Below are 72089 nucleotides of genomic sequence, written 5' to 3'. Positions count from 1 at the left end.
TTCATTACTTGAGTAGGTGAGAAGCTTCAGCACTAAATTGTGTAGATGGAGCAGACTTTGGTAATGTGCTTCATATTACACACTGGTGAGTCTCACTTAGTTTCAATATAATATGTTAAATGGCTTAAAAGCTGATGGACTGACAGATCCGAAGAAATAAGTAACATTACAAAAATAACCAAACAGTTGGATTGTTCACAGAGGTGGAGCCTTAGTTATGGCCCAACAGTTCCATCATGGTCTAGGAGTCATCATAGTGTTGCCACTGATTTTATTTGTGGCTGTGACAAAGATGCTGGAGTGAGTAGGTACGGATGAGGAGGAAAAGACAATAATGCAGAACAATCGCACAGACTGGGTTACTTTGTAAATGGAACCACTTAAGTAAGTTATGTCTTAATGTGTCCAAATGCAAGATTACGTATCTAGGATTAATGAATGCAAATCATGTACCTAGAAGATAATACTGAATCCTGGAAAGCAGAGACTTTAGAAAAGATTAAAGAGACACAATCACAAGACACCTCAAAAAGAGCCTGGTATACACATGCGACAAAAAGGGCTAGTGCTGTTTGGGGATGCTAACAGTGGAGTAGATAATAGAAATAAGGTGAGTTTATATTTGCTGGGTTCCCTTTTTTAAATAGACCAAAAACTGGAGAGGCCACAAAGAATCATGAAAGGATCCGGAGGCTTAAAAAGTCTTTAGCTGTTTAATAACAATAGGAACAAAAAAATAGAGATACATGAATTATATAGTGCTTTCCTGGTAATGGGAAGTCACTTTAGTCTAGAGAAAGACATAACTGAAATTGATAGCTGGAAGTTTAAAGAAGATGGATTCAATTTAAAAACTCAGACTTGACTTTCTAAATGGTAAAAGGTGATCAACCACAAGCAAAACATAAGGGACAGGATGGGTTCTCATCCCCTTGATGCCTTCAGCTCAAGATTGGATGGCTTTCTGGCATTTTTGCCTGAGTCCAAGTCCTTTGGTTCACAAAGGAGTGAGTGAAATTCAATGGCTTGCACCATAGAGAGATTCATATTAGGCCATCTGTGGCAATTCTCCCTTGCCCTTTCAGAAGTGGAAGGAAGTACAGATATCCAGAAGAATATAATTTCTTGAAGTCACATTTTTTATTATTCTGATGTTTTCTGTTGAAGAATAGTTTCAAATCATTCCTTTTGCTCTATCAAGACATGCCCAGGCCTAGTTGCTGTGTAGTAGACAGTAAAATCTTCTTGTCCTTTTTTGTAGTCTCCATAAGGCTGTTGAGAATTTCTAAAGAATTGTCCAGACATTAATTAGCGTTTGTAAGTTAATGTAATGTAATTATCTAATACAAACCTGTGGAGACACTTAATTCTGTAGAGTCCTCTAGTGTCCGTGCTCGGGTGCTTGCTCTCAGCCAGCAGTGCCTCTTTCTCCCCTCTCTCCAGTCTCAGATATTACAGGTTCGATATTTTTAAATATTGCCAAGCCTTTTACTGGTAGACTGAGACCCTATTCCTGTTTTTCTTTGCTGACTGCTTTAGGAAAGGGTCTTTCTATGGCCACCACAAGAGAATATTGCCACCAGGTTGCCATCACCAGCCCTCCGTTATCTCCTGGCAACCACTTGGTCCTTCACCAAAAATGTCTCAGGCTAGGTGGTCTCAAGGGTTTCCATGCAGGACCTGGAAGCATCCAGTGAAGAATGGGCTGCGACTCTCAGAAGGAAATGCATCAGAGATTATTTGATCCCAGCCACTGTGCCCAAAATGGGTCTGAAAAGGAGATTCTTTAGCTCCTTTCACTTGGGGCAAAAATCCTGGCAAGAGAACAGTTACTGGAACCTCCCAAAGCAGCACTGGTTATTGCTGTCTGCCATGACAGAGGCATGCAGCCATGCACAAAATCTCGATGGATGAAGCAAAGTCCCTTGAAACTGCCTACAGAAAAGCTCAAGTCATCTGGAATTGACAGTATGTTTTATCCACAGGATGAAGCGCTGAATCATATTATGGCCAAGGAACCAACGTCATCAAATTCAGCGAAATCACAGCATAAGACAGATGCAGTCAGACAAAAAGGACACAAGGTGCTCCAGGTGTGAAGCAATGTTATGAGGAGTCAGGGCTTGGCATTCCTGCTGGACAGGGGAATGACAGGTGTATATGATTAATCTTTCTTGGAGGTAGGAGATCACAAGCCTATAAAACTGCCCAGGTCTCACTATGCATATGTGATCCATAGGCACCAAAGGGCAAGTGCTTTATAACCTTGCATTCCTCTCCCAAGGCACAGTTCAAATGGTTTTACTTTGTTTGGCACCAAATTGGTCACAGGCTGCTCACAAGTAGAGGCTTCCCTGATCTCCAGGTGGCTCTGTTAGTTATCTGCCTCATTAAAGACAGGATAAAATCAGCACAGAACTCCAGGACAGTCAGCTGCCATATCCCCTAGCTTCAGCAACTAGCAGTCCTCCTGGGTTTGCTGCACGATCTGCTCCCACCAGGCAGTATCCTCACCACGGAGCTCAAGCACCAGCTGAGTGCTGTGGCTTGGTGTGCTGCCCATCACCCTCCCCTGGGAGGCTGTGAAAGGGCTTTGACCCATCCATCTGCACTTTTCCAATCACCGCTGGTCTTCAGGATGCTCCCTGAGAGACCCGAAGAGAGAACTGGCTTGCTGTGGGTAGGAAGCTTCACATAGCTTCTGGGAAACAAGGGTTGGAAGGCACAACCTGGGCTGGAAAGGTGCCCAGGCTGCCACAGTGTTTTCAGCCTGATGTTTGTCAGAACAAATGGCTGGGCCACTGAGACAGGCACGTTACAGCCCATACCAACACATGCAGCGCAAGGCCACCAACTCGCTTCAACCCGTGGAGCTTAGGGACAAAAGTGCCATACATACTTGGGGATACTGAGCCACCCTGTGGTATAGCTCTATAATCACCTCTAAGACCAGAAATATCCTCCTGCTTTATTCAGCAGCATGGTTGAATTTGCCTATGTCTATCAGTCTCCAAATCTAGGACAAATCTAGACAACCAAAGTTGTGATGCTCACTGAACTGCCCGTGCATACAGGCAGCCAAAATGCTTGGGAGCCAAAGGCTTGAGTGCAAAGGAAGATGAATGAAGCTTTTGATGAGAAAACTAGTTGCAATGAATGAAGTAATGAAACAAAGATTGACCTGAACAATCGTGTATTAGTACACAATTCTTTTGAAGAAATTGCCATTAAAAATGCTTATCAAATAAACCAAAAGGCTTTCAAAGAAGGTTTTCATGGCATTATAAAACATAATTTTCCCAAGTCCCAATGTGGATATTGCTGGGATCTGTGTAATGCTGAAAAATAAGGTATCATCAGAGGAAAATCTATGAAAGAAGCATGGCAACGTGTTTATTTGGAGGAAGTTCATCATGATAAGGCTGGGATATTGAATAGCAAAGGCGTGGGAAATACACAGGCTGAACAGTGAAACGTGATCTGAGAATATCTTATTTGTCAGTGTTGCTTGGGGTCTGAAAAATGCATTCAGATTTAGACAGACCTTCTAATGGTTCCTACTTATAAAAAAAGAGTAATTAAAAAATGTGTTCAGATATACCAGGCTGACAACTGACTGTCATGGTTTTTATTCAAATATTATCATGCATCTTAGAGAACTGTGTCCAATGTAAAGAATCCCCTGGCTGTTTGGACCCAGAAGAGGAATGCAAAGGGCTCGTGTTTGGTGTGCCTGTGCTGTGCTACACAAGGTAGTTGTAGAGAAAGATCAGAAGAGGGTCCAGATATTTACAGTCAGTCTTATGGTGGTGTTATACAAAGTCAATAGGTTTGAACTGACCTAATAGGTTTAAATCGGTGAAAATGTTGTAAGGCCAATATGAAATCTCTACAGCTGTGTATCTCTCTCGGATAACCTCTCTATTTAGAATCATAGAATGGTTTGGGTTGGAAGGGACCTTTAAGGGTCATCTATTCCAAGCCCCCTGCAATGAGCAGGGACGTCTTCAACTAGATCAGGTTGCTCAGAGCCCCGTCCAACCTGACCTTGAATATTTGCAGGGATGGGGCATCTACCACCTCTCTGGGCAACCAGTTCCAGTGTTTCACCATCCTCATTGTAAAAAATTTCTTCCTTATATCTAGTCTAAATCTACCCTCTTTTAGTTTAAAACCATTGCCCCCTGTCCTATCACAACAGGCCCTGCGAAAAAGTCTGTCCCCATCTTATAAGCCCCCTTTAAGTACTGAAAGGCCACAATAAGGTCTCCCCACAGCCTTGCCTTCTCTGGGCTGAACAACCCCAACTCTCTCAGCCTGTCTTCATAGGGGAGATGTTCCATCCCTCTGATCATTTTTGTGGCCCTCCTCTGGACCCACTCCAACAGGTCCGTGTCTTTCCTGTGCTGAGGGCTCCAGAGCTGGATGCAGTACTCCAGGTGGGGTCTCACCAGAGTGGAGTAGAGGGGGAGAATCACCTCCCTCGACCCGCTGGCCATGTTTCATTTGATGCAGGATACAGCTGTCTTTCTGGGCTGCAAGCGCACATTGCCGGCTTATGTCCAGCTTTTCATCCACCAGTATCCCCAAGTCCTTCTTGGCAGGGCTGCTCTCAATCCCTTCATCCCCCAGCCTGTATTGATACCAGGGGTTGCCCCAACCCAGGTGCAGAACCTTGTACTTGGCCTTGTTCAACCTCATGAGGTTCACATGGGTGCACTTCTTGAACTTGTCCAGGTCCCTCTGGATGGCATCCCGTCCCTCAGGTGTGTCAACCGCACCACTCAGCTTGGTGTCATCTGCAAACTTGCTGAGGGTGCACTTGATCCCACTGTCTATGTCATTGATGAAGATATTAAACAGTACTGGTCCCAATACAGACCCCTGAGGGACACCGCTTGTCACCTATCTCCATCCAGACATTGAGCCGTTGACCACTACTCTCTGGATGCGACCATGCAACCAAGTCCTCATACCACAGAACAGTCCACCCATCAAATCCATCTCTCTCCAATTTAGAGAGAAGGATGTTGTGGGGGACCATGTCAAAGGCCTTACAGAAGTCCAGATAGATGACATCCATAGCTCTTCCCTTGTCCACTGATGTAGTCACTCCATCATAGAAGGCCACTAGGTTGGTCAGGCAGGACTTGCCCTTGGTGAAGCCATGCTGACTGTCTTGAATCCCCTCCCTGTCCTCCATGTGCCTTAGCATGGCTTCTAGGAGGATCTGTTCCATGATCTTCCCAGGCACAGAGGTGAGGCTGACAGGTCGGTAGTTCCCAGAGTCCTCCTTTCTACCCTTTTTAAAAATGGGTGCAATGTTTCCCTTTTTCCAGTGACTGGGGACTTCACGTGACTGCTGTGACTTTTCAAATACCATGGAGAGTGGCGTGGCAACTACATCAGCCAATTCCCTCGGGACTCTGGGATGCATCTCATCAGGTCTCATAGACTTATGTATGTTCGGGTTCCTCAGGTGGTCTCGAACCTGATCTTCTCTTACAGTGGGAGGGACTTTGCTCCCCCAGTCCTCATCTTGCGGTCTGTCCGCTCAAGAGGTGTGGGAAGAGAGGTTGCCAGTGAAGACTGAGGCAAAAAAGTTGTTGAGTATCTCAGCTTTCTCCTCGTCCGTTTTTACCAGTTTGCCAGTCTAGCTCATCATCGGGGGTACACTTTCTTTGACCTTCCTTTTCTGGCTGACATACCTATAGAAGCCCTTCTTATTATTCTTTGCATCCCTTGCCAAGTTCAGCTCTGGCTGCGCCTTGGCCTTCCTGACCCCATCCCTACACAACTGGGCAGCATCCCTATACTCTCCCCAGGACACCTGTCCCTGCTTCAACTGCCTGTGCATTTCCTTCTTGCCCTTTAGTTTGACCAGCACGTCTCGACTCATGCATGCCGGTCTCTTGCCTTCCTTGCCTGATTTCTTCCACCTGGGGATCAAGAGCCCTTGCACTCTACGGAAAGCATCCTTAAAGATCTGCCAGCTCTGTTTTGCTCCCTTGTCCCTGAGGGCAGTTTCCCAGGGGATCACGTTGACTAACTCCTTGAAGAGCTGAAGTATGCTTTCCTAAAATTCAGGGTCCTGACTTTACTCTTTGCCTGACCCATATCCCTCAGGACTGCGAACTCCACCCGTGCATGATCACTGCAGCCCAGGCTGCCTCCAATCCTGACGTCACAGGTTAGCTCATTTGCGTTGGTGACCAACATGTCCAGTATTGCACCTGCTCTGGTAGGGATGTCTATTACCTGGCTTAAGTTATCCTCAATGCATTCCAGGAGTCTCCTGGTTTGCCTAGAGCTCGCCATGCTACTTTTCCAGCAGATGTCGGAGTGGTTGAAGTCCCCCAGCATGACGAGAGCCTGCAAGCGCGATGCCTCCTGTAGCTGGAGTAAGAAGGCTTCATCAATAGGCTCCCCTTGATCAGGCGGCCTGTAGTAGACACCAACCACAAGGTTGCCTTTGTTTCCTCAGTCTCTGATTCTTACCCATAAGGTTTCAACCTGCTTGTGGCTATTCTTCAGAGACAGCTCTTCACACTCTATCCATTTCTCGATGTAGAGGGCAACGCCTCCACCCCTGCTTCCGCGCCTGTCCCATCTGAACAGCCTGTAGCCATCAACAGCTGCATTCCAGTCATGGGATTCGTCCCACCAATTTTCCATAATGGCAACTAGGTTGTAGCTTTCTAGCAGCACAGTGGCTTCCAGCTCCTCCTTTTTGTTGCCCATGCTGCGTGCATTGGTGTAGAGGCACTTCAGCTGGGCTGTCAACTGTGTCACCTTCTTCTTAGAGGAACACCCCTTAATTCCTTTGAGGTATTTCACTGATGTTTCCCCCTTGGCTCTTATTACCTCAGGAGCCCCTGGCTCATCTCCATAAGACTTCAAGTGTGCTGCAGTGTAGCCAGCACGTCCCAGAGCAACAGGCTGAGGGCCCTCGCTAGCACCCCGTCCCTCTAACCTTGGCGTGTCATCCCACAGCTTGTCACGGGCAAGCCTGATATTCTCCTCCTCCCCCCTCAAGTCATTTAAAGCTCTGTCAATGAGCCCCGCTAGCTTGTGAGCAAAGACCCTCTTCCCCCTTTGAGATTTTATATTAGCAATGTGCAGCGTAGCGTCACTTATTTTGAAGCTGACATTTTGCATTTTTAGTTGCTCATAAAACTTTGCCAGCTTTCACAAGTCTGAAATTTTCCATAAGGGGTGTTGGCCTCAAACTGAATTTGGGAAGATTCCAGACACAGTTTTTTCAGCTGCCTGAGATCAAAATGCAGATTATTTGCCTTTGTTAGGAGAAAAAAAAGAAAAAGACAAAAAGGTTTTTTTTAATTGAGAAGTTAAAGAAAGAAAAAAATTTTGAAAAAAAATCTTACATTTAAACAGCAGGGTGGTCCTTGTATTGAGCAGGGGTCCCTGGCATCCTCTAGAGAACTGACAAGTTATTTGGCTGCATTAAAATCTTTTTAATATCTTGGTTTACAGATATTCAGTAGACTCCTTAATACTTAGTTGTTAAAGGTAGGGTTTCACAGGCAATTTTATTTCTAGCACTTCCTTATTAAGTGCTGTGCAAGCTTAAGGGAATTTTTAATTGGGTAGGGGGTTTAATTATTTATTCTACAATTTCAAATAACATCCTCTTAGTTTAAACTCTCATTGATTTAGGGGGGGAAAGGTTAAAAAAAAAAATCCAATATTTACCCTATAATTCTGTAAGCTCACATTTCATATGCTTTATTTGTCCATGAATCAAAGATACCGCCTCCAGAGTTGTTGGTGAGTACATGTAATGAAGGTAAAAGGACTAGTAAATATTCAACCCGATACGTTGCTAGAAGTCAGCACTGACAGATCTTGAAAAAGAAAGGCTAGAGGAGATTCAAAGAGTTAAAAGGTATTTCTGTTTTCTCTTCTTGGCTAATAAAGTTGTAGATGGCCCTGAGGGCTATCTGCTTCAGTGACTACATAAGCATTGTGTTTTGAAATAGGACTGTGCCAGCCCCTCCCTGCTTCTCTAATAAATAGTTTAACAAGACAGCAGGGCATTACAAAACAAACCATTACACTGAGGGACAAATCCTCTTTTCAGTGAGACTTTAATAGGAACAAAATTTGCTGCTAGAGTAGCAGTAAAGACAACACTGATTTTTAGGGTTGTATTTGTTGGTTCAAAGCTGTGTTATTTGCTCTCTTTCCAGGAAAACACTTCCATAGCTACATTAACTGCGCTCTGGGTGAGCCACAAGGCTACTTTGAAACCCTCAGGTGAAAGATCCTACATAAAACTGAAAATTGAGTGCCTCCGGCACAGATATGAGCAATCTCTTTTCTAATCTTTACATAAAAATACATGTCATACAGGATTGGACCAATGGGACTCAAATTAAGAAGGGAGCAAAAGTAAGAAGCAAAGCACAAATTAAATTTAAACTTCTAAAAGTAAAGGGTTCTCTGAAGAAGCCCATCGTCTCTCCCTGTCCTCACCTGACTTGAGGTGTGGAGTCTGTGCTCTACTTAAATTGATAGGAGTTTGTGATCTGCTTATACGTGGAGCAGCTTTTCAACAGTCCGTAAGCTGCCAGGTTGCGCTGTAAGTACCGAGAGTCCACTTTTCTGTGACATGATGTGTCAAAACAGACACCTTCCCATAAAGCTCAAAATCCTTTCAAAGACAAATGTGAAGCTTTAAGTGCAAAAATAAATTCCCAGCATGAACATACAAATTGGTAGAATAGCAACAGCGTGAAGTAGCAAGTAACGTAAAGGAAGAATTAGGCCTTCAGGAAAATGGAAGTCATTTAAGATCACAGTTTCCAAAACACTTAAAGCACAAGCTTACCTTTAAGTGCATAATGGTCCTACTGGTGTTAACAGGACAATTTGTCTGCCTAAAGCACACAGGTACATGGTTTGCAGGGCTGTACTGGCATTCACTGGCTCAGCACGTTTAACGTATTATCAGACAACCAGGCAAGAGGCAAGAAGCCAAAACCACATGGAGAATATGTGAATGCTTGCGATTGCTGTGGAAGGACTAATTACACTCTCATACCTTTTTTTGGTGAAAAGTATGCTCCATGATAAATTTAGAAAGGATTAAGTTGTATTACAATTACAAGGAATCAAGTTATATTAAAATTACAAGGAATAAATGGGAGACAATTTAAAGAAAGAAAAATACTTGTAGCTAAACTTTGTTATCAACAGCATTTTGGCTGTAGCCAGGAAAAAGTACAAAAGAAAAAGTGTTCTACTTCTGTATGCCCAGTGCTAGTCACCGAGGTAAAAAAAGTTTCTTTAATGAAAACTTGCAAAAGCTGTGACTTAATTCTGTATATGTAGCAGTTAGGTCTATGTTGCAAATGAAATATTTTGAGATTCATAATAGATTACGTAGTCGAATAGATGATTAAGCAAAAACAGAAAGAAAAATGAATTGGAGAACCTTAAGGCATGTTTGCAGGAGAAAATGGTCTTCATCATAAACTAAATAAACTGAAATAACTAAACATAGAGTTGTGTAATGTTTGGCAGGGGAAGAGGCTTTCTAAATAACATAATGAATCCTGTCTAGTATGTTAGATTTCTTTACAGATGTCCACAGAGAGGCAATAAAGGAGAGCTGGTGCCCCAATTAATTTGAATCCTTAGGATTGTGGAACATGAGACTTAATTTGTGAATCTTAATTTTTTTTTGCAAATGTACTGAAATATTAAAAAAAGTATACTGGGCTTTAGAAAGCAACTGCTTATACTGAAAAGTTGGTGTTTTATAAATGTATACCCTGCAATTCCTTAATGAAGCCCTCCTCAATGCAAGTATCATATGTATTAACGTTATTTCAACTAAAATATTTCAACAGTTTTCATCCATGCTCGAGCATGTTGTTCTAGTTCCTTGTATTTTATAAGAGACATTGAAGAATATGTATTTATTTAAATATTTGAGGTAATTCCTTCGACAAGATGCCTGTTCCTTGGCACCAAAATTCTCTTGCCTATTCCTTCTTTGTTGCACACTGCCCATGTTAGGAGACTTGTTTGTTTTTTTTGTTTGGGTTTTAATCCTTTCAAGGTAGGAGGAAAGGAGGAGAACTTATTTACGTACTTATATCACTTACACACAGTTTTTGACTGTCACAGCTGATATGTTATTCACCACATACCAAAACCTCTGTAAAAATGTTTCTTCTACCTGGATTTAGTCTGGAAAGGTATGAAACAAGCACTTTTACTATGCCAGTAGGATGGACTGGAGACGTATAGGAAATGAGATGTGCACACACAGATGTAGCTTTACAGAAACAAGAGCAGCAACACGAAGCCAGAGCACATTCGCAATTTTAGCATCATGGTAAGTGAACATCAGCGATTAAGCCAGCTGTGACAAAATAATTATGGCAGTGGAAGAACTCATGAGTGACAAGTAGCGTACGTGGAGTCTGGGGATTGCAGTAAAAAGGCAACTGAACGTATCACGCGTGCACAAGCGCCATCGCACGGTCAGGAGGTGGCAGGGTCTGGGAACCAGCGGTCTGTGCAATGTTGCGGTGGTTGTTGTTGTTGTGGTAAGGGAGGGCAGCTGTCTGAAGCTTTGTAAATGTTTAGCCCCAGCCTTGCAGCAAGAAGTGATCCAGAAGGGCAGGGGCGCGCATAGCCGGGGCATTGCGCTGGCAGAAGCCCTGATGGGAAGACCAGCATGCGAACAGGATGGGGGCAGAAGTTTAAATCTTTCATGTAGGCAATACTGAGGCCATCGCCAAGATAACTCAGCGTGGAAAAACAGCAGAAACTCCTTTTCCAGCAGTGAGCCAGAAGGAACTTTTGAAAGTGCTACAAAACTAATGCAACAAACCCATCATTTTAGAATGCTTTTGGATTTTGTACATACTAGAACAAAATCAGCAAAGATGTCAATTGAAAATTCATGCTTCACCCCTTCAGAACAAAATCTGAGATTTGGCTGGAAATGGCATTTCCCAAATGCATACTGAAGTCTCAGAAGTAATTACTGACACAGCGCCTTAACTTTGTACCGTTGCACAAGATATCTACTTATTGGTATTAAAGAAGCATGATGTATTACATCATGCTGCCTTCTTAAATATTGAAGTAATGCAGCCTGGCACAGCAATGTCTTCAGTCAGCATTGTATCCTTTAACAATGCTCTAGGTCAACTTGAGCCAATACAAAATACTGTATGATAGGTCAAACCTCCTTCCCTGTTACGCTGTTCAAAACCACTGAGTGCCTCAACCAGGAAAACAGGGTGAGACAGAAACTGATGTAATGACTGTTAAACTAGCAGAACCGCTAACCACCCTCATTTTTTCCCCCACCACATTTTATCTTGGCTAGTTTAAAGGAGTTCCCCGTAAGACACTGCGAGAGCACTCTTCTTTGAGAAATTAACTACGAAACTATCCTCTCACCCGAAGAGCTATCTGCTCCACCATTAGGTATATTTAACTCCTACAACAAACTTTATACATCAGTATGTAATCACAGGGCTCTGGTCATTATGTAGAGCTTAAACTTTTAGGAACTAGTCCAGCACATTAGAGCCAGGGTGGTTAAAGAAGCAATGTCTTTTTGCCTTTGTAGGTATGATTACAAATCAACTTTTCCTAAAACCTCTTCTTTTTAAGGTATACAATGCAACAAAATAAAACATTATCCTACACTTTTGTTGAGTCTGAGCCTACCCATCCTTTTGAGACTTTATATCTCAGTGTTCTGTAGCTGTTTCTTCAAAGAATGAACCTCAATAAGCATCATGCAGAAGCACAAGCTCTTAGCTTTATCCCTTTTCTGCATCACAGAATCACTATTTAGTTTCGGCACAGCCATTCACTGATCTTTTTCTAGTGAGGTAGTGTTATTTATATGCAACAGCATAAGTATATACATACTAACGCCTTAGACTAAACTTCAATATGAAATTAAGATAATGACCTCTTTCTCCCCACATTTTTGTGAAACCAGGGCTTTGAAAGCCAACCTAAGCTGTGAACAGCAGCAGCACCACCACAACTCTGGCAAATGTTCTCTTCATATAACCCTCCTTGTTATGCAACTAACCAAAATGCAGATACTCCATACATACTCTCAGCTGTGTCTCCTTTCTTTAATCAGGCTCACCAAAATAATTCCTAAAAATAATGAAGCAGGGGAAACTGCCAGAATTTGGGGGAAGGAAAAACAGAGATGTTTTGGATTTATTTCGTCTATCATTCGCTTGCATTTTTACTACTTGGAATTGCAATATTACAATTATAATATCCTGGCTCGAACTGTGTTCAGTGTGAATTAATAGATCTATAGAACTGATACATGCACACAGGCTGGGATGTAGTATTAGTTTAATGGAGATAGAGTGCAAAGTCATACATATAAAGTCTTAAGTTACGTTAGGTATCTGAGAACACATAAAGGTTATTTTCTACCTGGGGAAAGCAAAACAGAATTTGCCGTATTCCCTGCCACCTGAAACCTTATGACAGAAACTTCATTTTAAATCCAAGCTGCCAACAGAAAAGACTGTCTTCCATCTGCATATCTCCTTTCATTTCTAAAAAAAAATTTTTGTTTTTCAAACCCGTTCCCTCACCTGATTCACTGTGTATCTGTACAAGCACCAGAGCTGATAACAACAGGTACAGGGAGAAAGCATCCAGCAGCAGGATAGGTCCAAGCTTCAACAACAACCCAGACTTCTGCTCCTTTAAAGCAGCTACATGACCACAGTCGTCATTAATCTGACATTTCCCTATTTTAGCAGGTTCGTGTTTCTACAGAAGTTACTAAGGTGACTGACCTTCATTTTAAAGGTTCCAGTAAATGCATTTTTCCTACATTTTTCTTTATGGCAAATTTAAGGTAGTGGGTGATTTTGTTGTCTGTTACGCAGCAAGATCTGAATGGAAAAGAACTTGGAACAGGGCACTGGGAGGACACTTCTATGTCTTTTGTCACTGTAAGTAACTCGATGCTAGTCTATAAGACAATGAGACCTTCTGTACAAATAGGGATGGGCAGTAAAGGGATCGCTTTTACCTTTCATTTTCATGGAGAGAACTGGTGGGAGAAAGGGTAGGGAAAAAAGAAAGAGGAATAAACTGAACAAGCTCTCCTGTGGGTGTTTATTCCACTTCAGATTCCACCTGGAGTTAATTAAATCGCCGTTCTGAACACTGGTCCTCCAAATCCCTGTAGCATCCCGACAGTTGTTGCAAGTCCCGTGCCATGAAGAGCGTACATACAGAGGATTAAAATCCACCCGCAGTACCCTGAGTGATGAGGACTTCAGCATTCTACGCTGGTGTGGAAGAGAGGTGCGAGTCCTCACTGCGAATGAGATATGTGACCCTTGGTATCTGGAATAGGGCGCTTCTGCTCTCTTAAAAAATGTTTTGCTCCGTTAATAAGGTTTTCACACTCATCTGGATGGGAAGCAGAAACATTAAAAAAAACCCAAACCAACCCAGAGGACTACCTTCAATGGAAAAACTGCTTTTGGGCAATCTCTAGCCACCAAGGCTCGGATATACAGCATAGTGCTGGAGACCTACTCTAGGTCAGGGGTTGCATGCAGACCTTGGAGAGCAACCACTCTTTCCTCCCGTAGTTTCTATTCCGTTCTAAACTTGACTTCAGTTCCATCAGAAACAACAGGAAACTCGCATCCACTTTTATTAAGAATAACCTCGTTTCCATGCATAAAATCAAGGGAAGCAGCAGTCACCCCATTGGCATTTACAAAAAGCTAAAGTGAAGAACTACTTGCAGTTTTGTCCACCTTTGCTTCCTTAAAATCTAATTTCTTAAACTAGGTAACCAACCGGAATTTTAACTGTGAGTGGTTTGCAGGGCAGTACAGTATTTGTGATATGGATAAGCGTAATGGAGAACTCAGTTTCTTAAGTAGCTTGTTTAATTTGAGCTAACCAGCAAAAACTCCTTGGAATGACAGCTAGCCAGTGTCTCTTACTAGTTTTAATACAGAACCAACCAATCACAGGTTGATAAACTAAACCAAACCAGGTAGTAGTTCAGTTAACTTACACTGGTCTGGTAGGTTTCTTAGATACCAGAAGTCTTTTGCAAAATATTTATTAAGGTGATATACTTTCCTCCCCACAGTGAAGAGGCACCACTGTACTAGCACCCTCCTAAAACCAATTACCAAGTTCTGACAGATGATTGGAAGAGATTCAGTTACCTGAGCGTAGGTACTGGTGCCATCTGAGATGCCCTGCTCTATCCAGCTACCGCTCCAGAATGTGGCAAGTATGACAGCTGCCAATTCCACACGTGTGCCCTGGCTAGCCAACCCATTTGAAATGCAACTACACATCTACATTCAGGTAGCTGAATCTGACCTATGAAGGGTAAAAACTAAAAAGAAAAGAAAACCATCACTCTGAAACAAATCCTTGGTAAAGTGAAAGAGCTCACGAGTCATCTGTTACTATTTTCATCCTGGCCAAGAAAATCTAAGTAATTTTCAACTTCCTTAGTTTTACATGGTATCTCTTCCTCTCATCATTCATGTAAATCTCGGCATCACAATTCAGTGAATGCAGAGCGGGCGGATACGGACACATCAGCACATAATATATTTACACTGTTCATACTTGGCTCTCCGATGCTGCAGAGTCACATGCTTCGTGTGTTCACTGAAGTCTCAAAACGTTCCCGTTACTCTTTACTCATGCCAGCAGAGTCAAACCTTTCCAGTTAGAGGAATGTAACATTTACACACAACATAGGAAATGTAACATTTTGGTGGCAAAAAACAGAACTTTGCACTTTACCTGCCCCTTCCCCCTGTGGTGTGACAGGATATATAGCACACTGTTTATGTCATATGTAAATCATAGCTGATGCCTCAGACTACCTATACGTGCTCCTAACATCCATTCTTCTCTTGGGAAGGATCAGGAACAGACTTTGGGCCAGACACACTACTCTGTAACAACCATCCCACTCTTAAGCAACTCTTCTCTGCACAACACAGCGTACATGCACAAATAATGAACCTAAGTCCACCATCAGAAGGAAGTGGACAACAGCTCAGAATATAAGAAACTGCCCTGGGAGAGGGCTGCAGCTGCTAAAAAAACCTAGCCCTGCCTGGAAGAGCCACTGTGAAAGCAGGCTGATGCAAGAACGGGCCAGAAGCAAAATTCACTACCCTGGCACTTCATTGTCTCTGTTGTCTCTCTAGTTCCCACCAGTTCCTGTGCCCGCCATCAGAAAAACAAAATATTACTTAATGTTTCAGAGGGAACAAGACACTTTCATAAAGCATTTCTTAGCGTTACTGATAACACATACCTACCTAATAAATCTGATATCAACTATAGCAGTATCAAATCAAGTTTTAGACCTAAATTAAGTAATGCCGTATGGCTATTTAGCTGGAAGGATGTAAGGCAGGCTACTAATCCTAGCACTAGGACGATACTAGTACTTCACATTTATTACCTACCCAAGTGAAGGAGTACATGATATGTTTCGGAAAGATTATGGCACTTCTATTTTTTAAATCGCAGATCAAGAGATTAAGGCCCAATCTCCAAAATATCTGGATGCCTAAAAACGCCTATGGGTGCTTAACCAATTTCCCAGAAGCATTTCAGCATTTCTGTATCATTAGACCCACACATTCAGTGCATTTAGAAAGAACTCTTCGGACTAAATTTCACCCTGGTGTCATGCTAGCACTCTGCGGTAGCTTACTTTCTCTTTTGTGCTCACCCTCATGCTCCCAAACTAGGTAAGACATAAGTTTATCCAAGTTCCTAGAATTCAGAGTTACAGAAATGAGCTTCCAAAGCATGGAAGATGCAGTCTTTGAAACAGACACATTCAAGATTGTATACTGGTCAAGTACTAGGAGAATCAGGAAGAACTATAGCTGACTCTGTCTCTTTTAAAAAGGAGAAGCACTATACAAAAATTAATGTCTTTACTCTTAACACCATGCGAGGTAGAAGTACTTTACAAATGGAGAAACTGAGTACAGGAATGTAGATGGAATAAGGGAACACAAAATACAATGCAAAACCAGGAACAAAACTCAAGCTGCTTCATCGAAGTCCATTTTGAGGAGTGAAACAGAATTTACCTTTAGAATGCCCTTGAAGATATTACATACAACTGAAACCAGGCTTTGAAAGCGAACACAGTACTTCGTATAAAAATATGGAAAGTAACATGACTTGCTAAATAGTCTAGTATATAAAATACCTAGAACTATGTACATTAGTACAAATGAAGAAGTTAAACCTAAATGGATGAAAGTATTAGCACCCTACAGTAAGTTTATTACATTATGTTTTCTCCTAAGGAGTGTGATTTAGGCTAGCTAAGCAACAGTGGTTTTACACCTTTTTCCTCATCTCATTCTGAATTCCACACCCCGCCCCCGCCAAATCATTCCCTTCTACAGCCTTTTCCAGATATTTTATAGTTCAAGATCATAGCTAATATTTGCTTAATATAACTTTGGAATAAGCAGTTTACTCCTACTGTATAAAGAGCCCCCAGGTCACCCACACAGAGTTCCACAATGACAAATAGCTACGTTTCAAATTAATCACATTCTTTTCATAAATCCATTCTAAAATAAGGTCAAAAACAGTACTGCCAGTTCAGATCCAGTTTACTTGTAGTTTTTCTTTGGGGGTTTAACCAAAACTCGTTGGAATACTGGAGCGACAAATTTAAGTCAGTCAACACTGCCATCCTAATTACAAAGTGTAATACAGCTAGAATCCTAAAGTCAGAACCATACAAACTAAGGAAGAATGTTTTTGCTGTAAACAGCTATCTAAACAAAACAAAATGTTGTGCAGAAAGGGTACTAGTCTTCAAGAAGAGTTTGGATTTTTGCTTTTAATTCTTGTACTGGTTGAACAATCACTGCAGTCTTTTGTTACTCAGAAAAATTGTATGAATTAATGAAAATAAGCAATATTTTATTTCAATACCAGATTTATGGTTTGTGTGTTACACTGGGGCTGGCTTGGCTGATATTAAACAGATATGTCTGAAACACAAAATAACATAAATTAGACATGCCATGAGACATGTACAATTAATTTCTACTAAAATGTGGATAATTAAACCCACTTCTATGCCAATTCTTTTACACTTTTAATGGTGATAGTGACTAGTATTTTAGTAAGAGGGTAAAATTCAATAAAATGTACAAGGATAGCCATACAACTCAAAGATACTGTTTGCACAGCTTCCAATTCCATTGTGAAAATAAACCCCCTCCAAAATAGAAATAGGCACTTCATCTTTAAAAATGAAGCACTCTCTTTTGTATTCAGTCATCATCAACAGTTGGCTTGATTGTCACTCCTCTTCTGATTTGACCCCAACCAATTAAACTGCAAAAAGAAAAATAGTTTATATTACTTTTAATAGTAGTCAGAAATATCCTGGATAAATCAACATCCTTCTGTCGTTCTTATGCCTTCAGTTCTCACATTTTGAATTTTTTCCACTTGTCTCCCACCCAAAACATCCTACAAGTTCTAAGACTGGTTAGTGGAAACACAGAATCAAAAAGGATGAGGGACAGAGAACATTTGTATGTTTGTAATCAGCTAAGGATGTACCTTTCAACAGTAAACTAAAAATCTGAAAATGTTGTAACTTATGTTGTGCTGGTGGACTGTAAATCTATTCACAGCTTGATCTCTTTCACCTATGCCTGAAGTGCTGCATTACTTTCAAATAGAAATGAAAATGTGAAAATTCAGACAAGATGACAGTAAGACTATAAACAGAGCTGTAACTCTCAGTGAACATGTAACCTGTAAAGGTAACTCAACTCTCAGGTAAATTCTACTATTTATAGTCAGTAAAACTAAGGCCCCTTTTATAGGCCACTGTTGCCTCAGAAAAATAAGCTTTTAAAAAGAAATTAAGATTATGTCCATTTCCACAGTCAGCAGGCAGTCCGTGTTATTAATACAACTGTCCTTAAAACATTTCCAGTTTCTGGCAAGGAGATACACAGAAACCACATGTGCATCTCAATTTAATTTGCTAAGCAGTAGAGCCTGTCTCTGGACACCAGAAAAGGAACTGAAGTACATTAGCCCAGCACTTCCCACTTTTTAGGGCCATATCCATAGGTTATAACTAGTCCACCTTTGAATTCACTTTTTCGTGGAATCACTAGTGTATTCTGTTTGCTTGGCCATTTGCTGTTTAACCTCTATGCCTCTATACATTCACTTTCTATTTTATACCTCCTTTTCGTCTCTTGCTTTCTCACTTTCTTCCATCTTTTCAGTACTCCATTGCCTCAGGCTACAAGTTCCTTTTCACAGTACCAACTGTATGTTATCTTTACTCCAATTGGATTTTATTATGCTGCTCTTCCCAGTTTGCCTCCTTTCCCTTTTCTCAACTTTCAGTTTCCTTATGTTGTCTCTTTGTCCTTTTAATATAGCACAGAAGGCAACTTTTTAATAACAGGATCTTTATAGCAGGCTGCCACTACTTTCCCACCCCATAATCCAGAGACAAGTGGGCTTTTGCCAAAATTTGGTCATGTTTTTCAAGTGGGAAGTAATCTACAGAAACAACAAAACAGCACAGGCTATCAGTCTATAGCTTAAAAAAACCCCATTGTTTCCAATATAAATAGTTTCTTCTCTTCCTTCTGCTTTCCCTGACTTAATTGCGGTCCTGTCTTTTTTTTCCCCCCCTTCCTGTTCAAGACGTTATCTTTTTCCTTGTTTTTTTTCAGGAAATAATCTCTTCCCTACTTTGTCAGCTAGCTCTGAGACAGCAAGCACTAAATTCCCGTCTACGCTTTCTTGTTGATCAGAAAAAGAAACATGCATCCATGGATATTTAAAGCTTGGTTCTTCTTCATACAATAGAGACTTCTTGTAAAAATGGCTAAGTTCCCTTATACTACAAGAGCTGTGCAGGGTCAACGAATCTAAATATCCTTATGTTCTTATGATATTCATGTAGTCTTATGGAACACATACCCGGTACAGTATGCACAATCATCTAAAAAGAAGTATGGCACTAAGATTAAAATGAATCGTCAACCAATTCTGCTCATCATTTTCAGCCTCCAGATGCTTCTGTGCAGTCAGACATTTTATATTTGTAATTTGAATGGGTCAATCCAGTTGATACTTTTTTCTTTCCTCTCTGCTCATAGTACATAAAATACTTGAACCTTAGAATGTCCCTGCTCCATTCCCCTGCTATTACTTCAAGGGTGCACTAGAAATCACATACAGGTTCACAGGTAGAACACCACTGACTTAGGTGTGTATAAAGACAGGCTTTGGCTCAACATTAGTAGAATTTCCAAACCACTCTGCCAAGATTGCCTACTGTTAGCTCGATTTACAGCATGGCAGTTCCGGCAACAAACCATCAACCTCAGATGTTTTCTTGTCTGTTAACTAATAGGTATCTACCCAATTATAATGCTTCTTTAAAAAAAGAGGCTAGTAATGAAATGAAGCATTCCAAAATAATGGTGTCAGTGTGTTAGGAGAATCCAGAGGAATTTTTAAAATGGACATACACTTTATCTATTCTAGAACAAAATCAGATCCATGTATTTTTTTTGTTAACAATATAACAACCAGGTACTCTACCAATTTAGCACCAACTTACCGCCAGTGTTTCTCAACTCTTCGACTCAGGGCAATTTTTTCTCCCACTTCTGTGCATACTGGGTTAGTTAGCACAATCTTCCCCAAATCAGCCTTTACTGCACTGACTCTCCCTCCAGTAGATAAGGATCCTATGTTTACCATTAAAACTTCATTCTTCGATAATTTTTGCACCTGAAGAAAGACATACAAAACTCTGAAACATAAGCTTTAGTATTTAAAAAAACCACAGACAATATTATCTTCTGTTACCTAACACAAAACATCTGTTACCTGCCACAAAAAAAAGATATAGCTGAGAATTGCAAAAACTATACATATCCACACACACAAACCATGCACAACAGTGTCAGTGGATGAAGTTTATATGTGAAAGCACAAATACGTACATATGTTGTGCATGTAGTACTGCAGGTTCTTGGTACGATACACTTTATTGGGATTTCTCTACATTTTCTATAAAACATACTGATGATTGCACATACTGTATTAAAAGCGTAAACAGTCTCAGATATTGCTACAAACTGGAATGTTATACCATTCTTTTAAATAACCTGGATATTCTCATTTCCCTTATGCCTACATACATCAAAATGATTTCTCAAAAAATAATTCATTTCACAGGATAAAGAGAGCGCTGAAGCACTTACTGTTGCGTGAAGCAGTTTATAGATTTTAATGCTAACAGGGAAAACTACGATCTTTTAGTTTTATTTGTGTAAAATGGACCATGGAACACAAGACTGTGCCGCACATCAAGTTCAGATTCTTTTCAACTACAGTGTTTCAAAAATACCTAGCTTTAAGAAGTTCTTCAGAGAGAGAATCTACAAAAAGCATGTAAGTAGGAAGTAGATCAGTACGTGTATAAAACTAATTATTGCACAAATGAATAGGCTGATAGGAAAGGAAAACAACTACCAGTATGTTTAGAAGAATACCTAACTTCAGGACACATAAATACTTTATGCTACTTTGAACTACTCTGATATGAACTCCTACTCCTCTGAAAAACATTCTTCTATAATATTAAATAAGCAGGTAAGTTTAGTGACAAGCATATATGAACAGGGAGACAAAATTACTACATAAGATCAAAAAATGCATATACTAATAAAACTTAGCACAAGAAGAGAAATGAGGAAAAACAAACAAAGGGGTACAGACCTTCGCAGCTTTCTTGTCTCCTTCAGTGCGCACACCTAATAGTCGTCTCAGCAAGAAATAGGATATTTCTAGCTCTGTAAATATTTCTGGCAGTGCTCCAACTGCACCAAGAACTTGGCCAACCATTCGGTCAGCCCGGCACAAAGTTGGATCAATCTTAGTTCCAACACCTACAACACAACAAGGAAAGTCCCAAGGAGTAACTGAAAGGTAGCTGTCACGTTTACGTACTAAAATATTTGAAGTAGATCTAAAACCAACAAACTGAGAATGTACTGGGAATTCCCTATTACCTGGACAGCACTTTCAGAATGTCAGCAAGACTGTGAGCTCTGTCTAAACAGGGGAAGAAATATTCTACTGTTAAAGCCAGTACAATTAACAATGCAAGTTGATCTGCATTGGCCAGTGACATTCAGGAAAATTATTTATTTATTAAATATCTAATTTTCACACCCATGTTGTGTCTCTCTACGTATATGAATTATTTGAAATTGCTCATAGCCTTTTTATTACACTGAAAATCATTGTTGAATGAAACCAAGTGTTTTCAATAAGCATGAAGAAATAAATCTCTTCATAAGAGAATATTCTTACCTATAAGACCTCCTGGAGCAGCATATTGTAGATCATTGTGTTCGGCAAAGAGTGACACAATTTTGGAAAAGATTGGCTTGCACATGAGTTTTCCTTCACTGTCCTTGGACACAATACCAGGCCGCACCTCAATTTCCTGGCCCACCTAATTACAAAAGTGAAAAAGTGATTAACTGGTTGTTTCACAGGAACGTAAAGCTAACTACTAGTCACAGATAAGACCTACTTATCGCAAGATCTACTATAACTACTAGTCACAGATAAGACCTACTTATCGCAAGATCTACTATTTATACAAGTCCTTGGTTCTGGGCTACTGTAGAACTTCTAGGACTTCTGTTGCACTGTTTACTGCAAATTGAACAATACTGAAAGCTCTGTATCTTATAGCCAATGTAACAATTGATTTTCTTTTCAATACAATTTGTAAAACTGCTTTAGCAAAGGATCTTTATCAGCAATAATTCCAACATTTAAATTTTATTTTAGTTTAATTTTTTAAAGTGACATTTCATTTAGAAATGTTACAGCACTGAGAAAAATTGAGTTAATTTGATCAGTGTAACTGATCAGCATCAATAAACTGCAAGACAAAGAAAATACAAGTTGTATAAATGTTCAAAGATGTAGTTTGCTTTCCAGTCTAGCAGAGCAACTTCTAAAATTTCCATCTATTGGCAGAATCCCACAAGCAAAATAAAAAAAATCAAAGTATACAGAATACTTAAATTGGGAAATGGGACCTGTGAGAACCGACACACACTTCTGAGGTACTTTTAAAGTTCTTTTGCTCCCCTCTTCCCCCCAATAATTCAGCAAGTAAAAGTGGCAGGACAGAAAAAAAATAGCTCCCTCAATTTTTGTAAGCAATGAAATCAGTATCATTATCAGCAAAAGTTAAGACTACAGTAACAAAAATATATTAAAAGATAAAAATCAGTGTTTCTTGTTCCGGTATTTTAAAATAGGAAGTAAAAACAAGGCACAGACAGAAAGGGTAAGTACCATCTGACTGTATTCTAGTTTTAAAAAAAAAAAATTCATTATGTAGATTCATTTTGTACTAAGCATGGAAAAAACTCTACTCGTTATTATCATTACAAATCTCCAGACAAGAAAGCGAAAAGGTTACCTTTAAAACACCCTTTAGAATACTGCCACCAGCTACACCTCCCTTAAGGTCATCAACTTCACAGCCAGGCTTGTTGACATCGAAAGATCTAATTACTGAGAAGAATAGACCATAACCAGGTTTATATTTAAGATCAGGTTTTTAAAGAATTAGTGTCTGTCTTTAGCAACTTTGACTGCTTCCCTATACTTACGAAGGTATACGCATGTTTATAAATATTACGAAAACGTAATTCAGGAAGAACACTAAAATGAGATGAACATTTTATTCTGAATTTTTAAGTATATAGTTGATTTTGTTCTCAAAATCATTTAAGCTGCTCATATACATAAACATTTTTTAAAACTTTCTGCATAGCAGAAATTAATTTAAATATCAGTATCTGAAAAAGAAAGCAATGATCAATTACATTACAAAACCCCTTCAATATTCACAATGTCAATTGTGAATACTGGAACCTTGTTTTAATGTAATCATAGTGAATACGGGAACCTTGTTTTAATGTGGTCAATTTTTATGCATTCTCAACATGTTTTGTAGGTCTCCCATCTTTTATGTGGAAAAAGGGCAAACAAATGGATTCATCGTAGTGGAACTGAATCTCATAATATGCTGGACAAGAAATGAGACTTTGACAATTATATCCAGGAGACAGGAGACTAACACGGAAAATCTAACCAGGCTACCTATAAGATTTTCATGGAAATAATTTAATTTTCAAATTCAACAGTTTGTCAGTACTTTGTTAAATCAAATTTAAATTCATAGCATCTAAAGGAATGTTTTTAAGACACAGATAAATTTCTCATCTTTATTGCATTTTAGTGCTCTCATATGCATAGAATATACGTGAAAAACAGCAATTACCTCAAATACAACTATAGCAATTAACTATGAACAAACAATACAGCTCTCAGAAAATATGCAAGTTTTAAAATAAGAGCACACTAAATGCTCCTTTTAAACCTACCTCTTTTTAGAGCATTCAGCAACATGCTATTCTAAGTGTAGATACATGTAGTAAATGGTTAGCCACAAAAGCCCAGACCTAAGCATTTACATACCAATAAGCCTCGGTTCAGATGTGAAGTCTCGCAAAGGGACTGGGATTTTCTTCACTATATACTCGCAAACTACCTCAATGTTGTATTTCAACTGTGCTGAGATCGGAATTATTGGAGCTCCTTCTGCAACTGTACCTAAACCAAAATCAAGTTCAACATCAAGCCTTAATATAGTATTTACAGCAACATGACCAAGTGTTCTGTCATTGTTAAAAATACTAATGAATTTCAAGGCACATTTTATGCATATTTCCCAAAGCAGTAAGTACCAGAGCATTTACCCTTCCCTTCAACATTTTCGCTCAAACCAGTCAGACCTACTTTTCGAGGCATTCCAAAACAACCCTCGTGTTGCCTCTGGATAATTGTGTACTGAAGAGCTTTACAGTTGCTCTCTGAACATTGTGTAAGATAATCTTCAGCTCTAAGGGAGAATTCACTTCCTACATTGTGATCAGAAAGATTCTTAAGATAATTTCCTCAGAGAGATGGGATATCTCAGTATTTGATACATCAGTATTAATTTTACAGTCAGATTTCATTCTGACAAACTAAAATTCCTACCAGTTTAATGATCTATGTTTTCTAAGTTTTGCAATACAAATACATACTTTAGAAAAATCTTAATTTTATGGAAGGATGCATTTAGTTATCAAGGCTTGTTAAATATTATTAGTTTTAATTATATCTATGTTTCTTGTGATAACTCCAGTTCTCAAACTTCAAATTTACGCATCAAGCCACTGACACAGCTGTTATGAACAGCTTATGCAAGGCAACAATTCTGAACTAAAAAAAAAAGAAAGACAGACCCATTGCCTACTTTTAATGGTGACAATCTAGCTGTGCAGCTTTTCACATACCCCAGCTAAAGCAGATAAGCAGGGAAAACAGTGGAAGCTCCTGGGAAAGATGAAACTCAAAGCACTAGACTAAAGCTGAGCAGAACTTTATGGACAGAGTAGGATAACACTGCCTGAACTGGACTTCTAGAGAGAGATGAAAGACCAATCTTTTGTGATTAGATAAAAGAAACGAACACATTTATACCTACAAGGTGCCCCTAACAAGTACTGCTTCATTCTCTCCTGCACTGCAGTAAAATCACAGTACAATCTCTACCAAAGAAACAATCCAAGAAGAAACAATACCAAGAAGAAACCGCAAATTCAGTGAAAGCTACTAGATAAGAGCTATTGCTATTAGTTTTACATCAAGAGCTCCAACCAACAGCCTTAACACTATTGTACGTAAGCAGTCTGAAACAGGTAAGAAGTACAATTCCAATGGTCTATTTTTAACAGACTACGTACACCAGCATCGTCTAAGACAAGCTTTTCTATAAACATATAGAAAACCACTATGTCCGTGTCCTAACACTGAATTATTTCTACCACTAACTGGATTTCTGCTGTTGAAAACTTACCTTGTACAAATGCAAGAATCTGTTCATACTGTTCTTTAGCCTGGCTCTCCTTCACCAAATCAATCTTATTCTGTAGAATCAAAATGTGTTTCAGTTTCATGATTTCTATAGCAGCTAGATGTTCTGAGGTCTGGGGTTGAGGGCATGACTCATTACCAGCTGAAAGAAGAAAAGTGACTGCAATATAGAAACTATAAAGACAGACAAAACTCCTACAGTTAGGACATCTACTTTCCATTGTATCTTCATAAAAAAAGACAGTCACCTCTCACTAAGCTACATGTGAAGCATCCAGGTTAATAAGGGCCTACTCTTGCCCAGAATGGCTGGCTGTGGCATCCACACAATATATGACAGATGAGAGGTTGCCAGAGTGGTTCCCCATTCTACTTGCTCCCAGTAGAAACCCACACCTAAAATTTCCAAAGATACTGACAGCTAACTTGTGTCTACTTGACTTATTCCATCCTTTAGGTCTTGAGACATCTCAGTACTGACTGTAGCATAATGGACAATTCACCTTTCAAGAAATATCTTAAAATTCTATGGCATTTTCTTATCACTAAGGCCATAAAAATGTGAATATCCCCAAACTCTGTAACACATAATAAATATATCAAGTATGTGAATAGGGCAGTTATCAGCATGGTTTGGATTTCAGTCATCCAAGAAGCCAAGTTTGGCCTGATGTGCCATTATGGTGGTTCCTCTCACTTGAGGTTTGGTCTATCACACTTTCTACATCTGAACAGGCAGAAGGAATGAAAGCTCATCAGCTATCTCAGACTATTTAAACTACAATATCTGAAGCAGTTCTTGTTTGTTGACATGCCCTATCTAGGTAAGATAATTACTATTTATCACTGCAGAGCACTAAATTGTTCTATAGACATAGAAAAATCAGTTTTACTCACTTCCTGTTGCTTGCAAATCAGAACAAAAATTGTCTGAATCAAGATAAATCTCCTGTACCTTGATTTTGCCCATATTCATCTGGGTTTACTGTCTGTACTGATGTTTGTGGACTCTCCTGTATGGCAAAGGCTACATAGATATTTAAAGCAAACTGAAGTTTCAGAGAAACTCAAAATATACCTGTAGCTAATCTATTTCCATAAAATGACATAAATTTTACAGTACTATACCACTACAAGGTTTCATCTTATCTAACTCATCTTCTACCAATTGGGCCAGCTAACAAACTAATGAGTATGTATAGCGATGTTTAAAAAAAACCCCAGCTTGTTAGGGTGCATTTTCATTGTAGCATCACTTTATTTTCTTAAACACATCTCAAAAGCATTCACTTGTTTTAATCACTCACCCCACCCCACTAAATTTTAAAACCCATATAAAGTTGCTTCACGATATTAAAAAACAGAGCTCTGCTTTTGTGTAGCAATCATTACCTATCAACAGTAAAGCTGCATCCATTACTGCTGCACCGTTCAACATAGTAGCCATCAAAATATCATGGCCAGGACAATCCACAAAAGAGACATGCCTGTTGTAGAAGAAGGTTAAAAAGAAGTCCAAAAGCTGATTATCAACAATTTCTCTGACTGATTTATGTGAGTGGCTAGGCAGACACAAAAGTTAAAAGCATCCTTAAAACAGATAGATAAACAAACCTTTCAAGACAGATGCTGAGAAGTAATACCTTAAAAGTACTTTCAAAAAAGTTCTAAAAGAACACAAAGGCTACTGAAGAGCTACTGAATAGTTTTTCTGAGTTTTAAGATTCAATACCATATATCCATATTAGGTACTGCTTTAATATTTCACAAATTTACTTGTAAATTAAACTACATTTAAATGCACCAGAATAAAAAAAAAAACCAAACCCAAACCAAAACAAAAAAAACCCCAAACACACACACCACACAGGATTTCTCTGCTCTCTTTTAAAAGAGAAGTCTCCCATTCTCCAATTTTAGAAAATTATGCGTCTTTAATTACACAGTTATAACTGCATTTCACTTCAAAGATTTATCTACAGAGACAACATTACAGCTCCTAGTTGCAACCTTGATTTTATTGTGCAAACCATAACAGTCGATTCACTACATTCTTGCCTGAACCTATTCAGTGAAGAATCCTTGTTTCCTGGTAGCATGCCACCAAAAAGCAACAGACTAATTTGCTGCTTCGCTGACAATGTTAAAAATCTACTATAAGCAAATAAACAGTAAGGTAAAGAATCCAAAGCTTTTAACCAGTAGTTTAACAATGGCTGCATGACTGTCACACTCCAACAGAAGTTATTGTTAGAACAAGTGCTCTACTGGGAATCTGAGGAAAGGAAGGAAATACGTGATTACAACACTACGTGTATTTTACAGATAAGCATGAACTAGGAATCTTGTTGTACAACAGTCTTTGTGACTACTGTCATTTGAGCAATCATTGTAAAGACCCATGTAACAACTGTTGTGGCTACCACGCTTTATTAGAAATGAAGTAAATAAAGAACACCTGGCCTCCAGTTAGAGGCCTGATCTCACATTAAACATCAGGCTTTCATATACTCATTTTAAGAGCTTTGAAAACTTTTCTGCCTCTAGGAAGAAAAAGTTTAACAAAGGTCACCCTCCAGAAAGGGATTTTGAAGATGCGTTTGTGAGGTCCACATTAGTTCTCATTCTAGTTGCTTTAAAATGTACTTATATTAATAGCAGAAAAATTTCACTTCAGAGTCCTGCAAATACACGAGGACAGAAGACACAGTTGTGCTCTACCATGGACTGTGCGTCACGACTAATAAAACCAAGGCAGTTTAGATGATACCTTAGATCAGGGGTGCCCAGCATCTAAGAACGTGTGGTCTGCCATAACAATTCATTCAGCTTGCAGCTCAATCCTGATTATTTTCAGTTATGTAAAAGGAAGTAAACACAATTTATACCACTCATTTTACAACAGTTACCTGACTAGTTTAAAGTTCCCTTTGGTGCCAGGAATATCTGTAGGGAACTCATCTGGGGTGCTACTTCCACAGGATCGGTAACACTCTGGCCGGGAACAGCTTGGGTCATCCAGCTTGTAAATCTATAAGTGATTTTTAAATATTGAGAAAAAGTTTAATTCATCAAGGGTTAGTTACCTATAAGCTTACATCCACCCTGAAATATATTAGCAACATATTTGCTAGATTTATAGTAATGACTCACCTTTGCATTAGCGTAACCCAGCTTGATTGTGATATTTCTTTCCAGTTCATTTTTGAATCTGACAGTATGAACTCCAGATATAGCTTTGACTACTGTCGACTTTCCATGGGCTACATGACCAATTGTACCTATGTTTTAAAAGCAAATGTTTGTCAATAAACCATTTTTTAATTTTGTGCAATGTTCCATTACGATCAACACATAATTACCCCAAACTCTCCGTAGCCAGTAAGTCCAGAGCTCTCATCAGAAGTATGTATGGGTTTCGTAATCATTTTTGTTTAAACAAACAAGATCCTAAATTGAGCTCCCAATGGACAGATCTTTGCATTTTCATGAAACTCATTTCAATGCTTAATTTTAAGGTAAAATAAACTTTGCTTTAGCAACTATTCCCCACTTCATTCAACAGTGTTCTTGAAGTAAAATTGCTGCTTTTCAAGTTAAAAGGGTTTGACAAGTCTCTTCCTGCGCGTTGATAAAATTTATAATAAAAAACCACTATATCCATATTACTGTCTGTTTCAGTAAGAATTTCTTAAAAATGTTCTCACATAGGTACCATATGCTACTGCATGAGCACCAGAAAGAGTCTCATTAATGCACCCCTCTTTTTTAGAAGTTTGTTTTTACCTATATTAATTGTTGCTTGTCTGCTGATGACTTCTGGTGAAAGAGGTGTCAACTTGGTAACATCCTGTATGAGGGAGATTTTAGACTTTATTAATCTTGTATCTAAATGTTTAGAGAGTACTATATGTATTTTCTTAAAAATTATCCAGTAGTTCTCTTCAGGAAAATCCAGCCAAGCTCATGAAAATAATTCTAGATATGCATTCCAGTCTTTTAAGTATGTGATATAGGACAAAAAGTGAACAAAATCCTGATTGTAAATCAGTATAGGTCGCAAATCAAAATACTGATTGTAAATCGGTATAGGCTGCAAGTTGTTAAAGACGGAAGTAAACAAAACAAAAAACCTCAAAAGAAGATCTAACACACAAAACCCCCCTTACCTACTCCCAAACTTAAATTTTGGGAGGCAAATTCATATTAACTTTCATATTCACATAACAGGCAAATTCAAATTAACTTTCCACGGGCTACATGGTGAACTGCACCTATGTTTTAAAAACAAAGGTTTGTCAATAAACAGTTGTTTAATTGGTATAAGGTTCCATTATAGTCAATATACAATTACAACTGACACTTTGGAGTCAGTAGGTCCAGAGATTTCATTAGCGCCATGGATTTAATTTTGTTTTTTTTTTAAAATGGCTAGTTTTTCCTCAAAAATTGTTATTGCTACTTTAGGTACCAGACAAAAATTCTGCTGTCCTAAATAGCCTGTTGCGTGAACCTACTGGTAGCACCTGGCAAATCAAAACACTTACAAATACATTCCGAATAGTTAAAAAGACAACTCTGAAAGAGCTGGTTTGGTTTGTTTGAAGCTGTTTGTCCAAATATTGGACAAATGTTGGAATCCACTGAAATGTTCCTCTGTACTATTTTTGAAACTGTTTACAGTTAATTTCCATCTTGTACTGAATTCATATAGGTGAGCTGCTCAGTTCAAGTAAAGATTCACGAAGCCAAAAGAGTCCTCAGTGCAGGACAGGATATAAATATTTTGCTAAGATACAAATAACACACACATATTAATTTACATTAAGTCACATACTGTTTACACTGTTACATGCAGGTTCTGTGCATAACAATCAAATAAACTTAAACACATCTGCGTAAAAATGTAAGCTCACTCATTCTATTATCAAGTATTACATGAATAAAATATTCATGTTCAATATAAAACAAGTTTTGTCTACGTAACACAGGCAATTAAATTTATACTTCTTGCATATCTAACTTAAAATGACTACGCGCACTGAAGTCAATGATGGGAACATGACCTGCAGATGGCACCATCTAGTAGGGTGACAAGCACGTAAGCGTGATGCAAATCCTGTCATCAAGAGACTTGTTCCTGGTGTACACAATTATGCACACATGCAATTTCTTCCTCAAGACTGGTATAAGGCTAAGTTCAGCTATAAGCTCCAGTCAATTGTAAGCATTCAAGGGCCAAGTGAAAAAGTACAGAACAGGCCTTAAAGGTAATTCCTACTGGCCTCCTGACCAGGCCTATCTGTGCTCTTTCCGAGTGGCAAATGCCATTGTCAACAATGAAAGGAAGCAAAGAAACTTTTTGAAATTACTAATGTGCTTCACTAATGAGTATCAACATGCTTAGCTATAACACAAAAAGAATTTCTGTGCTGAAACCCCAAGAATATCAAATATTACTACTACTGTAAAGACAAATAAGCTCTTCTAGTTTGCTGAACACCAGCGAGGCAGCAATAGGATTTCTGACTGGTTTTGTCTGCACATACGTGTAGTAAGCGAGACAGCCCAGGCGAGACATTTAATGGGCAAGACTACCACTGCAAGAGACCGCTACAACTGATTTTCTTGGTAGTCAGAAAAACTTTCTTGGTAGACCAAAAAAGACAGGGCTGGCAACCAGTCCGTCTAGCCTGCTGGGGAAACAGAACGCCAGTTGACGGGCCTACTTCGGAGAGAGAAGAGCCTTTAATACCTCCAAGCAGGACAGCCCTTACAAGGAGGAAACTGCACGTCTCCACCACTGTCACACAAAGGCTTCACTCGCAAAGCCGGGACGCCAACCCGCCGATCCTCGGACTCATCTCACCAGCAAGCGAAGCGCCTCATCCAGGCAACCCAAACCCGCTGCGACCAGCCTAACCTGCTCCCAGCGCCGCCGCTCTGCCCCGCGCCTACCTCCACCTACCCCTTCCCTCAGCCCCGGCATGCTGCAACTCGGCCCCCGAAGCACCACCGCCTTCCGCGCCCCTTCAAATCTCACCGGCCCCAATGGCCGCGGCGGGGCCTGGAGGGAGGCACGGATCCCCTCAGCCTCCCAGCGCCGCTCCCCCACCCCCACAACGGCCCGCCCGGCGACCCCGGCCCCGGCCCCGGCGCCCGCATCCGCCGCTCCTCGGCGCCCCCGCCCGCGGCCACCTGCCCCCGTCCCCTGGGCGCCCCGCGGGCGGGTCTCACCAAGGTGGTGAGGTCCTGCCGGCTGAGGTGCGGCTGCCCCAGAGTCACTCCCGCCTCATCCCCCGCCATCTTGGCCCGAAGAGGAAGCGAGGCGGCCTGCGCGGCCGCCTGACCCCCGCCTCCGTCCGGCACCGCCGCCGCCGGCGCGCAGCCCGGCACCGGCCGGCCGGGGGGACAGACGCCCGGCTCGGGGACCCGCCGCGCTGGGCGGCGCGGGGCCGCTGGCGGCCCCGCCGCGGAGCGGCAGCGGCTCAGGCGCGCCGCGGGGCAGCCCCGAGAAGGACCCCCGTCGCCCTCGCGCCGGGTGATGCAACCGGGCCTGCCGCAGGGGCGGCTCCGCGTGCGCCGGCGCCGCCAGGGAAGCGAGTGCGTGCGTGTGCGCATGCGCTGGGCAGGGCCGCGGCGGCGGGAGAGCGCCTTGCGCCTGCCGCCGGGTAACGGTCGTGGGCTGAGGGCGGTGCGGGGCTGTGAGGGGAGGCCCTGGGGCGGGGGTCTGGTTGCAGCGCACCGCACTAGGGAGTGCGTGTGGGTGGTCTTACGCACGGCTTTCAGTTACTGGTGCGGGAACAGAAGTCCGGGGAATCCGCGCTTCTAAGTATTTCTGTGGAAAGGGGATTGTATTTTGTCTGCCGCAGGCCGGCTGGGCCCGCGGTTACTCTGTGCTGTTGCTGTGCGTGCTACATATGTAAAATACTGCTGTTGCTTCGGTAGGGTGATCAGGATGGGGACCGAGTTTGGTTGAGAGATACACCAAAAAAAGATTCATCCTGTGTTTATGGTTTGTGCATCAACATTTGTTGATGCATGTCTAACAGCATGGCAGTGTAGCTTTATTTGGGGCAGTGAGTGGGTATGATGCAGAAGGGAAGACAGGGGTAAAATTGAAACAAGATACGCTTGTATGTACTGGAAGTGAGCATATCTAATTTGATGTCTGATCAGCTTATCTGCTTGAACAGTAAAATGTCACTGTACATACGTTGGTAATCTCTGCTGGCCATCAGCATGATAAGATTTTTAATTTCAACCTTTCTCTTGTTACTGTCTTTTGTAGGCTGAGTGCTTAGTGTTAGGGAGACCATATGGATATAAGACCCTGCCCCAAGATACAAACAACCTGAATCTTTTGTACCAAACAGCTAAAAACCCCACCAAATGCGTGCTGTTTTCAGACTTGTGTACGACATAAATGCTTTAAAAATCAAATAAAATCCCTGATCCAGTGATGAGAGCCAGCTTAAATGTTCAACAGAGACTGAAGGCCAAATTCACAACCCTTCCCCGTGGGAAATCGAATTGACTTCTCCTTCATGGAAACTTCTTAAAGGCATAGAGGATGTTGCTACTAATAGGATTTCTTCTATGATCAGAGAAACAGGTTTCAATGTAAGTAACCAGTTATGTCAAATACATGCACCTTTATCAACAGTGGTTCTGCCTGCTGGAAAATGTGATGGTTCTCAGATTTTGCTTGGCTAACTGGTTGGGTCAAAAAAACAGGTTTGGAGCAGACAACCATGTGATTGAAATGCGATGATGGAAATCTGTGTGAAACTGGTATGCCTGGTTTAGCAATGCTTGTAACCTCCCACTTTCGCAAATACTGCTATTCCCATTCTTTCCTGATACAAGAGTTAGGAGTGAGTTCTGCTGGATATACCTAGAGCAAATACATTGCCAGCATGCTTGTTTTGAAGCAATGAATGTGAACATGTGGTAAGAAACCTTACAGTATGTATAACGGTGTTGCCAGTGACAAAATGTATTTTGTCTTGCAACCCAATAATTTTGCACGTCGGTCTGGAAAACAAATTTTCATATCTAATCTTTCACCAGGCCACGTGGTGTTTTCAGTTTTGTATAAAATATCTCACTTCTGGGAAAAACAATAGATGCTTGTGACTGAGATACACAAAGTATAGTGGGAACGTGATGCAATACTTAGTTGTAGTTGCCTCCACGTCCAGGCATGTATAATCACTCTTTTATGAAAATGAACTGAAAATACTAGACTCTGTAGTTACTTAGCCGTTTAAATTATGCAATAATGCAATGCAATGTAAAATTATGGAAACAGTTTTTGTCACATTTGCAGCAGCCTTTAGAAAGGATTTAATCCTTGCCAAGAACCCTGTCAGGAATCTGAAAAAAACACACAAGCTGTTGCTCCTATTTTAACAATGAGATTATAGATTTTACATATTCTGAGTTAGTCTTGTTACTTTGATATGCTGTGTTTGGAAATACTTGTAGTATGAAGAAAAACCAGAAAAGTCTAAAGACTGCAAATGTCTAAAGTAGGTAAAGACATTTCTAGGAGATGTCAAGTATATTATACGTATACATTAAATAAAGTTTAAAAATATTCAAATTAAATGGTAAATAGTGTATTAATATAACTCAAAAACGTATGTCCAGAATTTTATTAATTGCAGTAGTCTCATTTAAGCCAGTGGGAACTACTTTGTAACCAACTTTGTACAGATGCGTAAGTCAGAGGGGTCAGCCCAAATCTCTATGTAAATTAGGTAATGTTGATACCTCTGGTCATTGTCAAGGGCCCAAATTTAACAGTCTCACATTTTTATTTGGGAGACTGGAATTGAGGCGCTATTAACATATTTCGATTTTTTTGGTTGAGGCAAATTGTCCAATGTGAAGGAGAAGGGGATGGGGGTTTTTTTGTGCTTTTTAAATGTTGAGAGTAAGTCTGTCAAAGCCCTTGGGCTTTTTTTTTTTTTTTTTTTTTTTTTTTTGGCTAGGTTTGAGGTCCTCTTCTGTGGCAGTGTGTAGGACAGACCTGAAGATCATCTTGCGCCTCAGCTTGCCACAAACTGCAAACAGCAAAATGACAGTCAGGTAAAACCGAAACAGTCCTGCTTAGCTTTTTCCACCCTCGCTGACCTATGAAGGTCAAAAGTCTGAAGAGGGCAGAAGGATGCATGAAGTTTTGGTTGTATCATTTCTGTGTATGAGAAACTTACTTTCTGCACCAGTTTTTCTTGGCTGAAGCACGAGACGTGAGTGGGTACGTGCTGGGTGCAGCAGAAGACATATCCTATGAATAAGGGAGAGAAGGTCTTTCCTGTGAGACTTAGGCGGCAGGAACGGTAGCTGTCTCGGCAGAGTCAGTACGCAAAGGTCGGTTGTTTCACCGTAAGTGCACAAGTAACAGGTTTTAAAGCAGTGACTGGGGAGGTGGGGCAAATTTACTGCGTGAGTAAGCGGATGAGGTGGAATAGTATGAAGTTTGCTGAGGTCAGGCCGTTGGGATGAAGGAGCGAATGGGAGCCGGTTGATTGTAGTGTGGAGTAAGTAGGCCGTGAGGGAGCAGCAGGAGGGCAGTTGAACAGAGTGGGAATAGCAGTGGGAAGTCTTTTGTGAAGCTGTGCATGAATAGCGGGTTCATTGTGTGAAGCTGTGAAAGGTGGGAAAGACATTCAGCTTGGGGGTGGCAGCTATAGAGGAGGTACCTCTGCTCTTGTTTTATAAATCAAGAATGGGGCGGGGGTGGTAATGAGAGACTGAAAATAGGCAGTGAAGGGGATGGGAATAGCAATGAACAGGGAGAGGATGGCAGCGTGTGGCCTGCTATTTAAAGCAGTGAGTGACATAGAAGGTGACGGGGAGGTACGTAGCAGGGTAGCGAATGGTTTGGGGGTGGCAGTGGCAAACCGAAGGTCCACGTAGTTTAGTTCACCTCTTGCAATAACGTCAGAATTTGCCAGGCAAAGGCAAGATGGAGAAAGCAAGGAGGTGATGTTTGTGCTAAGGCAAAGCCCTGTTCATCCCACGCTGGGCTGCAGTTCCCCGTGAGCTGCGTGCGGTTTGTTGCTCAGGGGCAGCTACGCTGAGCACCGGTGGCCCTGAGCCGTCGGGCTCTGGTGACCTGGTTCCCACGCCGGCTGGCGAGGCTGCCTGCGGCGGGAAGGGAGCTGGGATCCGCCTGCAGCACCTGCGGCTGGCCAGCTGTCGGGGGAGTTATGGCCCGGGGTGGGTTGCAGCACTACACCCCCGCGGGGCTGCTGCCCGAGAAAACCCGAGAGCGGCGAAAGCGTTGAGGAACGGGGCCGTGGTTTGCAGCGGGACCCGGCCTGGAAGCAGAGGGGCGGAAGAGACCACCGCAACCTTGAGCCACCAAACGTGGTCTCCTGTGGACGAGCGTCCACGCGAGCCAGACGCAGATGATGCTTGTTGGTGCCGCTTTCCCAAGCCCCAGCCATGCGCGGCCGCCGCTAGGCTCCGGTAAGGGACACCTCTCCCAGGGGCGTGCCTGGTCTCCCCGCGGCTGCCGGTGTAGGCCGGCCCGGCGTCTGGCTGACAGTGCAAGGGGCAGGGAGGTGCCGGTGGGACAGGGCACGCCGCCGGGCGCGGTGCCGGGGTTGGCGAGCCGGGCCGGGGCGCCCCGAGGCGGGAGCGCGGCTGTGGCGGCTTGCCGCCCCGGGCAGCTACCCCCCCGCCCTCCGCCGGGCCCGCAGGTGGCGGCGGAAGTGACGGCCGGCGCGGGGTGCCTGTCGCGGGGGAAGATGGCGCCTGCGGCCGTGCTAGGCAGCGCAGAAGGTAAACAAGTGTGAGCGGCGGGGGGCGGGCGGGAGCGGCAGGGACCCCGGGGGCGAGGCCAGGCAGGGCCGGGAGCGCCGGTGCCCGGGCGGCGCGGCGGGGGGCGGCTCCCCACCTCCCCTTCAGCACGGACCGCGGGGAGGAGGGAGCCCGCGATCCCCCCTTCCTCCTCCTCCGCCTCCTCCCGGCTTTGCCTCAGCCGTTGCCCCTCTCTTCAGCCCCCCGGCGCCTCCCTCCGCCGCCGCCACCGCCGCCCCCGGCTTTATGTTACACAGAGGCCCCCCTCTCCGCCGGTCCAGCGGGAGGAGCCGCGTCTTCAGCGCCGCCGCTGCCGAGAGGTAGGTGAAGCCGCCGCCGGCGTCCCCCGGGCCCTGCCGCCGGTTCCTGCCTTACCGAGGGCGGCCCGGGCTCCCTCCTGGCCTTCAGGGACCCTCCTCCCCCGGCTGCGCCGGCCGAGGCAGGCGGGGGCGGCGGGCCCGGTGCCCGCGGGCGCCGGGGATGGGGGCGGAGGCGGGAGGCAGGCTGCAGCCGGGCGGCGGGCATAGCCGGGCCGCGCCGCGCGGGGCGGGCGGGCGCCGTGAAAGCCTTGCGCGGCCGCGGGGCGGCCTCTGAGGGGCGGCCGCAGCCCCGAGGCGGGCGCCGCGGGCTCCTGCGGCGGCACGTCTCTAACTCCGAGCCCGCCTGCCCCGTTCGTCCGGGAGCTCGGCTTGTGAGCTTTCGCTCACAGCGGAGCGGTGCTAAACGTGTCAAGCAGACAAGCTGAAGTAGGTCATCTGAGTTCCTACCCCGAAAATGGCTATTTCGCGATCAGCGACGTTGGGGGAGAAAAAAGTGTGAGCTCAACGAGCAGACTGCCGCCCAGGATTGGTACTGGAGCTTTGACTATTTGGTAAATACTTAAATGTCGCTTAAAAATTTAAAGGTCTGGGATTTTTTTTTTTTGTTTGTTTGGTGTTTTTTTTTTTTCCCCTCCTTTAGAAGAAGAATGGGGAACCATAAAGCTGTTACTGGATAAAAGGGCAGAACTACTGAAGTCTGACTTCCTGTTGACTTCTTTGTTGTGTGTACTCCTCCCTAAGATAATAACCCAGCTCTTTCACCACCATTGCCCCAGTTCACACTCAGATCCCCCCAGCATACCACCATGTGCCAACATCCTTTCTGTCTTTTCCCTTCCAACACCTAGCCAACGTGTTTAATTTCTGCTACATGTCCTATAAACTTTCCCACTGTCACTCATCTCCTTTCACTTTCCTTAATTATACCCTATGGCTGGTTTGGATCTACACGTGTTGATTTGCCTTTCAGCAAGCAAAGCTGAACAGATAACTGTTGAGCTCACACTGGAGACACCGGATCTTTTTCATTTATCTAGCTGCCAATTTGGGGAAAATTTGTAGAAATTTAATATGTTTGAGATTTCTGTCTTTCTGACAAATGAGGTTGACACTTGGCAATGAGGTCAAAAGCTGTGTGTCTTGAACAAAAAGCACAATCTCATTAATCTCATTTTGTCAGAAGATGCTAAAAGTGTTAACTAAGCAGTAAATATACAGATAATAACAAAAAGACAATTGTAAGGGGTAGTTCAACTATCTTAATTCAGATTAAAATTATTTTTACTAATATAGTTTAAATACTACTTGTAGCTCATTACCTTTTTATCATGCTGAAAATTTATGACAAGAGTCCAAAAAAGTAGGATTAGATTTTTGCTACTAAGAAATACTTAACTTGCTATTTTTCTAAATAAATACGCAATGATTTTCTTGATAAATATCTCACAATGAGAAAATAATTTTTTATTAATAATTTTTTTCTCACATTTGGAAAAATTAATCATTATAGAAGCCACAAATATATATATAAAAGAAATGTTGGCACTTGGGATAGAGCAGTCCTGTCCACTTTGAGAGCAGTGGCAAATCTGTAGTTTTCAACACTACCATCATTTAACTCTCAGGTGTTAGTGATACAAGTTTTTCTAGTTAAAGACAATTCTCATTCTTACGGATATATTAAAAATATTTTATACTGGGCACCTGTTCTGGTATCAGTAAATGTAATTGGAAGAGCCTTGAGCTAAGCTTGCTCTATGTTCGGGAGCATGCTTTTCTGTACAGGTGTAGTGATGCAATGATCTTTTAGTCAAATGATTTAAACTATCTTAATGTCTGTGAAGTGCAGTGACATCATCCACATAATGGACTAATACGATGAGAAACTAATGCATATCTCACTGATGTTAATTCATGAGACAGAAGCTGAGTTTAGATTCAGTGAGGTGAAGTTAAACTGGTCAAGTAACTACAGCTGATGCATATGTCTGGCAGTCTTAAAATGCTTGTCAAGCATGTACTTTCATCAGAATCCTTTTGATAGTTATCCAAAGCTTGATTTAAGGGCTGAGCTGGGGAGCATATTTTATTCTCTGGTGGCTAGTGTTGTAAAATGGGAAGTTTCTGACATATAATCGATTAGTATTCATCTAAATTGAACATATGTGAAAACTATACTCTTCAACAGTATTTTAAAACAAAATGGTTCTGATCTTTTGTGTGTGTGTGCTTGTAACATTTGGATCCTTCTGTGCAGAAAGACTAAATTGGGTTATAGTATAAGTTTTTAGGAACAGAGAGTAATATGAGCTGAGAAACCTATCTATTGTGAATACGCGTGTATGAGAGCACCAACACATCTGCTTGAGTTAGAGGTTTCTCAAAAAGAAAACGGAACAAAACACCCTCTCTTAGTACTGTACTCTATGAAGATAGCTGAAGGCTGCCTAGCAGGGCTCTAGCATACTTACAGAGTGACATATAACCATACTGAGCTGACACACAATCCATACTGAGTTTCAGTATGTTTGGTTATAACTAGTTCTGATAATGCTTCTAGCATAACCATTATGACCTCAGAGACAACTGATGTGTTATAAAAGTGTCACTGCTGTTATGAACTGATGCAGATCGCTCAGAGATAGCAACATGGGTAGAGATTGTAAGAGGAGCTGTCGTGGTCAGATGTGTGCCCCTAAGAAATTCTTCATGCAGTGTGGACAGTTTTCAGGAGTACCCAAGTTTTAATTTCTAGAGTTCTGGCAGTCTGGTTCCTCTGACTGGCAGCGATTGGTAAGCTTGTAACTCCTTGCTTCTAAAGTAATCCAATGTTTTTGGAATTCTCAGCACGGATTGGGTGAAGTCTTTAGCGTGATGTGTTTAAGATAAATTGTTTCCCAAACTTTGCATATTAATTATAAAGGATTTTAGATAAAACACATACGAACTTGATGTGTTTCTTTGTTTCCTACATTTGCAATTGTTGTAGCAATGGAAGTTTCTATATCCACTGGTTACTGATCTATCTCACTTTTATGTCATTCCTTCTGTTGCTGTTAGTGGGGAATTATGATGAAAAAAGGTGGTTTGGACAAGGTTTAATGGTTTTAGTGTCAAACCATGTAAACAAAAGTTTAATTTGGGGGATAAATTATTTATACTGTGTAAATGTATATTTATACACTCATTGCATTCTCAGTCGATGCAGTACACTGCATTCAGAGGCCCAGTTTTTAGTGATGAATATGTGCAGTTGTGAATGTTTTGCTTGTATGGGCAAATGCCTGTGTATTGTATTTTCATACATGTGTATAACATTTGGCTATGGAGAAACGTCCTATTTGTGCAGGAAAGTGTTTCTTTTGACAAAATTAGGGTCAAAGAATTCTGCTTAAAGCAGTCTTTGCTATGCACCTCACTAAATAAAGCATATGTAATGGCTTTGAAATTTGCATTTAAATGCATGCGTTTGATGGATGAAAGGAATGGGATAGATGGAACAGATTATTGGATTTTAAGCTCTATTTTAGTACTTTGTGTGACCAAAGTATGGTTCTGTATGTCTGGTGAAATATCTTTTCGTGTAGCTACAGTGTTCTATTACACAAAAATTTGTTGTTCAGCTGTGTTCTCATCGGTGCTTTCTCAGAATTTCTATGAGGTAGGTAGAATGAACAAGTACTTCATAATCTGTAAACAAAGGAACTTGCTGGTTCTCAGCATCTCAAATGAGTTATTAAGGAACAGCAGTAAAGGAAAGCAGAAATCTGCCTTTCAGCTGGTGTACTCGAGTTGGTATTGTCAATGCTTTCCTAGAACAAGACATTTCTATCCCTAGAAAGTGCATATAAGCTTACATATTACATAAACACACTTATTTAAAGGGCACTTTTTCAGGAAGTACTGCTTTTGGATAGATTTTTAAATCAAACAGGGTATTCCTTAACTTCCTTCTCAATAGCCTGTGCATTTAGACTCCATTTCTTCTGCTTGTGACTAAGAGCCTCAGACACCCTGAGGAAAGAAGGTTCTCCTTGTTTAGCAAGAAAAAGCAGTCTGGAGCAGGGTTTTCAGACTTCTATTACAGCTGCGGAATAAAGATGAGAAATCAGTGTTCCAAGTAAGTGCTTTTACAGTCACAGTAGAGTAGACTCTGTAATGCGTTATGTGCTAAAAGAGGAAGAAATGTCAGGAAAAGCTAATAAGGTTAAGCGTATTTCTCTTTTGGCTTTTCAGCAGAGAGTCTTACTTCCTGTGCTGCGTTATACTGATCAGCTCTAGTATGCGCAGCACAATGCAGAACGTCAACTTAGATTCCCCCCCCCCCCCCCCCCCATTGTTTATACATTGGAATTTTTTCTTCCAGTTTTCTTGTAGACCACTGTAGGCTACATGTCTTCCTTAGGATTAAGTGTGCTGTTGTGATTTGCATGCGTGAAGAAAATCTAACTCTGAATTTTGCATTTTTATTGAAAATATGAAAAAAAAATTATGTTATTGTCCTCTGGGAAATAAGCTGCAGCATTTGAATAGTGCATAGAATTACATCTAAGATTGCAAGTGTGTGTGTGGGAGGAATGGCATAGCTATGCTGTAGAAAAATACTTTGAGAGGATTTTGTATTGCTTTTTTAATATTTGAACTACCACATTGCTGTCTGCTTTTGACTGAAGATATTAGATGTAGAAATGAAGATTTTTACCAGTTGATCGTAATATGCATTTAACTATCTAGTTTCCCAGTTTCTGTGCTATTTTAACCCCCTTGTGTATTTGCACTGGTCATTACATTTTTGTGTTGTAAAGAAAAATGTATCTGCTAATATTGTGTATGGCTTTATGCCAAAAAAGGGTATTTACTCCTTTTATTTAATGCAGGAAGACAAGTAGTCTTCCGCTTTTCACTCATAGAATTCTGAAGCTTCTTTAGATGGTGTTATGGAGAAGTCTTACTGGTTTTGTCTCTACTTAAGTAATCCATTAAATGCTGTCTGATGTTTGGGAGGAAAAATATTTTGAGATTGAAAACTGTATATTTGCTAAAAATAATATAAGCAGAGATGTAAAAAGAAGGATTAAGTGACTTAAACCCCCACATCTTTAAAACATTCTGAAATAATAATTTCAGAATGTTGTCCACTTTGTTACCATTGTAGAGTTTTGCAGCTGACTTCTGGTTTTAATATATTTTTACAGAATAGCCAGTTTTAGGGAGATGTGAAAATTGGAACCCTAAAAGGTGTTCCCTAAATGCAGGGGATTTTTAAATGTATTTTGATGATTCCTACCACCTTCTTCTTTGATAGATTTAAAATTTGAAGGGTAGTAGCTTATATCTGATTTTTTTTTTTTTTGCGTGTATGTGTCTTATTTCTGTTTAATCAGAAATAAAAGGATGGTCACAAAAAAAAAAAATCAGTGCAGTCTCTGTGTAAAAGCAACTTGATCACAGAATCACAGTCTAGTTGAGGTTGGAAGGGACCTCTGGAGGTCATCTGGTCCACCCCCCCCTGCTCAGCAGGGCCACCTAGAACTGGTTGCCCAGGATTCTCTCTGATGCTGGTTTTTGGGTTTTGTGTATTATTTATTTGTTTTGATCCTTAAAAGGAACACTGGAGGTACTCCTCTGGATTTGGTGCATTTACCCTCTGCCATTTGTTTCTGCTTACCCTCACTTGCCAACTTTTCCTTTTTGCTTCTTTGAGGGTGGTGAAAGAGGCCCTTTACAGCAGTCCTATGTAAAAGTCCATTTCCTTCCTTTTGCAGAGTACCTATAATGTAATTATCTTTCTCAAGTTAAGGGGAAAGACCCTAGTATGTATTTGGAGCTTACTGGTATGGTTCTTCTATGTTGTTCACATATGCAGTAATGTATGTACTGTTTTTGAAGAAATCCCTTCCATGAGACTGCTGCCTGCATGAGCCTGTGTGATGGGAAATCCCATTATTTTCAGATTACTCTATGTTGCTTCAGTCACCTGGGGAATGTTGCTTCATTTCTGACTTTTTTTTTCCCCCCAATATGTTGTTGTGTTATTCTGTTCATGTCTCACATTTGCAAATTCCAACTGTCCTGTCCTGTTTTTTTCATTGATCTTGGAATTGAAGCTGAGCCATATGTCTTGGTCTCCTGAAGAAATGTAACTTACACAGTTGTACTGTCTGAGAATCCTAGTAACCTTTGAACCTCTTGGCCAATTTCAAACAAAATTGAGAGATAGTTGTTTCAAGTTGCAGTATATTTTATTAAAACGGGTGGCCCATTTAAAGGCAAGTGACCATTAAATCTCTTAAACAGGAAAGACTGAAGTATGAGCTCAACTATTATTAAACATGAGAGAACTGGGGGCGCGAGGGAGGGAGTTACACGTGCTCTAGTGAAAGAAGAAAAAAAAGTTAATATTAGTGTTTACCTTTTTATTTGATACCAGAAATCCAATTAGAAAGCAAAATCTTGTAAAGTCAGGCTTTGTGCTTCCTCTTCAATTTGTTGCTTCTTTTTGAGGTGGTAAGAGCTAGTAAAGTAATTTTTTCCTTGTCTGCTTTTGTGTAAGAATTGGCAACAACTAAGAAGAATATTTGATGGTAATTTTTCTTTCTGGTAGGCATGTGCTGTGTTCAGGAATAAGGGACTCACAATATGAAGCTCCAGAGCAGTTTGCATTTTCTCTCTGTCTTCAGTGATGTTGAGGGGAGTGTGCTATCACGGATACTGGCGAGAAAGTGATTGGATTGTCAGCTTTGTTCTCTTGCTGCTGCTCTTACTTTCAGGAATTTCGATTTTGTCATAAGGCCTTAATTGTCATGAACACTCCCGGCATTAACTCTACTCTATTGTGCACAGAACCTGTCAGCAGGCTTCAACGGTGTGGGAGCGGTGCTAATTCCATGAGGTGTGGCTACAAACACCCACTCACCATTTTAGTTTTGCATAGACAAAGACTGTCTCCAGTTTTGTTTTCCAGGATGTGTGCTGATGAATTGAGGAGAGGAGATGATTATCCGTTGATGGAGTCTAATAAAATACATTCCAGTTACAATGGCAGCAGTCAGGATGTGGTGCTTGAGGAAGTGGGAGTAACATGGTAACTGGTCTCTGAACTTGTAAAACCTGGGCCAACCTGGAGTCACTTCTGGGTCCGTATACTGCTGTAAAGCTCTATAACCTTGAAAATCAGCAGCTTTTAAAATGTGTTGGTGTTATTCAGCTTTTCATGTAGGTTACCAGTACCAAAACATTATTAACTTTAGTTGTTATAGGAAATTCAGAGTTAAATGCACAAATAACTTGAGTGAATGTTGCAGTGTAATTTAAGGTGTGATAAAGTGAAACAAAAACGGTTGAACCAATTCTAGTAGCTGATTAATGCCAAAAGGGGAAGATGCTACTATTTGTGCCTGTTGCTGCTCAAGTGTGATGTCCTGCCCTCTGCATCAGGTTGGTTCTTGTGCCATATCTCTTGCAGTGTCAAGTCAGAAGTCAGCTCACTGATAAGCAGAAAGCTCTCTGGTTTTGAGGTTTTGTGTGTGCTGGGGGCTGGTGGCGTTTGTGTCGTTGTCCCCTGTCGCCCCCCACCCTTGGTTTAGTTTTCTGTCAGGTTTATGAGTTGAATTGACTTTCTAGAGCCGTCCAATGAGCCCCAGAAATGGCTCAAAGTAGGCAGCAGGAGCTCAGACCCCAGAATGAGAACAGAGAGGGAGAATGGAGTGCGCCGTTGCCCTTTTTACTAGTGACAGGTCGTTAGATTGGTTCAAGCTGCCTTGTGCAACTTTACCCTACCTAAACCCAAGGAAGTTGAGCAAGATTTTGAGAAATTCCTAGATTTTGAAAAGTTTTTGATATAGATTTTTATTGAATATTTATCTTCCTTAACTTTAACAGGGTAGGATCCTGCTAGTCTTTAATTTCTTTTTGGCTTATTTACAGTTTGACTATAGCTTGCACGTAAGTAACGCTGCATCTGCAAATGTTCAAATGCTTAATAAGCAATTAAGCTTCACTAAATCCAGTATACAGATTACTATTTATTGTGACCTAATCTTGTCAGTGCTTCCTATTGCCTTAGTATTTTGCAGTTTATAAATCTCATCACCTAATTAATCCCTATATTAAGAAACAGGGAGGGGGAAAGGGACTATGTTGTTACAGAAGTGAAACACACAAACTTAAGTAGTATCTCTGAAAATGTTCAGTTTCCTAGAAAAAACTTTTGAGTAAATTGGCACATGTTTTTGAAGAGACTAAAATTTTTTTTTTAGGTTATACCTTGTACAGATCTACTGGAGCTTGTTTCTAAAGTTATGGAAGTTCAGCTTCCTTTCTGAAACCTTTGATATTCAAGAATGGGTGTTTTATTGCTCCCCTGAGATAAAGTCTTTAGAAAAATTGAGGGAGGGGAGAGGAAGAAAACCGTGACAACCTTTTTAGCATTGTATATTCATTATCTGACCACTAAGTAGCTTGGAGTGAGGAATCACTTTGGCAGTATCGCATAGTTATCCTTGTTCATTACCCTTTCTTCAAAATGAGAACATTTTGAGGGGAGAAATATTTAAAGTTTGTGTTTTAAGTTGTTTCGTAAGTTGATTTTTCAGCTGAAGAGAAAACAAAAAGGATGGTGAAGACTTTTAAGTCTTAATAAAAGCAATCTCAGGATTTATCTGGTCAGGAAGGGCTTGTGATATGTTATTAGAAATAACAAATTTTTTTTATTTATTTATTTTTTTCTTCCCCCCAGGTGATTCATGGCAGGGGACGTGGAAGGGTTTAGCTCCTCCATCCATGACACCAGTGTCTCTGCTGGATTCAGAGCACTGTATGAGGAGGGATTGCTTCTTGATGTCACACTTGTCATTGAAGACCACCAATTTCAGGCTCATAAAGCACTGCTTGCCACCCAGAGTGATTACTTCAGGATTATGTTCACAGCTGATATGCGAGAACGAGATCAGGACAAAATCCATTTGAAAGGTCTGACAGCTACAGGCTTCAGTCATGTCCTCCAATTCATGTACTATGGAACTATTGAACTGAGTATGAACACTGTTCATGAAATCCTACAGGCTGCCATGTATGTCCAGCTTATAGAGGTGGTAAAATTTTGCTGCTCTTTTCTCTTAGCTAAAATCTGCTTAGAAAACTGTGCAGAAATTATGAGACTTCTGGATGATTTTGGTGTAAACATCGAAGGAGTCAGGGAAAAATTGGACTCCTTTCTGCTAGAGAATTTTGTGCCACTCATGTCCAGACCTGACTTCCTTTCATATCTGAGCTTTGAGAAGCTCATGTCTTACTTGGATAATGATCATCTGAGCAGGTTTCCAGAGATAGAGCTGTATGAAGCTGTTCAGGCCTGGCTGCGCCATGATAGAAGACGCTGGAGGCATACGGACACCATCATTCAGAACATCAGGTTTTGTTTGATGACACCATCCAGTGTTTTTGAGAAGGTTGGTGCATTTGAAAAGCAATAGACAGGATTCATCATTTAGCTAGGGCCGCATGCCATTAAATAGGTAAGATTCCCAACCTATTAGGAGGAACAAACAGATAGCATTTATTTTTCTAATAAACCCGTAGAAGGCAAACATCTAAAAGTATTGTCATCTGATTATTAGGCAATAGTATGTACAGTGGCTGGAGAACAGGTAGGTTTACAATAAATGTTTTTAAGTGACTTCATATGGAAAGGACATTTTAAAACAAGGTCACTTGTGTCAAGTTTTATTTCAGTCGTTCTTACTGTTTTCCACAAGTTGCTTCTTGCTTTCCAGAGATTTTAGAGCTTCATACAGTATGTAGGGCATATGTCATGATAATTGTTATCAATATAATCAAAACATAGTGACTGTAGATTTTAAGTGTTTTAAGTACAGATTTTTTTATTTACAAATGAAAACTAGCACCTGCTGTTAAATCTGCAGGGTGTTTTTGTTGTTGTATCTTCAGCGCTTGTGCTGTTACACAGCAGTTAGAAGTAAGCCCTGATCCTGCAAAGTTACACATACTTTTGGTTCTACACAAGGCACATAATACAGTCAAAAGTTATTGACGGTGTGAAATGTAATGATTTACTTTAAATATCAGAGGAATCTTTGTAACAGGTGATCTAAAATTCAACTGATCATTGTATGTATTAAGAGGTTAAAAGAGAACTTGCTTTTTCTACTGTTCTGTTGAAGAATAGACAAAAAATGTTGTTTTCTAGTTCCTGAGAATCTTAAGTATTTGTCAACAGTAGAGAATTACAAAACTTTGTAAGCAACTCTCTCACAGGCTAGTAACAGTACAGGTATTCAAGTTAGGAATTACTTAAACTGTGCTGTTTTGTTTTAACAATGTTAATTTTGTGTGATAAGATACAACTTTGTGTATTTTTCACCTCTCAGTGAATTAATAGGATTTAAGATCCTGTGCTTTTGTTGGGCTTCTTAAAAATTAATTTCCCATATATTTTTACTTTGGTATCCAGTGAATATACAGATAAGGTTGTATTGTTCTTGGTGGTTTTAAGAGCTACTGGATCATTTAAGCAGTAATGCTTACACTTATTTGTATTTTAAATTATAAAAGCTATTAATTACTTCAGAGACTAGTGAGTTTTTATATTTTGGATTTTTTGTGTGTGTGTGAATTGAGTAGAGGAAGTAATAATACATAAAATATATTTATGATCCTGTGTTAGCCTGTAGACATAAACATATTTTAGAACAGTAATGTAACGTTTATATTGGGTTAAAACATTTCCAACTAGTAAGAGCTGAACTCTGCAAGATACAGTGTAGTGTCTTGTTTTTAATAACGCTTTTATCTTACATCATTTAAGCCCTTCATTAGGAAAACTGATAGGATTCACATAGTGTTCTTAAGATCAGTCTAATAGGGTAAGACTCATCTGAAAGAGTCTGCTTCAGGTCTTTGAGTTTTTGGGGTACAAGTTCAAGCATCAAGCTGTCTTCGGTTAAATTTCTGTAAGCACAAGTGAAAAGTGTATGTTGGTCTTCAGCATTATGTTTAGGTATAACTTCTGGAGCTGGTTTTGGTATCAGTGGTATAAGTCCTGCATACAGTGCTTCTCATGTTTTATCTTGACAGCTACCAAGTGGCCAAATAGGTACAACTTAAGGAGATAAATCATTTTCAGTATCCCAGTTTATATACCCACATGTAAAAGCTTTATCTGTGAATACCCTTTCCATTAATTGTATGTGGGAACAGGGAGAAGCCAGTGCAGATTCTGGAGTGGGACAGATCAGCAGAGGGAAGCACAGCTAAATAAGTCTGTCATTTGTTGCTGCAGCTAGGAATGTATTTGTGTTTTGCCCTGGCTAGAGAGCATTGAGTAATCCAGCATGACAAGTGACAAAGGACAACTGCAGTTGGAGCTAACATCAAAATATAGACCACACTTTTTCTTTTTTTCTTTTCTCTCCTTTTTTTTTTTTTTTTTTTTTTTTTTTTTTTTTTTTTTTTTAAATAAAAGAGCCTGTCTGTTAACTGTTCTGGAAGTAACCTGAGGAAAACTCTCATCTGTGTGTAGAAGGGGAAAAATATTGGTAAAACTGCTTTTTTTTGGAGATCCACAAATGAAATTCACCCTTTTCCTGAAGCCAGCACGTACTAAACGCCTGCATGAATGTACCAAATACAATCTGAGGTTGACTCTTATGGTTCAGCGAACTCTGTATTCGCTATACACTGGCTGGCTTGTCTTATGTAGTCTTACGTAATCTTTGTAATACACATTTCTAAGATGCCTGTCATTGTAGTATATAAAAGACTTATATAACTTAACTTTGCAAGTCACAGTAAGGGTACTTTTGGCCTCTTAAGCCATTCTGTTTCTTACATCATTATTTTGAAGATATTTACAATCTGAGTGGGATGGCTTGTCCTTTTAAAAATGAAATGATGTGTGACTCTAGATTTATACCTTGAGGCTGATGTGCATTTGGAATGTGCAAGTGAAGGTGCAGCCTGTTTGCTTACTCTAAACTGTCCTGGAAAAACTGCTTCTGAAGTATGAATAGATACTCCTTTTGTTCCTCAGTCCTTAAAATAGATGTAGATGTATGAGGGAAAATGGAAAGATAAATGACGTAAGGATTTGGGGAATAGTTAGAAAATAAAGGCAAAGTGTATGGGATGAAGCACAAGTTCTACTATCCATGTTACACTTTCCTTTATTTGAAACATATCCATGGCTCTGTAAGCCTTGAGGAAGGTTGGAGATAAAAGTTAGAGGGCATTTCTCCTAGATCATTGAGTTCATCTCTGGAGGCAACCATGTCATGATTTCCCTTTGCAAACTGTTTAAGCTCCATTTAGTTTCTGTGTACTACTCAGATTGAAATATTGTTTCAAAACCTCTGTCCTTAAAATCTAAAGGGTTTTTTTAATGTCCAGTCTGTAGGGTTTGTTGTGACTAGCCCATGCTGATTTATAAATTCCCAGCTTAAATCAGAAACTTACTAATCACTAGGTGCATCAGCTTCTGCTTTAGAGGTAGGATGGACAGCACATTATCTTCGAGTATGTGCTTTCCTGTACTTAGAAAATAATAACTTTTGAGAAGATGTCACTGTAATTTTATGTCATTTTGACTTTACCTTTGTGTTGAATTTATCTTTTTTTTTTTTCTCATTTACTTCCATGTCTAGTAATTCTACTTCTACAACTTTGTATGCTGAAGCTTAGAATAAGAAGTGTCTAGTGGATGAGGTTTGTGGGCCCCTCTTATCTTAAATAGGTGCTGCACTTGATATTTTTATGTCTAAAGGTTATTGCTGACTTGGATAGATTTGCTAGCAGTATTTATTATGTGCTGAGCATCTCAATTCTGGCATATAAATTGTTGGCTCCACTCTGATTTGAGAGATTAGATCTGAGTTAGATTCCAGCTTGATTGCAATAATTTCTCGTGCCAATTTCTAAAAAGGAACAGCAAAATACTCAATTTGAGGGCATTGTCCTTGCTGCACAGAGCCTATGTCTTCTTGTCGTTCTATGATTAGGCTGAAAAATAGTAAGTGATTTGTAGCACTTGCAGAATAGCCCTTCAAAGCCCTGTACTGGTACTGACTAGTTTTTGTGCTGGCTATGGGATGTAACTAAGTTATGACCCATGCTAGAAAAAGGGAAAGTTAAGTACAGCAGCTTGTCCAATGCTATGTGTACTGATGTTTGGTTGCAAAGTAATTTTGGTTGCTGCTATTTTAGAGACACCTGTGACTTTTTCTATCTGACTAAATTTTGATTTGGAATAAGTGTGTTAACATTTTGATAATGTTTGTTGACAGGCTTATAATTATGCTTAGAATACGGCCAGAGATAAGTAGATGTGAAAATAATAGGGATCCTACTTAGTGGGACTGATGGATCTTTAGTTGATTCAGCTTAATCTCTAGTAAAATATCAAAGTTTTTGCAAGTAAAAGGAAGAATTTGCTCTCTAGAAGTCTGATACAGATGCCATCATTGTTCATTGGAAACGTGTAGAATAGCTTCTGTATTCCTAGTAGTTGAGTTTGAGTTGCATCACTTACACATTAAGAATTGGCAGTTTTAGAAAACTTAAGTAAGCGCGATTTTGTAACCTTTAACATAATTCTTTGCTTATGTGGCTAGAGATGATAGAGTCACATTATGAGCCATCCAGATTTTTCTGGTTTTTTACCAGTTCTAAAGAAGGAGCCAAGCTAATATCTACCCCATATAATAACATGTTAAGATTTAGTTACTAGGTGAACAAATAATAGATGTTTAGTTTGGGCACTTCAAAAGTAGCCTCTCTATATGGTTTTGAAACCTTTTTCCTTAAAAGCACAAGTAACAAAAATACAAATAGAGTAATATCTGTAAATGGTTGGGGGGGGAGGGGGGGAAGCTATATACTGAGGTCAAACTTGTATTACAGAACATTTACCTTGCATTTCATTGCTCTTCCTGCAGCTTATTAATTTGCTTAATTGTTTTAAGGCAGGGGGGAAGATGGTGAACATAACATGGGATACATCTGGTCTTTTGTGGGGATCGCTTTTCAAATTAGAAACTAATGGCTTACGTTTTTGGCTTTACTTTTTCATAGAATATAGATGGAAAATTCTGAAACTTGCATAGCTGCTGCAACTAGAAAAGCATGCATTGCAATACAGCAGAAAAATAAGCAATGATTAATAGCTGCATTAATTTGGAAAGCCAGCAGTTTTTACTGAGTGTTTCACTGATTCAAAATGAAGAAGAGAAAATGCATTCAAGCTCCAATTTACTATGGCTGGAGGGATGGTGGTGATTTTGGTGAAGTCTTGATGGTTTTGGTATTGACTACCTAGTGGGTGAGTAGAGAGGTGGATGTTTTTAATTATTTTGTTCATGTTCTTTTTTTATGGAATGACACATTTGATTTTGTTTATGCTGTTCCCTGTCTGTGTAGCTGAAAGTCCAACTGTGAACCACTGTAGCTGGTAGATCATGCAATGAGATAGTTCTCAGAGTTCTTCGGGGAGCTCTTACATTAGCGCTATGTCCCAGCAGAACCTCTGTTAAGAAGGTTTTGTCCCAAAAACTGAAGAGAAAGAATTGGAAAAAAATGTAAAAAATCACATGAGCAAAGCTTTAGCTCTTGGATTAAATTCCTTTTTTACAATAAGACTGGGGCTGATAAGGAAGTCCAACTTAAACTTTCTTTGAGATCCTTCAGCAAGATAACAGAATAGTCTTTCTTTAAACTTTGAAAATGCTATGAAGCATTTATTTTTTTTATCAATTCCAAGTTGATGATGTACTCTTAAGAATGCACATTTGTTTTACTTCAAGGTTCATCATGGTTAGTGTACATTTCCATCTGGTTTGGATGTTTTGCAGAAACTTGTGAGCATTCTCTCTAATTGAGTACGTTGGTAGTTAGGGGCATGTTCCTTCTAGAGCTTCTCCATTTGAACTTAACGGGAAAATCACTCTGTTGGTAAGCACTTAGATATTTGTTGATCAGCTACTTGTTGCTACTTACAGGTAATGGCAGAAGCCTACTTTTGAATGCTGAAGGATTTCCTTCAGTGTATTTTGGGTGTCAGACAGCAATTCCCACAAAAGGCTTGCTGCAGGCCATGTTCTTTCATCTACTAAAACTAAAATATATGAACAACTTATAGTTGTGTTTTAATACCTAAACACCTAAATTTTAATGCTTCTCTTTTTTGATTATACACACAAGTAATTAAAAGTATTGTAAAATTATTCAGAAGTGTAGGTGTTTGGAGGGTTTTCCTTAGTATGGGCTGAATAGGACTTTCAAATAATTTTGGACGATTTCACACAGACAGTGTGTGAATGTGAAAGTGGGCAAACTGACCTACATTTGCTTTGTCTTCATTTGTATCAAGCAAGCGTGAGCAGTCTGTACTTTCATATAGGCATATCCTAACATTCATCTTAGACCATCATTTGAGCCTCAGGAGAGGTACCGCTCCTGTATGGCAGAGGTTGTGCTGGTGAAAGGTGGAAGGCTAGACACACTGATATTTTTCCTCAACAGCAAAGTCTAGGAAGCCTCCAACTACCTTTTCTTACCAGAATTTCGATAGTCTATCACTCTGTTTTGTTTTGTGGGGGCTTTTTTCTGAATATTGTAAGAATTGCTAGTGCCTATGTATTTTTCATGTTCATCTCTTCAATATTGTGCTTGTAGATAGCTTCCCCACAAACTTCAGTCTGAAAGAGTTGTTTATAACTGATAGTTGCATTTGCTTCTTGATGTCTTTCTGGTTTGAGGTAAGAGATTGAGGTGCTGCTTTGATGTTAGTGCCTTTGTCAAGATAAGTAGTAGTAAAGTACTAATAGATTGATTCCCTGGTCTTGAGATTCTCTCTCTGGAATTAGAGATATTCCTTGTTTCCTTTTGCATGTTCTCATGGGGTGAGATTTAGGCTATGTGAAGGAGTGGAGTGGTGAGGATATATGAGGCTTATTTTAGTTCCAGTTTCTGGCTGGCATTTCAATTTCTAGATCTAAAGACAGAGTTGTAAATGTTGAGGGGGAAAGCAAAAGCATTTTCCATCTCTGCCAGGTTTTGTTGGCATGCTTCACGTTGTAAGCATGTTGATCCTGTTGTCTTCCGTAATCATCGAAGAAAACTTGAAATGCATATAGGTGGAATAAAAATTGTTTATCTTTTTGTTTAATTCCAAAAATGATAGCTCCAGTTTCGGAATGCGTGAAATAGTTGTGCTGTTTTAGAATTTGAAAGTTACTTTTAAGGATAAAGTAACCCACCCATGATTCTTTGTTATTTTAATTTCCTGTTTCATTTTTTTGTAACCTTTAAGGCTTTCTGTATTTTACCGTTTTTCTGTGCTGTGGTTCTCCCCACCACCCCTCCGCCAGCATGTTTTCTGGAATTTATGTTCAGTCTTTTCAGTCAGGCAAGGTATATGGTTTATTCTAACAAATGCCATATGAGCAGATCTCCTGTGTTTGTATGATATATTCTTTACTTGTAATAAGAAAATTGATGTGTTGTTCCCCAGAAGAGTTGGCCTTGCTGTGGGTGTTTTATAAGCACTGTACCTAAGTAAGCCTTTTTGCTCGATAATCACCCCCGGTAAAAATGGTAGAAAGAAGTTGGATATTGCCCCAAGAATAATATATGCAATCTGCATGTGACCATCCTCTTTTTCCAAGCAAAGATAAGTTGAACTTGTCAAAATAAAGTGGGGGAAAGAAAAGGTGGAAATAAAACCATCAAATCACTATAACTCTTGAGCTGTACAGTGCTTTACAATGGTAGGTTAGTATTCAGCATTTTTTGAAAATCTGGTGTGTAAAAAAAAAAAAAAAATCTTAAAATCTGTGCAAATCATGTCCAATAATAACAGTTCAAAAGATTTTTTTTAAAATGTTTATCTGACAGCAGAATGTCTTAATTACTATACAAGGAAGAGAAATGATTAACAGAAAGCTAACAAAATTTTTATAGTACATGTTTAGGGAACAAGCAACTACTTTATTCACAAGATATAAAGAACATTCATTTCCAAATTGCTTTTCATATACATGAAAACTCATACCACCACCCCTTAGGTAAGTGGTGGTACAGGCTTTTGTCCCTTGGGACAGGGAATAGGAGGAGGTTGGGGAACAGATACTGAAAAATAGTAGCTTTTGGTGTTAGCTTGTGGTCACTTTGAAATTTCAGAGCGGCCTCACATATTTTCAGAGCATTGCTTCTCTTTTTGGAGCTAGTGGGAACTAAAGGCATTTGGAGTGTTTTAAAGCAATCCAGTTTATGTGAAATAAACTGGGACTTAGGATCAAATCTGATAGAGGATTTGTGGATTTGGCAATGTCTAGCAGGTTTTTATTTGTTTTAGAAGTGTAATTCAGAATGCTGTGTTAGACCAGACTGTAGAGGAAGAGTGAATCCTCTTTGAAGAGAATCACACAGTGACCTGCCTGGAGCTAGATTAGTTAAAATACTCAAGACAGGGATGTGTTTTGGAATTGTCTGAGGACCAGTCTCAGGAACTTAAATTGGCTTAGATAGTAGGAAGGGTCCTGGAAAGGTAAATTCTTACAATCTTCCCCCTGCCCCCAACTCCAGTAAAACTGAGCAGGGATAGCTCTCTTCAAATTGAGATGGCACTGAGAAGGAGCACTTCACTACTATGTGGTAATTCAAAGGTTGTAACTCTCACCTGGGAAGTGGAAGTTCAAACCTACCTCCACAATTTACCAAGTAAATGCACAACCAAAGGATTATAGGTTGAGATGTTTTCCTTTTGTGTTAAAGGTGTTTGTTAACATGTGGAGACTCACAGGGGGGAAACCATAAGGTAACCATCATGACGAGTGGTTAGTGCAATCGTGTTCTGGAGGAAGGGGTTTGGGTACCTTCCCTTCCCACCCCAATTAAATAGCCCTGTCAGCAGAGCCTAGCATTTGGGAATACCTGCTTGGGCTTGGTTGTCAGAATTCAGCAGAAACTAGACTAGGGTAGACCTTGGTAAACACAGAATGGGCACAAGGAGTGTTTTTCAGAACCAGGAAAGTAGTGCATTTTTTAGTTTACGTGCTTCATGAATTAAGCAGAAGATGAACAGAGGCTTTTTTGGGGGAGAAGGAATGATTTTTAGACTTGGGAATTTCGGTTGTGCCTAATTCCAGCTTAAATTCTGCATGTGAGTATTCTGCTGAAAATGTTAGTCACTGCTGTTAATCACTAAATTGCCTTCTGGATTTTGGATAACAGTAGATTAGCTTAAGCCTCCACACACAAATGCAATTGCTCTCAAGACTGCCTGAATGAAACTAAGTAAAATAATCTTCTAATGATACATAGTCATTTAGGTTTTCTGGATTGTTTCTTTTGGTCAGAATTTTAATATCTTTTAAATGTATTCATAGGTAAAAACATCAGAGTTTTATCGATACTCCCGGCAGCTGCGACATGAGGTTGACCAAGCCATGAATTACTTTCATAGCGTTCACCAACAGCCTTTGATGGAAATGAAATCGAACAAAATTCGTTCTGCCAAACCCCAGACTGCAGTATTTAGAGGAATGATAGGACACAGTATGGTAAACAGTAAAATTCTTCTCTTGCACAAACCAAGGGTCTGGTGGGAATTAGAGGGTCCTCAAGTACCTTTACGACCAGACTGCCTTGCCATTGTGAATAACTTTGTGTTCCTGTTAGGTGGGGAAGAACTGGGGCCAGATGGTGAGTTTCATGCTTCATCCAAAGTATTTAGATATGACCCAAGACAGAACACTTGGTTACGAATGGCAGACATGTCTGTTCCACGTTCTGAGTTTGCTGTTGGAGTTATTGGGAGGTATGTTTATGCAGTGGCTGGGAGAACCAGGGATGAAACGTTTTACTCAACTGAACGGTATGATATTACTGAAGATAAATGGGAATTTGTGGATCCCTATCCAGTCAATAAATACGGACATGAAGGGACTGTGCTTGGTAACAAGTTGTATATCACTGGTGGAATTACATCATCTTCAACTTCTAAGCAAGTGTGTGTGTTTGATCCCAGTAAAGAAGGGACAGTAGAGCAGCGAACAAGGAGAACTCAAGTGGTCACTAACTGTTGGGAGAACAAATGCAAAATGAATTATGCAAGATGCTTTCACAAAATGATTTCTTATAATGGTAAGCTTTATGTCTTTGGTGGTGTCTGTGTGATCCTGAGGGCCTCCTTTGAATCTCAAGGATGTCCTTCTACAGAGGTTTATGACCCAGATACTGATCAATGGACTATATTGGCTTCTATGCCAATTGGTAGGAGTGGTCATGGTGTAGCTGTTCTGGACAAACAGATAATGGTTCTTGGAGGCCTTTGTTACAATGGTCATTACAGTGATTCGATTCTCACCTTTGATCCAGAGGAAAACAAATGGAAAGAAGATGAATATCCAAGGATGCCGTGCAAGCTGGATGGCTTACAAGTCTGCAGCTTGCACTTTCCTGAATATGTTTTGGAGCATGTTAGACGTTGCAGCTAAAACAGAATGAACAACCCAATGAAATACAAAAAGCTATACCTAATTTGTCAAAAAATACAAACCGGTTGAATTCCATCAGAGACATCACCTTGTGTATAAGAACAACTGCTAAATGCTTAAGAGAAACAGGATGTACAGGGAGTGTACTTACCAAGTTTATTAGAAAAGCCAATAGTTGATCTGATATTGTAAAAGCTTTGGTTTTTTTAACAAACATAATTGTAAGTAGGGGAAAGAAAAATATATTTTTGAGTGTGCTTATTTTTTTGGTAGCATCTTATGTCCATAATACATACTTTTTTTTTTTTTATGGTCATTATACCACTATGCTTCTGAAATCAGCTGAGTTTAACAAAATATTTGTGGAAGGAAGAGAAGAAAGACTTTATTTTCATTTTTTATTGAGCATCAAAATAGAACTCATCATCTGTACTAGGGTATAACCAGGTATAAAATAACAAAATGAAACCATTTCTGTATTTTATGTTGTCTTTTGGATGCTTTTCCCATTAATTGTGAAGTATTCTCAAATCTACTAGGTGTTTTTGTTTTCACTTGTATATGTTGAAGAATAACTTAACCCCTTTGCATGACCTTTTTCTTGGTTTTGTATAGTAGTACCAGTAAGTCTGCCAAAATGCAAATTACATGTTTTCTACTAAATTGAAAACAAAACATTTTTATATTCAAAACACTATTTCTATGCTGCCTTCTATTGTCTGCATTGTGTTTGTTGGTGAGTAAAAAAAATATACACGCACATGCATACACTGTAAAAACTACATATAAATACATCTTTTTATGTGCAGTTACAATATTATATTTTAACTAGTGCACTGATTCAGCCATATCTGTTGAATTTAAGGTATAGTACTATCCTTTAATGAGCTAAATAATTGGAAGTTCTTAAGTAACTGGAGGCCTCGTTTGGTATCAAAATTTCTTTAGTATATACTGATTGATTCAGTAACTTTAAACTCTTTATATCGATGCTACATAATGAACTGTTGATAGTTTGTTATTTTATAAATTATTTTTTAAAAAGTAAACACATCTTACCTGAGTTTGTTCTATGTTTGAATGTGCTGCCCAGTTTTCTTTTTTTATGAAAATGGAAAATGTCAATAAGCAAATGTCCAGCACTGCTTCGACCCACAGTTATTTTCGGAACTGGATATACTACAGTTTATTCTCAGTACTTTGCTTGTACTCATAATTCAATATGAGTTCTTTGTTTGTACTCGTAAGTGGTATAATCTTTTTTTATTATTATTATTTTAATTATCAACTGCTATGAACTACTGTGTTGAAAATGTGGAATTAGGTGGTTGGATGATTAGTACCATTTATGTTTCTTTTACAAAAAAACCTACGCAACTATAGCTACTGACCTCAGAGTGCCTGAATCGAGATGTGTGGTCCAAGAGGGCTTTGAATACCTCCATTGTGTTAACTTGCAGATATTACTGACAGTAGATTGGTAAGAATTATCTGCCAAGACATAAATAACAACAGTAATTGCATTCTGATTATCTTTAATGATGTGAAATTAGCTACTTCGAGAATCTATAGGAGAGATTTGGAGAAGTTGGAAGGCTCACACTTAGTTCAGATGCATAGGGGCAAAATGCTGAAACATGCACCTGCATATTTTGTAAACTCTTATGCTGCTGTGTTTCACTTTAAGCAATAGACTTTACTTTATATGCAGCAATGCAAAATCACTTTATTCGGCATCTTCCAGTCAGAAATCACTGTAGAAAAGGAATGTACAGTACTCAGGGAGTTCAAAAGAATGCACTTAAAAAGGGACCAAAATCGCCCTAAATTTCCTATGTTGAAAATAACATCTGCTTGCCTAAATTAAGTTTGAAGTAATTGATAACAGTTAAAATGATGTGTAAAACTCCTTATACTTGTATTTTGGTATTTTTGTAGTAATTATGTTCTGGGTTGAGATGTGAGGATTTGGAGCTATACGGCAAGTTGGCAATTTTTTTTTTTTTTAAATTAGTAATGATTTATTGACAGAGTATTTTCTTTCCATATGTTTTAACAGAAAGAGAGAATGTATGCCATCATAGCTGTAGTGATAAGTTACTTATACCAGTAGTGACTGGACCAAATATTGATATTCAGCCTTCTGATGCAGACTAGTTTGCGGTTAAATTTAAGTATTTTTTAATCAAAATTCAGTTTACTGAATTAGAAATCTAATTTACTTTCTTAATAGCTTAACTCAAAGCCAGCATGGCTTACACTAAAACCTCAGTTTCACTGTGAGACTTGTGTGTACATTACCCTGCATGGGTGCAGAGAGAAACTGACTCCAGTAGGTGCTGGCTGTGTGCAAGTAAAAAGGTTCTATTGTACATAGTTCATGGAATATTGGGGCACAAGAAAAAACCAAGGGGTTTTTATTGTTTTTATTCTTTTTGTCACCAGCTCATTTCTCAATACGTTTATGGGGCAGCAAAAACTAATCCTGCTTGAGTAGGCTTTCATGGGCATGTTATGTATAGTATGGAGTACTTCAGTTTTATCTGGGGCCAGTCTGGGAAATGGATGTGGTTCTGGATATTTGGTCTTTCATGATTCAGGTGTAGTAAAGAGACATGGCCAAGACTTTATCAAAAATAATGGTAAGGATGGAGGTGTCTCAAGTTACATTTTTGAGTGCATTTAGGCACCTTCTGAAGGTCTGTGCCCTAAGCAACTGCCACTAAAGTCGTTGGTGAGTATTGACACTTGAAACATGAAGAACCAGATCATTTTTAGGTGCTCTGTTTTTAAGTTCATATTTATCTTCAGGCACCCAGTTCTGAAAGATCTTGTTCAGGATTGTAATAGTAATTATTCTGTGAAATTCTAACTTGAACTGTTGGTTTCAGCTTCCCTGAAGTTGTGTCTCCGTTGAGAAGCTGGCTGTAACCTTTTGAGCATTAGGAATGATTGGAATTTGCTTGGGTTTAGAACATGTAGGGGTATGCGAGAATGTTTTGTTAATTTGCATTTCTACCGTGCTTTCATTGTTTCAGACATGAAATATAAAATTAGCTTATGTTCTCTTTTCCATTGCAGTGGAACTTTTGAGGCAGTTATTTTTGTTACTTTATGTATCAGAGGGATTTTTTTTTTTAATTGAAAGTTTCTGTTTGTGTTTGCTTTTAGTATTTAGCTCCAGATAATTTAGCGTTTAAATAAAAACAAAACTAAGCTAGCTAATAAGAATTGCCTATTACTATCAAATTTTGAGCATTATGATCAGATTAAGATGGGTTTTAAAAACATTTAAATGTCTCTTATTTGTCAAGGAAAAGGTAAGTTACAATCTTTGATTATTAAGTTTGGGGGAGTTTCTTCTTCTATTCCCACCTCAACCATAATGGAATACCAGCAAATCTAGTCTCACTCACATATTTAAAATTTAACACATGACCTGCTTTTAAACAGCAAGTGTACTTGCCTTTTCTTAAAAAGGTGGACATAGTGAGTTACAGTCTAGGGTCTTTTTTTTCACATTTATAGCAAAAATGTATCAGCTTCATGTCTTAATTTAGCAACTAGCTCCAGGAGGAAATTTTCTTTTCAAATGAGCCAGAATGGACAAAAAGCATAGTGCTCCTGTAAAGGGGTTGGACACTGCCAGTTCCCATTACGCATGCTGCTATATCTGTTTTTAGGGGACAGATAATTTTTTTCGAAGTACTGCATAGGGAAAAAATAGCTCATTTTTCCCCACAAAGTGTTGGTAGTAGTTTCATAGTGGGAGGTATTACGTGGCAAAAAAACCTTTTGAAATTTTTTTCCCCATTGATTCAGCTGGAGGAAGGCACTACTTGATTTTACAAAGGCTCTGCTATTTCAGAAAGCACTGCTAGCAACAGGGGCTAGTGGCAGCATATGAGCTACCTGGCAACCTGCTTTTATGTTACTTTCTTTTGAAAAGTGTGGATGCCCTACTTTCTGCAGTATGATAGCAGTCCTGTTATAACTAGCTCTAAGGGTTTGTGACTAATATTTCTCTGGTTTCTGAGATTTGCAGCCATTTTTTCTTGAGGACCTCCTGCCTTACAAATCCAAGTGCTGCATTTTTTCATGCTGATAATGTGATAACTACTACTAAGCATCAGGGACGAAGCTTCACTTGACGCTCAGGAAGCAAAGGATAAAATTCAGCAGGTACAAATTCAGATTGGTTTAAAAAGAAAAACATTGCTCATTGCTTAACTCATTATGTCCATTCTTTTGCAAAAGGAGGGTAAGCATTATGGGAAGATGCTAATGGCTCTTTAAAAATAAACTTCAAGCTTGCGTCAGCATTTATATGACAAAGTCTTTTTAGAAATAGTTGCATTTGTAGAGGTATTTTGCCTTTTTAATATATTTTTCCTTACAAAAAAAAAAAATAGTGATTTGGGCCCCTGATTCTTTTAGCGCTTCAAATGTGTACTTCACGTATGTTAACGGTCCAATATAAAGAAAACACAAACCTGTAAGGTACTTTTAAAAAAAAAAAAAACAAAACATAAAAGCACAAGTGTTACTAAACCTGTGCTTAAGTGTTTATAGGGTTGGGGGCATTAAAGAAAACATCCGTCCTGCTCTCCTTCCATTAATAAAAATATAGCTGGTGAAGTTACTTGAATAAGCATGGTCCATCACATGTGGCAGGGCTCCCTGAAGGAGAGTGGGGAAGAACAAAACTGGAAAGCATGTGTAATCTATTTAAAACAAAGCTTGCCGGTGTCCTGTAGCTAACATTTTGAGATTTTAATGTTTGTAAAACAATCTGAAGCTGCTTAAAATAAATACTAATGACTACTTTTGCATCTGTATTCTATTTTTGAAAGTTGGTGAGTAACTTTAAAATTTCCATTTGTGTGGGTAAACTTCATAAAATGTAGTTGTATGTGGCAGGTGGCAGAAAAACTGACTTGTTTTGAGCACAGCTTTCCTGGATTTCCCTCTACTATTTTTTTTTTCACTTCCCAAATTTCAATTAATGTTTATATAGTCTTTTAAAAATAACATTCAAAGATCAATTTCAAATACCTTTGGATTAATATTAAGTTGGTAGCTAGGGGAAAACCACTTCTATTTGCAGATGGTAGGTGGTTTTTTTTATGACTCTGGTAGAAAACCGTATTGTAAGTAGAAAATACAGTGCTATGTAGGACTGTAAAGTTAGCTATACTTAGGGGGCTTTTATTACCTCAGTGGGACCCACCTAACTTTTATGTCAGTTCTGGGAACAGGTGAAGGGAAGAGTGAGCTATGTTTTTATTTTAAATATTTTTCCCTATATATTGTTATTTTTGTAGATCTTTTTAAAATAAATTATTATATGCTGGAGATTGCAATTCCACTATAGTATCCCACTTGATTCCAGTGTACAATATCAGATTGTTTGTATTGAAAAGAATGTATTTGATAAGTATTTGATAAATTAACAGGAAAAGTTATTTTCAAACTGTGCTGTGTTTGTGTCTAGCAATTGGAAATACTTTTCCTATAGAAAATTAAAATTATATATATGACCTCATATGTACATTTGGATTAACTGTCTAATGATTAGCCCAGGGCTGCTATAAACTTCTCTGAATAATTTAAGAATTGCCTCTTTTTAACTGTTTTAAAGCCTTTTTTCTTGTCTTTTTTTGGCAGAAAGTAATTTTCCCTAGCTATGGATACAGTATGCTCAGACTTGCATATGCGCTCTGTTCAGGTTTTAAACTGAAAAAATGTATAAAATGTGTATAAAGAAAAGTGTAAATAAAATATTTTTAATCTTTAAACACTCTTGTGTAAACTTTGTAATACTGAAAGTGTAGTGGACCTGGATTACTTTCTACAGGACTTCAGAGTTTACTTGGTTAAGCAACTCTTCAAAAATGTTGTGTTGCCATAATTCATAACATTGTGTTAAAGTTAGCCCAACAAGAAGAGTGGGATGTCCTTATATAGCAGCAAGCTCGTATCTTTAGCTGTATTTTACAGTCTTCCCAATTTTAATTGCTATAGTGCATTCATGTGTCTACTCTGCATTTCAAGCTTGAAATAATGGTTGGAATTAACGTCATCATTACATTTGTAACTCAGTGTCAAGGCATAAATTTAAACTGTAAGACTGAAAACCGAAGCCAGCCTTTGGTGTTAGTCAGCAGCCAGGAGAAGAGACTGTTCCCCGCTGTCAAGTACGTGGAACTGAGGGCTCTGAGGCAACATGCGTTCATCACACACTCGGACCTCAAAGTGCCAGAAGTCCAAGTCATACTGCTTAACATTTCCCATAACAGGAAGGGGAAACTTCATTTCAGGATTAAAGTGTCAGATTCGAACAACATTCGATACCAAGAAGGGGGGGGCGGGGCAGGTAAAACAGGAGGTTATGATCTTATTTTCTCAAGCAGTCTGATGAAAGCCTTCCTTGTCAGTCCCTTGCCACACTTTTTTCCTTTTCTCTGCCACTATTTTTCAGCAACTCTCTTGCTGTCAGATCAAAGCCCCTGGTTTAAAAATCTATTATCAAGAATGTTTGAAAATAACTGTGGTTTTTTTTTTTTTTTTTAATATTGAGTTCTAAAATAGCATTTTAATTTTAATACTTCGAATGACTTAAAACTTTATTTGCATGAAGTAACTTCCCCCCCCGCTTTGGTAATTTGACTTCATCCTACACTAAGTAGTACTGTTTAATGGGAGAATGCTGTGGATGAATTTGTGCTGGTCCCAGTGGGATGTGTCATGGGAGGAAGGGCCTCTCTTAATTGTGATGTGTCCCCATTTTTTGGTTCAAAAGGAGACCAAATGTATTAGACTGATACAGTGGAAGACAAGATGACAGCAATCTTTTCACACTGTAAATGTTATTTACCATTATTTTTGTTCACCTTTTTAATTTCCATTCTCTGTGAGCCAGGTTGTATTTTTGGCAATACCTTTCTTCCATGATGCTACACTGGCTGACTTGACTTACTTGTTAGCACCTCTGGAGTTGATTAGGAATCTCCAATAATGGTTCCATTATTTCACTAAGGAGAGTTCTCACATATTAACTGGTTCATAGTTGCTCACACCAAATTCTTCACTTTTTTGGAATATATGGCCTTATTTTTTGGCAGTAGTTCAGTCATCTGTGTTCACTTGTTTTGTGTGATATGAAATTAATGTTAGTTTGGCAAAGAGTTTTTTCAGTTAATTCCTTCCAGATTCTTTGATATAAGTTATCCATCCTTGTTGACTTGAAATTCTTAATTTCAACAGATGTTCCCCCTTTGTTACAGATTGGGTTTGGGGGGTTTTGGTTTTGTGGTTTTTTTTTTTTTCTTCCTCTGATTCCATCAGCTTCGTAATATGGAAAGGAAGACTGTTGCCTTGGGTGTTGCACAGATTCTGTGTTAGTTCTGTACCTTTTGAATTCATAACATACTCATGGACATGTGATCCCCCACCCAGCCTTTAGCCTATCAAGTCTTACTGATGTTTCAGTGTCATCTTTTAATCAGAGTGCCGCCTTGTCCAAGGCAACTTTCTTGGCATGTGCAAAATTTTCGTTCTTTCAAGGGAGAGGGTAGGGAATATGTGTAAAGACAGCTTTAATTTCTTGTTTTCATTAACACTTTCCACTTTTACATTCGATGCTTTAGTTGCATTGACAGGTGCTTTAGGCCGTGTTTACAGATAAAAATAAACCTCATCATGATCTCTGTTTAAGTACCCAGTGACTCTTCAGACATCTCTCCATTGGAATGAATGCCAGCATTAAGCATCACATGCTGAGTGCCAAGCCTTCTAGGTTGATGCTATGTAGTACTTGAGGAACTAAAAAAATACTTTTTGCCATGTATGTGATGTCTGTCAAATGTGTCTCCTGGTGATGTCACTCTTGGTAGCAGTTCTCCTGTATTATGGATAAATGTTGCTCAGTAAGTGGTGCTAAAAAAAATACTTGTTTTCTAATGAGATAGATGGCTTTAATGGTTACCCTTTTATTGCACTATTTAATTTTACCAGACGGATATGTCTTTGGCCTAAACTGGCAGCCTCCTTTCCCACACCAATTTCAGTATGTCTAATCATTGGTTGGTTTGCTGTTTTTTTTGTCATGTGGCTCATCTCACAAGTTTGAGTTATACCAACCATATAATTCTTTTTCTATGTGAGAATCTTCATCTCCTGTGGTGAATTGTGCATGTTAGGGGTCTGTTTATATGTATTTGAGTACTACTGATGAGACTTTCTGACTTTACCATCCCTTCTTTGTCAAAAGAATTGCATAATGCTAACAGAAACCAAGTATTTCCCCCTTGTTTAACTTCCATAGTCTCGGGAGAAATCCCAAGGTGGTCAGTGTATTCCTCTTGTGTTTACCTTCCCAGATTGCCGACGTCATACAAAATGCATGGGATTGTGCTTGTGGTGGTGACGCTGGTGTCAATGCAAGGCATGGCCTACACGCTTTCCCCTCTGTTGGTGTAGTGATGGCCTTCATTTTCACTCCTGGAAAGCCAGAAATTGCTCTGCTGTCATCTTACACTTCTCAGAAAGCCCTCTTGGCTAATTTATTTCCAGGATGGACTCCTAGTCACTTGGGTATCCTTGGTCAGCTGAGGATGTTCCATGGGATTTGCCTCGTGTCACACGTGCTTTCACTTCTTCCTCTGGCTCTTACAGCTAGTTCTGCAAGGATTTTTTTTATCTAACACAGGTGGCAACTTGATACCAAGAACTTATTTTAACTTCTTATAACGAAACCTAAAACATCAAAAATTCAAGTTTCAGAAGACGACATTTCAGAGTACAAAACCTTTATATATATATATATATTCTCCTCCTGATTCTCAGTTCATTTATTGCAATCAGGAAGACTTACTGTCAAATAATAGTTTTTCCTTCACTGTTTCTCCTGACAGATTATCAAAAACACTGAAAAGAATTATGTAGTCAGAAAAAAACTAGGTGATGATAATTAACTGAATTATAGCTTTTAATTTAATGACTTTTCATGGTCTTAAAGTTGGGAGCTGATCCAATTAAACAACCTTATTGGAAGTGTTTTAGCCGATTTCTGAAAGAGCTGGATTTTGGCTCAGTACTGTTCTCTGAAAACAAGGGGTGTGAGGCTGACCTCTACATAAGTTAAATAAACTCAATACTCCAGCCAAAGAAATCTCAGTACAAAATTGTTAACACCCAAATAATCAACCAGCTGTACTTTGCAGAAGTTATGAACCTTACAAAATGATCACAGTTGCTCAGTTTTAGTTTTGTCCTAGCTTTGCGGTGCAGAGATTTTTATTTTTCCCATGGTAAAAACTAATTACAAGAATGTATGTTTTGCTAAACTTGTTAAACCGGTGTAGGAAGCCATGCTTTCAGATTTGCAGCCTGGTTCAAAAGAGGGCAGAATGCATTAAAGTGACTAGAAGGGTTAGCAATTTTCCAGTGCCTTAACTTTTGAAGATTTATGCATCTGCTGTGGATGGAAATCGTCCAGTATCCTCCAGAGATAATGCCTGGGGCCAGGCATACAATTTACCTGCTTCATATTCCCATTCCTCTGTAGCAATAGATTGATCCCTCAGGCTTTTCAATTCTTGAAATTGCCATCCCTTCATGTTCAGTGAAGTCGCTCCTATTTGTAACATCCAGTTTCTGTACCTGTATAATACCATGCATTGTTACACACATACAGGACTAAGAACCTATTCAATCACACGTGAGAAATGTGACATTCTTCTCATCTATAAAACTGCCAAAGCAAGCTAAAGCATTGTTTCTTGCCTGTGCCATCACCATATTGTACTAATTTACGAGACTGAAGAGGTAGTGTCAAATCACTGGGGGAAACTAAATGACAGTTTTCATTAGTGTTTGTGAAAGACCCCTGAAACACGTCCTAGGGTTTCCTAAATGCACTTCAGGATTAAGCATGTGTAAGGTCGGGTGTTACTCCTTTGTGGAAAATGCTCCCAGAATGGAAGCAGTAGTTGAAGGTACCAGACATGATGTTTTTTGATGAACGTGAGGCAAAGGAATGGAAAGGTGCAAAACCAGCCTGAACAAATGCCATGGTACCAAAGAGCAAGGAACTGTAGTAGGACTTCCTGGCTCATGAGTACTCTCCACAGAAACACAGGATTATGTCCTGAAAAGGGCATCTTGCTTCCAGTTTTGCCTCATACCTCTTACTCTCAATCAAATATGCCCTCTTCATTTTTGCTAGCTTCTGTTGAGCTTGAGAAGAGCAACATGTTGGCTGCGTGGACACTGTAGTGGGCCAGTAAGAGTAAAATGAAGAGGTGACTGATGAATTGTATGGAAATGAATATTTAAAAGCCAGATACAGGCTTTTCCTCTCAAAAAGGGTGTTACTCTAGACTGAACAAATAAAGCCATGACACCAGATTCTGTCTTCTAGAAACAGAATAATAAAGGTTTTCCCTTACGCTCTTCTCCTGTTACATCAAATGATGGTGGCAGCATCAGTGAAGAAGAAATGTGGATGATTCTTCATGTGCTGCTCAGCTCTGTCTCCCTTCTTGTTCAAGCTGCGCAACAAATGCCTGCAGAACGGTCTGCTGCTCTTCTGGTCCCTAGGATCCTGTAAGGCTTCAAGCCCCAGCTGAGGAGCTTAATGGGAAAGCAAGTCAGAGCTTAAGCCAAGAGTTAACTAACAATATAAGCATAGGCTTCACTGCTCAAGTACACAAATCTTTGCCTGTTTCTCAATAACTTGTATCATGCAAGATGTCGCACAGCAGGTACATGCTGCATTCTCCAGCTGGTCTGTGTGTGTGTGTGAGTGGTAAGTCCCATGGACCTCACTGTAACTCCTCTCTTACAAGTGTGTGTGGATACTGTTAGAAACATTAAAATGCAATTTCCTGAGAGCAAAAAATGAAGACACTAGAACACTTTCAGTAATAGACTGTAATAATCATGTAATAGTACATGTATATATAGAAAACATATAATACATTCTACTCCTCATTCATGGGAGAGCTACATCATGTGCCCTGGTAGAAAGTAAAATAGAAATTAAAACCCTTCAAAAATGACCATCCTAAAAGTCAGTTATAAGTAACAAAGTAAGCTCAGCATGTCACTTTTAATGATTAAAGAGGCAGCACAGTAAAAGAAGGAATGCATAGCTTTAATTGGAAATTATTTGGTAGACCTAGAAACTGTCATTCAGGTAAATAAGGTACTACATTTAATATATATATTTATGAAGATACTGATGTCAATGTATTTATAGGCAAATGAGGTAAAGATATTCACATTGTCTTGCTAAGAAATTAAGGATTACTGTGAAAATGATTTTTAAGGTAAAAAGATTTGACACGCTAAATACCTAAAGAGCTTGGCAACAGATGCACAAGACCTTTCACCTTTTAGCCTCAGTTAGTTTCCAAAATGTATCCAGCTCGACTGAAATCCGAGATGCATTTGAATTTTGAGAGGAGTTGGACTTTGTTGTGATGGGTGCTTAAGAGCATGAAAAAGGTGTTAGTGTTCTCACTGCTACTCGTAGCATATATCTGTGCTTTAGAAGATGATTGCTGCACCACACATTAGCTGACATCTCTGTTGGTAGTATCGACAACTTGTTAACAGAAGAATTATTTGTAGGTGCTGGAAGGGAGTAACTGAAAAATGTGGAACTAGAGCTACTGATGGCTGCAGTGAGAAGTCAAGGATTTGAATTAAGGAAGGAACATTTGGGTGTTTAACCATGGCAATATCACAAGTGAATATGCAGAATATGTAATACCCAGATTACACTGGGTTTTTTGCATGACATGTTTCTCTTTCTACTTGTCCCCTGTCTTAGAATATAGGATCTTTATTTGGAAAGCACTGAGTATATTTTGGATACTGTCAGAACATGACAAAGCTGATGAGACAGCACACGCTGAAATTCAAGTACTGGTTTACCCCAGATGTGAATGCAGTAACGCCTTTGCTGCAATTAAAGGTAGGTCAGTGGGAAAGCACAAAGAGCTCTGCAATGGCATCTGTCCTTAACATTCAATTTACTTTCTGAACGTATGACTGCAGACCTCGTAGCTGCCAAAATAGCACCTCTGACAAACGTTGAAAAACGACTCACCTTAAGCATGAAAAGTAAAAGCACAAGGTAAGTTTCACTCCAAATAAAACAGTATCATTAAATACAAAGCTCTCTTCAACCCCCTTTTTTTGTTTTTTTCCAAGTTAGGAAGCAAATAAAGTAGAAAGAATGAAAGAGTATTCTTATGACTATGCAAACTACACTCCCTTCATAAAGACACTGGGAAAGGTCCATCATCATGCACCCCTATAAAAGCCAGTTCAAATAGCTGTTTAACAAATATGTGCTAAAAGTGATGGGAACGTGAGAAATTGATCGTGTGCTTTGGAGACCGACCTAGGAAAGCTGTATACCTAACATGTCACCTCTGACTGTGCTTTGTGCGGAGCATTTAGAAAGCCAGGCTCATGGCGTTAGGTGAAGCTGCTTAACAACTGAAAGTTGAGTTTATTGGAGCCCTTGTGGTTGTGTATTTTCTGTTAACTACATATTTTCAAAAGAACTTGGAGAGATCTGCCAAACAGCATTCTTTTAACTTAAAACAACACAAAAAAGCTGTAAGAGGCAGAAAAGCAGTTTATTTTATAAAGACCTTAAAAATAAATTCTAAACAGGCTGGCAAAACTGTAGTGGCAAGTCATGGTATTAAAAAATTCGTTCATTTTAGTGAATAAAAGGTGCATGGAAAAATGTGAGGGTTTTTTTTTAAATATACACAAGATCTATCATGAAGGAGAGCATCAACATAAGTCAGCCTTTCAGAATTAGAATGTTTTCCAATGATCAGTGTGAGTAGGTAACTGCACTGATATTTAATGGGCAGATGTTACAAACTCATATTTTAACAGGAATGTGCAACAAATCCATTTTTTTTCTACTGTACCTATAAATGTGTGGCAAATAACTGTCACTATATTGCTAGTAAAGGACTGTTCTTATTTTCCTGACAAAAAAATAAATAAAATTGCTGTAATTAGATTGCTGTAAATAAGCAATCTAATAGAACATTATGAAAGCTCAGACTGTAATGGCTAAGGCAAAGGATTAGAGATCAAGTTTCTTAAATTGTATTTCTGCCTGGGCTGACATAGTTTATGAACTGTGGCAACATTTTCAAGCTTCTCTGAGCTGCAGCTTTCTAAAGGAAATATTTCTTTCACAAGTATTGACAAAAGCCAATTACCAAGGAAAGGGAAAAATACTGGCACGCAAAATAAAACTGAAACTTGGTATAGGTTCTTACATTAGAAACAGCCAAGAGTCGATCATGCCAAAGCTCTTTATTCTGTGGCCTCAGCAGCAGAAACTTCAGCTCCTTTTTAAGACCGTCTGACAATGTTTTGGACTGTGCGTAATCCATTATGGCATATATTATTGTTGTCCCAGGGAAATTTTGCAGAGACAACCTTCTCCAGCAGTTATTCCTACCACTAAAGTACGCAGGGCTTTCATCCAGATTCCTGGTAGACTGTAAGAGAACAATACACCTACATGAAAGCTAATATATTTGTATTGTTCTTCTCTAGAAAGGTTTTCCCATTCTTTTTAATCAGTCATATCAATCACTTTAAAGATTAACTTCCACATTAAAGAAAAAAATGCACTGAAGATGCTGGAGCAGATAAAATTGTTTGGTTTAAAAAATTTTATAAAACAAATATCTACTCTTCAGATATGTCTGTGTTACATAGTTGTATCAATAATTGCTGTGTAGTCACTGAATATAAATTGCTTACAAAAATATGTATTTGTAACATATGCACCATTGTCTGTCCAGAAACAATGGGAATTTTCTTTACTGTTCATGTACCAAACTTAAAAAGAGAATGCACTTGAAATATTCTTATGCCCGTCCTCTGTAAAATTGGGAAACAGCCGGTCCCACCCATGGCCTGGGACTTGGCTTTGGTTGAGAACTAACCAGAGCAGGCACCGTTATTCACCTCAATGCCATCACTCCTCTTGTGGGCTCTCCTGTCATTTTGAGCTTTGAAAATTTTCTTTCTCTAACTCCTTGAGGATGAATAAAATGCATCAAGAAATGCGACTGCTTTGCAAACTACCCGGTCACTCTCCACGCTCTCACGAAACTGCCATAAAATACTGCAAAATCGGTTTTCCACAAACATTTGCCGCACCCTGACTGCTTATTTTCCACAGATGTAACTGACTGCGCAAAGCATAGTGCAATGGAGGAAGAGGCCCATTAGTGTTCTTCACCCATCAGTCACTTACGTACATTTTAGATATAACTCTTCCTTGCTAAACAGGGAATCTTCATAACCAAATTTGTAATAAAATATCGTTATCATCTGTTACCCTGTGGTTTGAGTCCTGAAGCTCATCTTGTACCATTTGTTCGTGGTATTTCTGATATCCCATTAACTTGCAAGCATCAGCTGCTGCCTGTGAAATACGGCAGAAAAATACAATAAAGCTTTAAAAAGGAAAGGCACAAACCTGCCGTCTTCGTATTTCACCTCAGATTGGTCCTGACAATAATCCAACGTGCCAACAAATGAGAAGGACTGTCTGCTGATTTTACGAACAGCTCATTGAGAAGCATCGCCCAATTCTGCAGTGCGATGGTTAAACATCCCCGTTATTCTGGAAAATACTTGTTCCTGCTATAGCTGGTTCTATCAGGTCTGTAAAGAGACTGCAATAAAGAAAAGTAGGAATTTTCTTTAAGAGGGAACAACAAAAATTATCATCACAAAGAAAATTTAAGGTTATAAGAGGGTGGGTATCTTTCCACAATGCCCTTCCTGATGAACTATTTGCTACCGTGTTCTTCAGGTGCTTTACCTTTTACGTAAGAATTCTTTTTTATAACATTTTCCAGGACTAATAGGGTGCTATTCTTCATATTCTAAACCCAATATTAACTGTTTTAAATTACTATAATATTTTTGGGGACCTGAAAAAACTCACAAAGAGAGGATCCACATTATTTTCTTGGTGTTCTTACGTGTCTAAATTAGGACTGTAGGCTTCTCTCCCAGTGCCGAGGAGAAGGAGGAGGTGACAGAGCGCACTTCCAAGCGGAATTCAGGTGCTGTGAACCCTCTGGCAGAGCCTACGCCCAGTCCGCACCGAGGCAGCAGAGCCTCCTACGAGGCTTCAAAAGTTAGGCAGCCTGAATCACCCCTTCACCCCAAGTCCTGATGGAGTGGCCCCCTCCAACAGAACTGTGATGGCAAGTGTGTGGCACAGCCTATGGAACCTGCATTTTCCATATGTAACGGTTAATCCGGACAGAGAATACAGACTAATGCTTTCAAGTATCTTTGTGTCTTAAGCTTCAAGGTAATTTTTCACTGCTACCTAAAAATTAACATTATTCAGTAAAAGCAAGGCACTTGTTTGCATTTGAAATGGAGTGTTATGTGACCCAGATTAAGTACAAGGATAAATATCTTAAAAGATGTTAAAAATAACAAGCACCAAGATCCAAGTAACTGGTCAGAAAATGATGACACATGAAGTCACCTCATTTGATGGACTTACTATTCTTTTTCCACTAATGTGTTTGCTGCCTTGGCCTTGAGTGCTGCAAAAGATCTTAAACACAACGAAACGTGGAAACTCCTGACCAGCAAATCTGAAGAAACAAAGAAGCAGTTTATTAACTGACAATATGAGAACAGGTTTCCCACGATTTAAATCAGAACAGATTATTGCCTTGGTTTATCTTATCTGACTGGAATTTAGTACTCGTTACTTCTGATGTTCTTCTACCACTAAGTCAGACAGCATGGGATGTATAGAAGACCCTCCCTCGCAGCAGATGTGAGCGGAAAAAGCCTGCTCCTGTCCAACTCACTCAAGTGAGCTGGGAGATGCCACATCCTAGGCCGCAGAAATCAAGGAGTGTTAAGATACGGGGAAAAAGGTAGTTGTATTTTTTTAATTTAATATTTTGAGATTAGAAAGGCACAGAACCCTATCTTGATCTCCGTACTCTAGCCCCGTCCAAATTCTACTGGCATTGAGACATCTCTGAGTATCCGAAGATCCTTTATAAAGACTGCAAGGTAACACACTGAGCCATGCTTGCAGGTCTAAAGAATAGCATATATGTGCTTTTGGCACTCCGGCACTTCATTTTTTTTATAAGTAAGTTCTAAAGAGATGTTCCTGCATCGCAGATACTGAAATTTAGAATATTTTCTATTACCAAGCTTCTTCCAGCGTACCGTAAGCACTAATTCAACAGGAGACCCAAGTCCAAAGCAGGTCCAAATTTAAAAAAGAACGCGAAATGTGCCTGATGTA

The 72089-nt window shown here is 39.6% G+C and overlaps 2 protein-coding genes across 5 annotated transcripts; one reads left to right on the top strand and one right to left on the bottom strand.

Moving 5' to 3' along the window:
- Window positions 1–16664: 16664 nt before the first annotated feature.
- Window positions 16665–31400, bottom strand: EIF2S3 (eukaryotic translation initiation factor 2 subunit gamma). The gene is made up of 12 exons (XM_050896885.1): window positions 31327–31400; window positions 28876–28939; window positions 28243–28370; window positions 27999–28120; window positions 26482–26576; window positions 25073–25231; window positions 23647–23781; window positions 22583–22677; window positions 21451–21595; window positions 20854–21023; window positions 19688–19860; window positions 16665–17418 (listed from the first exon to the last, which is right to left on the bottom strand). Exons 1-12 carry the CDS (start codon window positions 31393–31395, stop codon window positions 17355–17357), a joined length of 1419 nt encoding a protein of 472 aa, XP_050752842.1. The 5' UTR covers window positions 31396–31400; the 3' UTR covers window positions 16665–17354.
- Window positions 31401–32448: 1048 nt separating this feature from the next.
- Window positions 32449–57891, top strand: KLHL15 (kelch like family member 15). Of its 4 annotated transcripts, XM_050891717.1 has the most exons (4): window positions 32449–32712; window positions 34089–34185; window positions 44962–45673; window positions 54623–57891. In XM_050891717.1, the coding sequence occupies exons 3-4, from the start codon at window positions 44969–44971 to the stop codon at window positions 55730–55732; spliced, it is 1815 nt and encodes a 604-aa protein (XP_050747674.1). In that variant the 5' UTR covers window positions 32449–32712; window positions 34089–34185; window positions 44962–44968; the 3' UTR covers window positions 55733–57891. The 4 variants fall into 4 exon arrangements, with proteins under 4 accessions (XP_050747674.1, XP_050747682.1, XP_050747701.1 ...); XM_050891725.1 differs by lacking the exons at window positions 32449–32712; window positions 34089–34185 and adding an exon at window positions 36111–36224; XM_050891744.1 differs by lacking the exons at window positions 32449–32712; window positions 34089–34185 and adding an exon at window positions 36724–36775.
- The last annotated feature ends 14198 nt before the right edge of the window (window positions 57892–72089 follow it).

This window comes from Gymnogyps californianus, chromosome 1 (genome assembly GCF_018139145.2).
Source record: "Gymnogyps californianus isolate 813 chromosome 1, ASM1813914v2, whole genome shotgun sequence".
In the NCBI taxonomy this organism is placed as follows: domain Eukaryota; kingdom Metazoa; phylum Chordata; class Aves; order Accipitriformes; family Cathartidae; genus Gymnogyps; species Gymnogyps californianus.
The sequence above is the reverse complement of the archived record's forward strand: the minus strand, read 5'-3'. Positions and strand labels throughout refer to the sequence as shown.

What these genes read in the sequence shown, in the direction of transcription:
- EIF2S3 (XM_050896885.1), bottom strand. Translation starts at nt 31,395, where the DNA reads ATGGCGGGGGATGAGGCGGGAGTGACTCTGGGGCAGCCGCACCTCAGC. An exon ending in GATTCTTGCATTTGTACAAG is followed by an intron (nt 23,782 to 25,072) that starts GTAAGTTTTCAA and finishes ATTTTGGTTTAG; the next exon opens with GTACAGTTGCAGAAGGAGCT. An exon ending in ATCTGAACCGAGGCTTATTG is followed by an intron (nt 22,678 to 23,646) that starts GTATGTAAATGC and finishes TATTCTTCTCAG; the next exon opens with TAATTAGATCTTTCGATGTC.
- KLHL15 (XM_050891717.1), top strand. Translation starts at nt 44,969, where the DNA reads ATGGCAGGGGACGTGGAAGGGTTTAGCTCCTCCATCCATGACACCAGT. An exon ending in CATCCAGTGTTTTTGAGAAG is followed by an intron (nt 45,674 to 54,622) that starts GTTGGTGCATTT and finishes ATGTATTCATAG; the next exon opens with GTAAAAACATCAGAGTTTTA.